This window comes from Pyrus communis, chromosome 7 (assembly GCF_041283825.1).
Source record: "Pyrus communis isolate YQ-2024b chromosome 7, ASM4128382v1, whole genome shotgun sequence".
Lineage (NCBI taxonomy): Eukaryota > Viridiplantae > Streptophyta > Magnoliopsida > Rosales > Rosaceae > Pyrus > Pyrus communis.
Genome location: NC_142571.1, coordinates 10,950,775 through 11,022,863, shown reverse-complemented (window position 1 = coordinate 11,022,863; position 72,089 = coordinate 10,950,775). Strand labels below are relative to the sequence as shown.

The 72,089-nt window shown below is 37.0% G+C and overlaps 4 protein-coding genes across 5 annotated transcripts; 1 reads left to right on the top strand and 3 right to left on the bottom strand.

Moving 5' to 3' along the window:
- Positions 1-9,203: 9,203 nt before the first annotated feature.
- LOC137734271 (uncharacterized) lies at positions 9,204-10,506 on the bottom strand. The gene is made up of 2 exons (XM_088697379.1): positions 10,066-10,506; positions 9,204-9,917 (listed from the first exon to the last, which is right to left on the bottom strand). The coding sequence occupies exons 1-2, from the start codon at positions 10,504-10,506 to the stop codon at positions 9,204-9,206; spliced, it is 1,155 nt and encodes a 384-aa protein (XP_088553505.1).
- A 3,158-nt stretch (positions 10,507-13,664) lies between these two features.
- On the top strand, positions 13,665-14,878 carry LOC137717102 (transposon Ty3-I Gag-Pol polyprotein). The gene is given in 2 exon segments (XM_088697378.1): positions 13,665-14,706; positions 14,709-14,878. Coding segments are annotated over 2 exon segments (1,212 nt in total).
- A 28,059-nt stretch (positions 14,879-42,937) lies between these two features.
- LOC148695714 (uncharacterized) lies at positions 42,938-44,039 on the bottom strand. Its single transcript, XM_088696248.1, has one exon. It carries the CDS (start codon positions 43,943-43,945, stop codon positions 43,247-43,249), a length of 699 nt encoding a protein of 232 aa, XP_088552374.1. The 5' UTR covers positions 43,946-44,039; the 3' UTR covers positions 42,938-43,246.
- A 20,789-nt stretch (positions 44,040-64,828) lies between these two features.
- Positions 64,829-69,253, bottom strand: ARGAH1 (arginase). Of its 2 annotated transcripts, XM_068473098.2 has the most exons (7): positions 68,988-69,253; positions 68,725-68,867; positions 68,141-68,300; positions 67,650-67,783; positions 66,439-66,648; positions 65,696-65,806; positions 64,829-65,406 (listed from the first exon to the last, which is right to left on the bottom strand). In XM_068473098.2, exons 2-7 carry the CDS (start codon positions 68,863-68,865, stop codon positions 65,146-65,148), a joined length of 1,017 nt encoding a protein of 338 aa, XP_068329199.1. In that variant the 5' UTR covers positions 68,866-68,867; positions 68,988-69,253; the 3' UTR covers positions 64,829-65,145. The 2 variants fall into 2 exon arrangements, with proteins under 2 accessions (XP_068329199.1, XP_068329198.1); XM_068473097.2 differs by lacking the exon at positions 68,988-69,253 and having other exon boundaries at positions 68,725-68,880.
- Between the last annotated feature and the right edge of the window lie 2,836 nt (positions 69,254-72,089).

Below are 72,089 nucleotides of genomic sequence, written 5' to 3'. Positions count from 1 at the left end.
TGGTTGAGATTTGTGCTATATGACTTTGGTGAAGAACAAATTGAGCCTACTTCCTTGATGTGTGATAATACTTCTGTTATTGCTATGCCAAAGAACCTATTTTCCACCAGAGGCCTAAGTACATTAAAAGGAAGTTTCATTTTATCAAAGATGCAATTCATGAGGGAATCATTGATCTGCAATACTGCAAAAGTGATGAGCAGCTTACTGATATTTTCACTAAACCATTGGCTAAAGACATGTTCTATAACCTGAAAGACAAGTTAGGAATGATCTCAGTTAAGACCTTAGAAGGGAGTGTTGGTTAATTAAGGTCTAAATTGTTCTTATTTAATTTCATTAAGCTGTTAGTCCATGTGGTAACAGGTTGTTAGGAATCAATGGCTGAGATTAGCCCAAAGTTACTTAGGCTCAGATGTGAGCAAGTGGCAAGATCTTATATGATTTTATAATGAAGGGTGGGATGAGCTCATTAGCTCTCCTAGATTCTCTCATTGCCTAACATCTCTTTTGGTATTGTTGTGATGAATGAATTAATGCATACAACACGCAGAGCAACATGTTGGCTCTCTGTGAGAATTAATCCCAAGTTCCTTACATCACCATTTTCATTCTCTGAGCTCTATTTTCTTCTTCCAAAATTGTTGCAATCTTATTAAACTTTTATAGATTCTAACAACCAAGAATCAATAGTTGTGCTTTAATTCAAATCTTATTACAGTAGTTCCATAAGCTGTGTGGTCAGGATCTATAAGTAGAAGTTTCATCTCGCAAATGGGAATAATATAGTATTTACCAAGGTTCTAAAAGACGCTAGGCACTAGTCGGATGGCGGGAGTCTAGGCGAACTAGGTGAATTTAAAATAAATGTTAAATAATATGTCTTTATAAAAAAAAGAAAAAAAGAAAAGAGTATATATGTAATGAGAGTTTAAAAATAAAAGGTATATAATAAACTCTCATTACATAAGTTGTGTGGTTCAGAAGATGATAGAAGCTTTAAATTTTCTAAGATTACGTTCTTTAAAGGAATTTTATCGATATATATGTGAAAAAGGTTTTATATTTTTTTGGGCTTATGTCTTTACAGTTATTGTTCGTTAAGCTCCTTTTTCTTGACGGTATGAAGTTGTATTTTTGGTGTTCTTATATTATGTGCATCATTTTTGTTTATATGCCAGTGAACTGATGAGCTTTATGTCTTTTGTGGTAAATCATGATTTGTTGTGGTTAATGTTCATGCAAATTGCATCACAGATTAACAATGTGGTTTACATTTGCTACCTTTGCATTGTTTTTGTGTGTTACGTTCTTTCTTTTGGTTACGAAGAAATGAAATTGTATGTGGTCCGTGGTCGTTCTATGTGATGTCGTGTTCTCCCTGTTTGTGCATATGTTTTTGGATAATATATATTTTTATATTTATAGAATCCAATGCTTGATATGCAGTTAGGTTGAAGAGCATGTTTTTCTATCTTAGAACAAAGCATAGAATGATAAACTTGTGTGCTGCTCAGTTTTGTTAACTCATTTCTGTTCGTTTTGGTGCCGAGGTTTAAACCTTAAATACTGGTATTTTTGTTTTTATTTTCGTAAAATGTGTGCTTTTCTTTTCGATTCTTTGCATGTGGTCAGTGGCGGATCCAGGATTTTAAACTCGGGGGGTCACAATAATAAAGGTTAAAAAATTTATAGGCAAAAATAACATTGAAAAGTTAAATATAATACATTTCATTCAAAAATCATGTGCAAAACAACATTACAAGCTATAAAATCCTAATTAAAGCGTCCACGACGAGGTTTCATAGTCTGAAAATGTTCCATGATAGCTTCATTACCAAAACATGAAAAAACATCTTTCTCAATGTAAACAACTAAGCTGTCACTCAACCATTGATCTCCTATTTTGTTGCGAAGTGGACCCTTATTGATATTCATAGCGGAAAATGCCTTCTCCACTGAAGCAGTTGCAACCGGTAAAACCAAAGCCAACTGAACAAGCAAATATACATATGCAAATGTTCGATGCAACCCTTTCTCCACCATTTTCTTAGCAAGCTCATTAATTCCCTGCAATTGAGAAAAATCATTATCAGAACGCACAAAATGAATGTAAATATCAAGTTAATCTTGAAGTGCCGATCTATCTCGATCCGTGAGAATTGAAACAAGTGGAGGTATGATATTGGAGTAATGTAATTATAATATGGGATTGGTCTGGATTAGAAATTTAGGGTTTTGGGTGAAAATAAGAAAGATGGGGGAATTAGGGGGAAAAAGCAGTGGAACGGGGAAAGGAGAAGCGAAAGGGACTTTCGGGACGGGAAAGATGGCCCATGTGGAGCTAGACTTTCAAAAAGATTATGGAATCATGTTGCAAACAGTGGACCAATTGCAAACGTTTGTCTCATTGGTTTTAAAAAAAGATAAAAAAATAAATAAAAAAAATAACAAATTGGCCAAAACACTACGTTTTGGACCAATTTTTTTAAATGTCCTGTTTTCTTTCTTCTCCCCTGTTGTCTTCTTCTCCGTTGCAAGCTGCAACTTGCTACTGCTGCAGCACAGACAGTCTGCACAGGCCTCGTGTTTAAGTACGAGGGGTCCTCCGGAAAATTTCTAGCAGCATTTTATAATTGCCGAGGGGTCCTGGGACCTCCCAGGTCCCTCTGTAGATCTGTCTCTGCATGTGGTCTAAAGATTAAACTTCCAGAGATTATCTGTTGCGTGGGGGTGGTATTGTGGCTTGGTGACACTGCAATTCCATTTGGGATTTGTTATTTACGGAATTATGATGCTTTTTAAGATTTGGAAAACGGCGGATGGCCCGTTTTCACCTCCAACGCTTGGGCCCGCGTGGGCGTTCAAATGACGGTTCTGCTCATCTGGGATTTGAATCCTACCGGGTTCATTTAGAACGTGGCCCAACAGATTTGGAATTTGATTTTTCACAAGAATTAGGGTTGGGTGGGTTTTACACTTTTGTGTTTGGTGAGGGTTTCTGTCACATAGAGAGGGAGGGAGGGAGGGGGAGTGTTTCTCAACAGTTTTAACGATGATGGAAGCTTTTCAACAAGACCACAAAAACTTATATGGTTGTGAATCTAAAGTGGCTTTGAGTTTCGGTCCTAAACCCTAAAGAGCACATCAGGCATTTGTTTTGCTTTTTTAATTATAGTCATGCGATTATTTGGACGCACTTCAACATGTCTCTCTTTATCTGTTTTTCCTTTTGATTCTCTTTTATGTTTAATGAATGTTCTTTAAAAGGTTGCTTTTCAAGCTTTACATATTTTTCTCATATCCTCTGTTGTGCATTTCTACGTATATATTGTTGTTGATGTTGTAGTCTATTTGTTATTCAGAGCAAATAAAATGCTGAAAGAAATTGATTTTAAGTGAACAAGTATCCGAGGAGGAGTTTTGGTAAAAAAAATTAAGGAGATTGGTTAGAGATCAAAAGAAGAACAACTTTGAGGAACTAAACTTAAATTTTCAAACATTGCCCCAAGACTAGGCACATCAATTGCATCCAAAATAGAGAAAACAAGAATGAGTTTACATGTTTTTGGTAAAGGTGTCAATCGAAACAAATTGATTGTTCACACAATATGCTTGCCTCCAAATCCTAAGTGGCCAGGTGAAGGAGACTTTGGAGTCATAAATCCTTTTCCTATCTGCTTAAACCCTCCCTTTCGCTCTCGAGTATCAGGGAACAAGTGAGAAATTAATTTATAGGAAGAAGATAGGTGTGTGAATCATATATTTGTATGTTGGCTAGTGTTCTAGTGTGGGACTTTTGTCATCCGTTGTATATTATGTGCAGATGGTGTCATTCTAAAAATGTGTAAACAAAGTTATGGTCAATATGTTCAAACCTTTTTATTATACAGCATGCTACATGTTATGCAATCGCTTGTTAAACTATTTAATTTGTTCTATTATTTATATTACATGTCACTTGCTTTGATGCAATGTTGTTCTCCTAATAACCCAAAAAATTAAAAAAAAAAAAAAAAAAAAACTACCGCTCTTCTTTAAGATATGATTTGAATCATAAGACAATTTTTTTTTATCCTACCGCAACGCACGAACATCAATTCTTCTAGTGTAGTCTAAAAATGTAGATGCAAAGTCCAGTGAATTAGTAAAAAGACCTAATGCGGGATAGGTGTATATTTTCTTACCTGAAATAAGCAATTCTTCTAGAGCTCATAACCTGCACCCCCGGTGTTAGTGCTCCCGCCCAGAGTAGGGCACAGTTCTTCACGTGATGTTCACCTCCCGCACCACACGCTCATCTTGGATCCAAGTTAGGTGCACAGTCTTGTCGTACAGACCACTATAGGTGGTTCCTATTCGTAGGTGACTCGCGATTATTCGCCCAGTCTTCACGTGATCGTAGCACTTGAGGTATTTATTTACACCCAGTCCTGTCGAATAGACCACTTTAGGTGGTTCCGACTCGTGTGCAGGTATAGTTAGTGAGTTGGGGATTTGAGCTCTAGATTCAGCCGTACAGGTCACGTTAGGTGACTCCGGCTGACATGTTATTTGCATTGATTGACATTACCTGGGTTACTTACATTTTATGTGGAGGCATTTGACATGACATATTTCTGAGCATGTTTTCGATATATGTGTATATTCTATTTTCTGGGAAACTATACATGTTTTACGGCGAAGGGTTAGAACTTTTGATAATGAAATGATTTTGAAAAGCTTTGTTTTTGTCCACTCACACTTTCTGTTTTGCGCCTCTCCAAGTTCTAGTTTGGTTTGCTCTTTTGGTGGCTTACAAGGAATCCACGGCGTATCTGATAGATTTTCACCAGTGTAGGACCACCTTTGGGTGTGTTTAGTTAGTGTTTGTTCCTTTGGATTGCACTAGGCTTTTGGTGCTCTGAATATTGTTTGTCACACTTACACTTGCACTTGTATGTTAACTACTCTGCTTTGTAGTTTGGTTTTTATTTATTCGTACTTTTGTTATTATCTTTTGCTTTCTCTTTTATGTTTAATGAATGTTCTTAAAAAGGTTGCTTTTCAAGCTTTACATATTTTTCTCATGTCCTCTGTTGTGCATTTCTACGTATATATTGTTGTTGATGTTGTAGTCTATTTGTTATTCAGAGCAAATAAAATGCTGAAAGAAATTGATTTAAGTGAACAAATATCCGAGGAGGAGTTTTGGTAAAAAAAATTAAGGAGATTGGTTAGAGATCAAAAGAAGAACAACTTTGAGGAACTAAACTTTTAATTTTCAAACATTGCTCCAAGACTAGGCACATCAATTGCATCCAAAATAGAGAAAACAAGAATGAGTTTACATGTTTTTGGTAAAGGTGTCAATCGAAACAAATTGATTGTTCACACAATATGCTTGCCTCCAAATCCTAAGTGGCCAGGTGAAGGAGACTTTGGAGTCATAAATCCTTTCCTATCTGCTTAAACCCTCCCTTTCGCTCTCGAGTATCAGGGAACAAGTGAGAAATTAATTTATAGGAAGAAGATAGGTGTGTGAATCATATATTTGTATGTTGGCTAGTGTTCTAGTGTGGGACTTTTGTCATCCGTTGTATATGTGCAGATGGTGTCGTTCTAAAAATGTGTAAACAAAGTTATGGTCAATATGTTCAAACCTTTTTATTATACAGCATGCTACATGTTATGCAATCGTTTGTTAAACTATTTAATTTGTTCTATTATTTATATTACATGTCACTTGCTCTGATGCAATGTTGTTCTCCTAATAACCCAAAAAAAAAAAAAAAAAAAACTACCGCTCTTCTTTAAGATATGATTTGAATCATAAGACAATTTTTTTATCTTGCCGCAACACACGGACATCAATTCTTCTAGTGTAGTCTAAAAATGTAGATGCAAAGTCCAGTGAATTAGTAAAAAGACCTAATGCGGGATAGGTGTATATTTTCTTACCTGAAATAAGCAAGCCCACTAAAGGAAATTGCAACTCTCTTTCCGTTAACCTAGATCAAAAAAAGGAAATTTAGTGTATGCACTAGAGCAACTCCCATCAATATTTTAAGTGCATATAACAAGCACATACTTTATGCCCCTAAAATGAGAGAGGGAGAGAGTTTGTACATCCCAGTTTCCATTGCATGGTTAGTCAAAATTTCTGTAACAAGAGTATGTGATACACACCAATGATTGGTATGTTATAGCAGTAAGAATGTGAAGGTAAAAGAGTCTTACATTGGTGAAAGAGAAACAGAAACTTTGCAAGGGCTTATAAGAATTGGGTGACTCCTCGTATTGCCAATTGATTTATGGTGGAACCTCAATTTTTTTTCAACAACTACTAGCAATTTCATGAGCTTTTCGCACACCAACTTCATCACAATTGAATGAAAAATTAGTGCTAATATATACTCTGAGGAATATGGAAGAATTCAAATCTGGTCATTTCAAGGCATTATAAAGACAATGTGACCCATTTCCAGTTTTGAAAGGAAAATCGATGAGCAAAAGAAAAATTACTTTTACTACTTTCCTAGAACCTAAGCCTTGGCAATTCCATATAGTTCTCCTGATTAAGGTGCAGCAGTGAGGAGAAGACTTCGAGTTCTTTCTAGTAAAGTTCATCATCTCTTTCATCATGTCAAGCTCACAAGGTTAGTTTATTCATTGTGTCTGAATGGTATGAGACTAACTCTATGTCCTGATAGAGTTAATATTGTAATAGCTAGGATTATGACAAGTGTCATTAGATTAGTTGCTATGTTATAAGGTAGTTAGTATTTGTGTAAAGCTATAAATACAAGATGTTGTAATTATTACAATTCATTCAATCAAGAAGTTGAAATTCGGTATAACAAACTTTCACTCTATAAACTCTCTCTCTACATTGTTGACTTCCTCTGCAAGCTTCATACAAAAGTTATCATGTCCCTTCTTGAAATATTATTGCTGAAAATGAATTATCATCTACATATGGCATCTATATGCTTAATACTTTTATTTACCCCTTTTTATGTTTTTGGGATGGGTAATGCTCTAGAGACCAAATTTTTAAACCAAATTTTGTAAACCAAAACCAAATGATGTGGATATTGATGATCGGATTATTACTTTAGTGTTGACTAACATGCTTATTTCTTATTGGTGACACATCATTTGGTTTGCCAATTTGATTTAAAAATTTGGTCTCCCTAGCATTATCCTTTTGGGATATGTAAATATGAGATTTTCTTTAGTGCCATACATGTAATTTGGAATCCTATTTACTTTTCTCTCTTTGTATGGCGGAGCCCACTCTCTAAAACATGTTAAAAATGTAAATTTTCATTTTCCGGCCAAGATGGGTATTTTATATCCCAGCCATTGGAGTTTTTGAGTGAACTAAAAAAGTAAAATGTCAATTTCAAGGCATTATGTATTTTCCGATAGAAATGCTCTTAATACTCCAAAATGTATTACAAGAACACTATCAATGAAATAGACGCACTATAAAACTACGAAAACACTAGAAATGCACTTTAAAGAACCCAACAAGGTCCCATATGTAAATTCACTCATATTTATTGCATTAATATTTAAGTTCCTCTACTATTTGTAGTGCATCTCTAACAATTATTTTCCTAACTATTTGTAGTCCCCTTCAGAAGTTCTAGAAATCTTGATTCCTAGTATAACATCTGCAACTCCCATATCTTTCATATCAAACTTACTAGCCAACATTCTTTTGGTACATTTAATTATCTCATGATTACTACCAATAATTAGCATATCATTGATATATAGACACACAATGACATATCCATCTTGTGTGCTTTTAGTGTAAACACATTTGTCACACTCATTTATTTTAAAGCCATTTGCAGTGTCAAACTTATGGTGCCATGCTTAGGTGCTTGCTTTAAACCATAAAGTGATTTAACAAGTCTACATACCTTTTTCTCTTGGCCATGCACTATGAAACCTTCAGGTTGTTCCATATAAATTTCCTCGTCTAAATTACCATTTAGAAAAGCAGTCTTGACATCTATTTGATGAATCTCAAGATTATGAATTGCTGCTAAAGCAATCAACATACGGATGGATGTTATCCTCGTGAATGGCGAATATGTATCAGCATAGTCTAATCCTTCTCTTTGCTTATAACATTTGGCAACAAGTATTGCCTTGTATTTGTCAATAGATCCATTTGTTTTCATCTTCCTTTTGAAAATCTATTTATAACCCAAAGGTTTGTTTCCAGGAGGAAGATCCACCAATTCCTATGTATGATTTTGCATGATGGATTCAATTTTAGCATTAATAGCCTCTTTCTATAATGGAGCTTTTGTAGAAGATATAGCTTCCTTATATGTTTGAGGCTCATTTTCTATTAAGTAAGAAAATCATGTCCAAAAGGCGTTGATGTCTTAACCCTCTTACTACGTCATGGTTCAATTTGTTGTACATCTTCTCTGTCTACAAAATTATCATTACTTTCCTTATGACTAGTATTAAAGTCATCATAAGTTCTTTTCAAAGAACTTTGTTCTTGTGCAATTTTCCATGGAAATACATTTTCAAAGAATGCGGCATTCCTTGATTCAATAATTGTGGAAATACATTTTCAAAGAATGCGGCATTCCTTAATTCAATAATTGTATCAACATGTAATTCCAAATTATCCGATTTATGTACAAGAAATCAATATGCACCACTATTTATGGCATAACCAATGACACAATCAATGGTTTTAGTTCTTATTTTAATCTTTTTAGGATCAGGGACCGTTGGCTTAGCTAGACACCCCCAATCTTTTTGCTAAGTTGATTCTCAACTTCTTTCTTATAATTTGTGAAGCTTTTAAGGCTTCATCTTTGCTTCTTAGCAAATACACATAGCAGTATCTTTTGCAATTGTCTATGAAAGTCCCACAATTCAACTTGAGGGTTACTAGTCAAGGTCAAATAAAATATTTCTTACCTCCTCTTGTTTGCACAAACTTTAAATCATAGATATCACTATGAGTGAAAATGATGCTTTAGTTGACTTTGCTTCCACACAAGTTTCACATTTATGACTTATATCAATATGAAACTTAGGTAATATGTCCATATTAATTAGCCTACATATAGTATCATAATTTACATGTCCTAACCTCCTATGCCATATATTTGGCGATTCCGCAATATAAGCAGAAGAATTAACTTTATTGATAATTTTGGGTACAATAGTCATTACATTCATTTTGAAGGGCCATAATATCCTCTCCCAACATACATTCCACTCTTTGTGAGTACAAATTTATCAGCCTCAAACACCAAACAAAAACCGTTCTTGCTTAATAATGGTCCGGAGGCTAAATTCTTTCTGATGTCAGGCACATGAAGCACATCGTTAAGAGTAAGCTCCTTTCCAGAAGTCATCTTTAGAATTACCTTTCCTAGGCCTTGAACCTTGGATGTAGAAGAATTCCCCATGAACAGTTGCTCTCCATGAGTAACTTCTTGATAGGTGGTAAACATTTTCCTATTTGAGCAGATGTAGTGAGTAGCCCTAGTGTCAACCCACCCTTCCTTAGTGTTTCCCACCATGTTAACTTCAGATACCATGGCCACGAGATTTATGTCAAAGATCTCATTGGACAACCTCTCTTCCTCGGTAATGTGTACTTCGTTACTCCTTTTTTTTGGAATTGTCTTGGCCTTTGCAGTTTCGACATTCGCTAGCACAATGTTCTGTCTTGTTGCAAACAAAGCACTTGCCTCTGAACTTCTTAGAATTCCCTTGGCTTGAACCTTCACCAAAGTGCTTCCTCCTTTTGTTATTCTTTGACCCCCTTCCACAATGTGTGCCTTGGCTTGCATAGGTTGGCTATTAGATTTCTTTTTAGAGCCACGATTATTCTCCTCAATCCTTAATCTTATGATTAAATCCTCAAGTCCCATCTCTTTGTGCTTAGCTTGAGATAGTTTTTGAAATCTTTCCAAGTAGGAGGCAATTTTTCTATCATTGCAGCTACTTGAAAAGTCTCACTTAGAGACATCCTTTCAACAAGTATTTCATAAAAAAAAAAAGTTGTGGCTCTTGGACTTGATTGATAACCTTCTTGGAGTCTGTTATTTTGTAGTCAAGAAATTGGCCGACCACGAATTTCTCCATGCCGGCATCTTCAATCTTATATTTCTTGTCAACAGAGTTCCATAAGACTTTTGCATTTTTAATTAGACTATACACATTGTATAGTGCATTATCTAATGCATTGAGGATGTAATTCTTGCAAAGAAAATCAGAATTGTTCCACACATCTACTGCAACCACTTCTTCTGAGATAGTTCCAAACACTGGCGCATCCTCAGTCAGAAACTTTGCCAAATTCAAAGTGGTGAGGTAAAATAACATTTTCTGTTGCCACCTGTTAAAGTCTGTCCCATTGAACTTCTCAGGCTTCTCACCATGATTGGTGAAAGTTGGGATCACCACGGGCACAACACTACCAACTGACGTGCTACCCAGTTTGCTAGAAGAATTACTAGTATCATCCATTTTCCCTTAAGAGAGAAAGATCACACAATTTCTTAACACCGTAACCCACAAAATTATTTAAAAAAACTTGGCGTAATAAAATATAACAATTTAACAAAGGATCTTGTCTTAAGTTGTTGGAAATAACTTGGGAAAACAGTTATATAATTTATTATAAACTATTAAACAATACATACACAATAAAATCTCTACAAATGCAAGAAGAACAAAGGATAGAAGAACCTTAAGAGATCGAGGCTAGAATTTGATTCTATAGCCTCAATATAAGATTGTCCCTCACTGGTGCTTAAGGTTTGTGTTGGCAAATGTCTCCTAGGACACATCAATCTTTCTCTTTGCGGAAGTAGCACTCCAATCCACAAGGAACAACGAACCAAAAGTGTTTAAACTTTCTCTTTCTCAGATACTAAAACTACTCTATTTCTATTTGATTTTTGTATGCAAAACTATATCTAAAATGCTTGACTTGGTAGTCTATTTATAGGCATTGATATGCCTTCTTTTCAAAGGATGCGTCTGTTTCCAAAAGACAAAGGATGCAACCTTTTGTTCAACAGTCATAGCCCAACCTTGTGAAAAAGCTGGAAGAAACCTTTCAAGAATTCAAGTGGTTCAAACAAAGGAGGTGTCTAATACAACACATGTATCAATGCCTTTTGTTTAATTGATGTGTCTATCCAAATAGGCAATTATATTCTTGTCTAAATTCAAACAAGATTAACCGGTCAAGATCATTCCATGACCACTTTCATGACAAAATAAAATTAAAAGGAACAGTTGCACATACCACTAAGGCAGTTCAAGACTAACCTAGTTTTTCACTTTAATTTTCATTCACTTGAATATTTAATATTTAAATATTAATAATACTAATGTCCATATATTAAATTTCTAACATCAATACCCAAGTCTTCCAAGAAGGTGAGGGGATCGAAAGCTGCGGTTTTAACAAAGAGAGCATCAAGGTCGTCAAGGAGCTCTCTCTCTCATGACAGTTCATACTCCATCTGGTTGGGAAGGGAAAGTAGTGATAGATAGGGCTTAGAAATCTGGAAATTAGAGAGTAGTACTGTAGTGGTTTACAAAAGGCTGAGGCGTTGGTCGATAGCTCTAGCTAAATGGGCTATGTATGTATGCATAAACTTTCTTTTTCTAGCCTCATGTGGTTTCCTACCCTAATGTGGAAACAATTCTGAAAATTAGTGTCAATGATCACTTTTATTTTAGAGAAAATTAGATTCTACCACTTCTTTTTCACATTTTTAAACTAAACATTTATATTGTTTTAGGTTTTGATTAAACTTTTAAAATTTTAATTAGGGTGGTTTAATTTATGTCTATAGGACCACATCAACATTTTCTTATTTAATTCATTATCTTTTATTAATGTAAAAGGATATAACACATTTGCAGTTTATCCTTTAATATCTATAATTAATTCTTAATTATCTTTCTAAAAATCAGAGAATAGGTTTTCTGCTTTTTCGTTTCTCTCACTGAGTTCATCAAAAGAGAGGTACACGTGTGAGAAATTTTGCAAGGGAGAGAGAGAGAAAGAGGGAGAGATAGAATAACTACTGAAAATAAAATTTGTTAGGGGAGATAGAGAAATTAGGCATTCATAAACGATGATCTATTTTATTGGCTTACGAATGTTCCGCTATCTTTATGTCCACCATTATTGACGAGGGACCATCTGAACAGTCACATAACATTACAAAAGATAGACCAAGAAGAGACATTAAAAGACCCATCAAGTTTCAAGATTAATTATTCAATAGTTTGGGAACTGGTGGTTATTAAGTTATGCCTAGAGACTAGTTTTATGCCTTTATTGTAATGCTATGTCTTATTTTCTTCCCTATAAGTTTGCTGGAAGGAGGAGATGTATTTAGTTTTTGGAGATAAGACAATATAACTCTATGAGTTTATCAATCAAATAACTCTATTTGCTTCCAATTGCTTTATTGCTAGCTGCTTCTATTTCCTATTCTCTGCAGGACAACCTGACCTGTATCAAGTGGTATCAGAGCAACTTCTTGGGACCGCTGCTGTCAACCTTTCTATAGACCGATGGTGCAAGGTGGTCGTCGTAGTGGACGTGGTCTGGGACGCGAAGCTCGTGATTTCGAGAATGAGGATTTGAGAAGACAAATGCAGTAATTAGCAGAGCGATTAGAGCACTTTGAAACCCGAAGTCGTCGAGATGATGAACTTCTCTCAGAGGATGATATCAATCCCTACGAGCAGCCCAACATCAGGTTCAATGATATCGATATGAAGGTTGATATCCTTAAATTTGAAGGGAGGATTAAGCCCGATGAATTCATAGATTGGTTGAACACCATTGAGAAGATCTTTGATTACAAAGACATCCCTGATCACCGAAAGGTAAAGGTTATGGCCATTAAGTTAACCAAGTATGCATTAGCTTAGTGGAAGCAATTAAAGGTATGAAGAGAAAGGATGGGAAAGTCTCGAATTAGCACATGGGAAAAAATGAAGAAGGAGTTGAGGAAGAAATTCCTACCTGAGAACTACATCCAGAAGTGGTACTCTAAGTTGTATATTTTCAGCAAGGTGGAAAGTTAGTAGATGACTATACTGAAGAGTTTGATTTACTGATGGTTCAATGTGGTGTGGATGAGCTTGAAGAGCAAACAATCGCTCGTTATTTGGGAGGACTGCATAAAGAAATCCATGATGTCGTTACCCTGCAACCTTATTGGTCTTATGATGATGTGTACCAACTAGCCAAAAAGGTAGAGAAGCAACTGAAGCAGAGGGGCAATCGAACAATCGGAGTTGGTGAGTTTAATACTAACCGGAATGAGCAATCTTTCGAATCAACAAAGGCAAAGGAAAAGTTAAATCCTAAGGTTTTTGATAAAGTAAGTGGCAGGAAAGATGGTACTAGTAGTAATGCCGTAAAGCAGATTGTAGCAACCCAACGATTGCCCAAATGTTTCAAGTGCTTTGGTTTTGGACACAAGCAAGTAGATTGACCAAATCAAAGTTTTGTCAACCTTGTTGATGGGCAATTGTTTTTGGGTGATTCCAAAGTGGATGAGACACCTCCTGTTTGTGATGAATATAAAGGAGATGATGAGGACATCACTTGCAGTGACCATGGAGAAGCTTTGGTTGTACAACAGAGCATGACTATTGCACATGTCGACAACGATGACTGGTTACGTCATAACATTTTTTGCGCTAAGTGCACCACCAATGAGAAGATTTGAATTGTGATAATTGGTGATAGGAGTTGCGAGAATGTTGTATCTCAAGAGATGGTCGACAAGCTTAAACTAAAGACAAAAAAACGTCTGGTTCCTTACAAGCTCGCTTGGTTCCAAAAGGGAAATGAGGTGCATGTTGATAAGCGATGTTTAGTCTCATTTTCTATTGGGAAAGTATATCAAGATGAAGCTTAGTGCGATGTCGTACCAATGGATGCTTGCCATCTTTTGTTAGGAAGACCTTGGCAATATGACCGAAAAGCTCTCCATGACGGTTTCAAAAACACCTACACCTTTGTGAAAGATGGAGTGAAGGTAATTTTGGGGCCTTCAAAAGAACTGCATATAGTCAAGTCTGAAAAGAAGATGGGAATAATCTACCTCACCATGGCAGAATTCATGGAAGAAATTGAAGAAGGTGCCTCCGTATATGCTTTGGTGATCAAAGAGGAGAATGTTGAGATCTCTCTTCCACTTGAAATTGTGTCTTTGCTGCAAGATTTCTCTGATATATTACCAGATGAGCTACCCGCTGAATTACCACCTATGAGAGACATACAACACCAAATCAATCTCATTCCGGGATCTAATTTACCGAATAAGGCTGCTAATCGGATGAACTCCAATGAATATCGAGAGCTACAAAGGCAAGTCATGGAGTTACTTGAAAAGGGATTGATTCAAGAGAGCTTGAGTCCTTGCGCCGTCCTTGCCCTTTTGACCCTAAAGATTGATGGAACATGGAGAATGTGTACGGACAATAAGGCGATAAACAAAATCACAATAAAATATCGGTTTCCCATTTTGCACCTTAATGATATGTTGGATTTGTTGAGTGGCTCTCAGGTGTTTTCGAAAATTGACTTGAGAAGTGGATATCACTAGATAAGAATCAAACCGGGAGACGAATGGAAGACAGCCTTCAAGACAAGAGACGAGTTGTATGAATGGCTTGTCATGCCTTCGGCCTATCCAATGCCCCGGGCACGTTCATGTGCCTTATGAACCAGATATTTCGACCTTTTATAGGTAAGTCTCTAGTTGTTTACTTTGATGATATATTGGTGCATAGTTTGAACAAGAAATAACATGTTGAGCATCTTCGACAAGTTTTTCAAGTTTTGCAAGATTAGAAACTGTATGCTAATCTTAAGAAATGCCACTTTTTGAGTGAAAGTGTATTGTTCTTGGGATATATTATTTCAAGTGATGGAATTAAAGCTGATCCTGGAAAAGTTGCCTTCATCGTTAATTGGCTAACCCTGACAAATATTCAAGAGGTACGAAGCTTTCACGGATTAGCCACTTTTTATAGGAGATTCATCAGGAACTTTAGCTCTTTTATTGCCCCTATAACTGATTGTTTAAAGAAGAATGCTTGTGTTGAGTGGACTAAGGAAGCAGTTGCTAGTTTTGAATTGATAAAAGAAAAAAATGACAACAGCCCCTGTATTAGTTCTTCCAGATTTTCAGAAGGTATTTTCTCTAGAATGTGATGCTTCACATAAGGGCATTGGTGTTGTCTTAAGTCAAGAAAGAAGAACCATTGCCCGTTGCCTTCTTTAGTGAGAAATTACATGATGCAAAGAAGCGGTACACAACATATGATGTGGAATTCTACGCTATAATTCAGTCTCTGCGACATTGGCATCATTATTTAATCCAAAGAGAGTTTATTTTATTTTCTGATCATGAGGCTTTGAATGTGGTTGATTTGCAGCCATATTATGAAGACATTTTGGAACAAAAGTCTGACTCAATGGCGAGCCATTTTCAGCTAGGAGGGAATGATGAGGGACCATCTGAACAGTCACATAACATTACAAAAGACATACCAAGAAGAGACATTATAAGACCCATCAAGTTTCAAGATTAATTATTCAATAGTTTGGGAACTGGTGGTTATTAAGTTATGCCTAGAGACTTGTTTTATGCCTTTATTGTAATGTTATGGAAGGAGGAGATGTATTTAGTTTTTGGAGATAAGACAATATAACTCTATGAGTTTATCAATCAAAGAACTTTATTTGCTTCCAATTGCTTTATTGCTAGTTGCTTCTATTTCCTATTCTCTGCAAGACAACCTGACCTGCATCAATTATTAAGTATACACACGTATTGCATCTTATATCTCTTGACATGGATCATTACAATTTATTTTTCAAATAGAAACGTACTGATGTCAAAGTGAAACGTATCAAAGTCAAATTAAAACATACCAGTGTCGAATTAAAATGTACCAATGTCAAATTAAAATGTAGCATGCAACTTGAAACGTACCTCATGTTAAAGTGAAACGTACCCACTATAATATCTAGAAGGCAATGCACTAATCGAAGTTAACTTTCCAAACGTACCATGGTGCATGAAACATTATGAAAACATGGATACAAAGTGCGGTAAAACAAAAGGTTTACCCTTTGCATATTCATATTTGAAGGTGTGAAATATATCGTACCATCGTCGAAGTTGGTGGAGAACAATCATTAAATTAACTTCAATGGTGGTATGATATAAACATCGATTTGAAGAGTTGTTGTGTGCTCCAATATAGTGTGGAGTTGGAAGAAAAAGGTATGTAAGAAGCAGAAGAAAATATCAAGTTGTTTTTAAAATTGTAAAAGAATTTCTGTTGAAATTGAATACTGAATCATAACCACTAGAGATTTTATAGTTAATTGGTACACTACATATAATGACAAATCATATAATTTTGTATTATGTGGCACCTAAATTGTAGGAAGATATTTGATCAAAACTCTAAAAGACATGGATGTTTAATCTTAAAATTTCAAAAGCTAGGCATTGTATCAAAACGGCTCTTTATTTTATTATTAATTAGAAATTTATAACCAACTAAACCCTAAATTTGCCACGGTAAATGATCATCAAGCTCGGGGTTTGGTTTTAATTGCTTTATCGTCACGTAAGTGCATCACCACCATTTTGTTTACCTTCCCTTACGACCAATTTACTGGATTACCCCAAACAAATTAATAAATAAGTTGTTTAATATCATTTTGTCAAGTTTATTTTTGAGAAATTATATGCACACCCTTTATATTCTCTTCACATGTTATTTATGTTCATTGATTCTCTTTTATATTATTCAATCAAAAGACAAAACATAAACAGAGAACTAGAAGTGTGAAAATTATTTTCCATTTCTTTTGTTTGGTTTGTTTTGTCAAAGCCAACACGAAAGGGTGGGGCCCTGGGTTTGTTAGGGTGGGGCATTGTGTAATAAACTGTCCCTAATTTTACTTTTTTTTTTTTATATATATTTGTTTTTATAATTTTAATGTGAATTGACCAAAATGCCCCTAGAGGAGAGATTGTTGACTTTCGTTGACCGTTATTTTGTGACGTGCATGAGACACTATTTTACCGTATTCGTGTAGCACTTGTCGCTACAAACGTATGGGCGCAAGCGGAATCGAAATTGGAGTTGCGGTTAAAATGTTACGAAAATACGATCGTGATGGTACTTTAGTAATTTTGTATTTTTAAAATTTTGGTCCTTGATTATTTTAATATTTTATGGTGGAATTTTAGCAAATTTTTTTTTCTTTTTTTTACCCCAGGACATGTTAACTAATATTAATCTCTAGAATTTTTTTCGATGTTGAACTCGTCATTACGATGAGTATAAGCATGAGAGTATGAGTTGTTATGCCTACGGTTATGAGAAATCCTAGAAGCAGTAATCAATTTTCCCCTAGAATCAACGAAACCAACTCACGGGATTAATTCCCTACCAATCATCCAAAACCATCCACCCGAGCGGGCTCTAACCTGTAACTAGCCTACAGTGGCGTTAATTATTGACAATATTGTCCGATATCCAGGAGCTGTCAACCAGTATTCAGGCGATATGATTTCTGACATCGGACACATTCTAGTATCTGGGAGTGATACATTTGTGCTAGAACACCGGTTCACAGATTCATGGTTATTGCGGTGCGACTGATAGACTGACTAACACTGACAACTTGAGTCGAAGAAATTTAAATTGTGAAAACTTAGGAGCAAGCCTTTTTGGAGGATAGTAAACTCACAGTTGTGTTAACCATATCACTTATCTAGATAATCAAAACCTCTTTGACCATCCATCTTTCCGATCACTTCCATAGGTAAACATTAGAAGTGTACCACTAGTTAAATTCCTGTTATAAGAGCAAAATGAGTATTGAGGAAGTTAGGAAGGCCTTTTAGTATGTGGCATAGTGAAAGGAAGTAGAATGGTATGTTTTGATGATGCCTATCTTTGGCGTCATTTCTCAAAATGTTACCTGGGATATGACCAGCTTGTGAAGTACACCATCGATCCACCCTTCTAATATCACACTTATTCTTTTTGCATCATATTGAATGACTTCTTCGATGTTGAGGAAACGTACTTGTAAAAGCTTACCGATTAGGGACTTAAGCAACCAAACACTTTATCTAGGGAACCTCGAACCTAACCGCGAAGGTGAAAGACTGAACCTTAGGTTTCGTACCTAGATTTTAGCAACTTAATCGGGTGACGATTAAAACCGTTAACCCACACTTTGAATTGATGGTCTACACGACCAACTTTTGGAGCCCGAGTTTTCTTCCATAGCCTCATAGATTCGTAGTAGTCTTGCCGACGACTTTCTTACCTACTTCAGCAATGAGATCAAATTTTCTAAACACTGACAATCAACTTTATACCAAATTCCTCAAATGCTAGCTTTGTTTAGATTGGTACTTTTCTTGGGAGACGTGATCTCAGCAGACGATATTCTTTTCATTTCCCCAAAAAGGTTGTAATTGTAGACATTGAAATCCTCACAAAGTGTTGTGAAATACGAGATATCCTTGGTTTTGCCAATTTCTATTGGCAGTTTATTAGCAATTTTTCAGCTATATCGTTTTTCCTCACTTGTCGACCTAGGAAAGTTAGTTTAGTTTGTGATGTTGAATATGAATAAAGTTTCTGGCAATCGAAAAGTTTCTGGCAATCGAAATGTTATCTCACTTCACCTTTGTCTTAACCTTTCAATGACATTTATCTTTTTAAAATCTATTGTGATGTTCCACCGAATGATTTGACTGCGTACTGATGTAGCGTGAAAAAGTATCACTTATGCTTCTCGACCGTTGGAACCATATGAAATGAATAATCTTATTCACGACTTAGATTCAACATTTATCATCTTCATTTGAAAAACAGATGTCACTTCTCTATAGAGAAATGTTTCCAAATCTTTACCAACCTCGCAAACTTCTCAAATACATCTTCATTTGGAATGAGCTAAATTTCTGACAGTGACGGTGGAAGAACCAAATCAACACCTATGATTGCACCATCGTGTATCACCTTGGTGGTGCAAATGTAGTTACTGTTTACCGCGGAAAAAACATTTGTACCCTTGAACACTTTCAATATATCTTATCCCATTTCGGTTGAAATTGATGAGTATTGATATGACATTACTTACAAGTCATCAAGAAATTGTTCGAGTAGTTATAATCATTTCTTGTATCCAAATGGAGATAGGGAAATATCATCATAAGCTCTTGGTACGAGGTATCTTGTACATATTGAGATTATGATGTTGTTTAGATGATTATCGACCGACTTGACAAGTCAGCTTACTTTTCGTTGGTCCAGAAGGACTACATTTTAGACCACTTAGTAAAACTTCTCATTCTTGAATTTTTTTTCTTTAGATTTTATGGCATTTCGATTAACATCTCTTTGACCGTGATTCCATAGTCACCTATTTGTGCTGGAAGGCATTCCAGTCAACCTTGGGTACGTATCTACCCTGTTGCACTTCGTAGTATTTTTTAAGCAAACAGACCATCTAGGAGAATCGCTCAGACATTGAAATTTTAGTTGTGACCATTAATTCCTTTGTCACCCAACAAATACTCATGCTGAACGAATCTTTACCATTGGTGATTGAATCTCTTGGAAGCTACCATTGTAGTGAGATGTCATGCATTCAATCCAGTTACCTTGTATTCTAGATTTGATGGATTTGTTTTGACCCTTAAATTAGTGATTGTTCTTTTAGCCTTCTCATTGTAGTTTTTCGCTTAACCCGAGAGAAATTCATAATGAATCTGCTTGCTGAGGCATGTGTGAATCACAATGTTGTACATGGTCATCCTATCACTAATGTATCTCATCATGATGCACATTTTACTTCTAAGAGTTAGGAAGCCTGCTTGAAGGGAATGATTACTAAATTTTTGTCGAGTACCACATTTCACCCTTAGACTAATGACCAATCTGAACGAACTATCTAGACTTTAGAGAACATGTTGCATTTTTCTGTTCTATAGTTTTAGCATGGTTGTAACATACACTTATATCTGTTAGAGTTGCGTGTAACTACGGTTACTATTTCAATTTTGGGTACGGCCCCATTTGAGATGTTGTATAGAGAATTCTACGGACAATACAAGATGTACATAAGAGTATTATGAACAGGTATTTGAAGGATTGAGATTACGATGTAGGAAATTATGTGCTATAGACGATATCGCTCGAGAGGGTAGTGCATGAGCGCGATCGAGGCATAAATCTGACGACTTATGCATATTTTCCCAATAAGGGGCAAGATGGTAACATTGCACCCTCAAGAAATTATTTCTTGCTTATCGAGACAATAGTGAGTTGTCAGTATTGCGGTCTGCGAACTGTAATACCGATAGCTTATTCATTGGGTTCGTTAAGCAAATGGTAAGTAAGCCCATCTACATTAGTATTTTATTTATTGTTTGGGCTTGATCCAAAGATATTACACAAATATCCTCAAAGTACGTGTCGCTACGAGTGTGCAGGTGAAAATTATTTTTATGTTCAGTTTTAATTTCAGTATTGTTATAGGCATACTTTATTGATCAATTATGAGGGTGTGTGTTATTCCACACCATTGTGCCTTTATTTATAGTAGTTAGGGTAGGTAAATTTGTTACCCCAATAGGATTATAACTCTAACAGGATAATACCTAGTCTAAGAGATATGGTAGAATCTCATAAGGATATCCTAGATATGGTAGAATCTCATATGGTACAATCACATTCCTAATCTAATAGGACTGCAACACTCCCCCTTGAGTGTGTAAATACTAAAAAAAATGGAGCATCAAGTCATCAGCGATGAAGTAAGTACAGTTGATGAAGTCGTCGGCACAATGAGAGAATGCGAGTCTCAAATCAATGGAAGAATGCACAAAAGGTAAAACTCACAAAATCTCGCTATCGTAAAACCCAAGTGGGATAAAAACCCATCGACTAAAGAGAAAAGTGAGAAGTTGCATTAAATTAAAACTATACGTCTTTTAGACGCAAGTAGAAGAACTCACAAGGGTATGACCAACCCATGATGGGTGCCTCGTCAAAACCTAGTTAGGTAGAAAAACCCAAGGGGGGGGGGAATGCTTCTAATCGTAGGAAAAAAGAGTCCATTAAGATCAAGTGAGTGTACTTCTGGATACTCCTCTTGAGTTTGACAGAACTTCCAAATGAGAACTACAAGCATTGCATATGAATAGTTAGGCATACCAATTCCTCGGACAAGCTTCTGGAAGGTTGACTTCAGTAGTGATGTCGTGTAGAGATCAGCAAGGTTGTTTGGGATTGGCTTGCATGACTTCAATCTCCTAATGCTTTGCTAATGTAGACGTAATACGTCTTGGCGTTGACTTAGTTGATGTATTATGTCTTGGTTAGGTTGATACATGCGACATAGTCTTCATGGATTGTCATTGGGACTCAACGATGGATGAAAAATAACAAGTACTTTGAATATGCTTAACAAGAACTCCTAACCATGTCTCACATGTGGCGTAGTGAAGTGAGGTGAGTCTTGGAATGATTCAAAGATTTGGCAACTAAAGGTCATATCGTGGACTTCCAAGATATTGTGACATCCCTAATGGTAAAGACATAGCCATTTAAGGATGTGCCTTGTGCGAGTTTGATAAGTAACCTGCATCAGCATAACAAACAAGGTAAACATCATTCTGAGGATCAAGGGGGTCGGATCCCCTCAAGATGCATTTGGATTAGCCCAAATCCTTAGTACCTTTTAAGGTAGTGGAAAAATATATTTAATACTAATTCAGTGGTTGCGTGTAGGTGCGGTGCTGCATCTTTAAGGGTCTTATTTGCACATAACGTATAGAATATCATAGGTATACTTAAAAGTAACACCTTCGGGGTGTAGTTCATCTGGTAGACCAAAGTATCACCAGAACAACGTTTGAATTTCAGGTTAAGGCATAAACGAGTTTCTCAAGATCCTGCATCTCAAATTCTGTCTTCAGGTGCGAGGCAATTTTCTCAAGTTCTCCCAAAGTCTTAGTGAGATTCATGTCATGAAGATAAACTGTAACTCTAGCAATTTGAAATAAGACTTCATAGTTTAACATGGAAGGGCATAATTCATATCCCTAACTGATCAAATAATCACTTAGCCGGGTATATACCACATCCATCGAATTGCTTCAATCTATAAGTGAACACCTTAAACAAGTTGAGATGGTGTTCCGTGGTTTGAAACTATTTGAGTCGGTTTATGAAATTCTTCATAAACTTACATGTAAATCTCCGTATCAATATCCCCATGGAGAATTACTAACCACATTTGTAATGTTGCAATCAATCATAGGGTGTTTGAGAGAAACCTTGTGTCGCAAGGCGTGCATCATATCGCACTATTTCATTCATCTTAATACACTTCCTTTCCCACATGTAACACAGCAAGGTTACCTTGGGTAATGTAGAAACGGTAGGTCCAAACACACTTTGTTAACGAATTTAACTTAGATTGTAATATTGGTTGTCTAATCAGTTCTACGTTGTCACTAATCAACATAACACGGTTTGATATTCTTGCTTTCATTGAAGTCGGTAGCTATCACATAAGTGAAAACATCATCGATGATAATCTTATTCCAATTCCATTATCTCATCCAAACTAGTATACTAGACCAAGAACTTCAAGTCTTGGGAGTAATCTGAATTAATCTCATGAGATGGACATGATTTGAGACAGCGATCAAGTATGGATTTATTTTGTGCCGCGATCTTTCTCGTTTAGGGAAGTGAATCCTATGAACCGAGTGATGTCATGCTTCAGGCCAAGATAGATTGATTGGCTATCTGCCGGTGTACTAGACCATCTAACAGGGGTGGACAAACCGTCCAACAAGGGCGGCACATCCTTCGGGGATGTTGACTTGACGTTCATTAAGTACGTCTATAATTGCAGGCATGTTTGCAGTTGGTATATGATCTCGTCACTTTAGCTAGATTAGAAGAATGTGTCTGGAGCAACATTCTGAAAGCTAGAATTCATTGCATTTGCTTATCACATTTGTGCAGTACAAAGATCTAGATAAGACATATTGGGCAACGTCCACGCAAATTCGCGCTGTTCAATAGGAACGTTGACGTTCTTATCTCCCCATAACTGCGAGAAGGTTGTCTCATTGAAGTGACAATCGGCAAATGAGCAGCAAAGAGATCGTATGCAATTACTACACTAAGGATATTTCTGGGACCTGGTGCAGTAATTGCAATGGTAGAAAGCCCCTTTCGGTTCGCTAATTTCTTAGGCCACAACTTTTTGAGCTGTGCCGTTGTCCTCCGCCACCTACAACCCCGAAGCCGTTCTCTTTCTTTTGCCCCTAATGCAAATTATCCAACAAATAAACAACTTTCTGTGAGACATAATTAAGAAATTTGGATTGCTTAATTATCTGATAAAGCTTGAAAATTTGCTACGAATTGGTGAAAATTGCATTGACATCTGATTGTGATTGTCGACTTTGATGAATCTTTGTCGTATGAGAATTAGTTGAGATTGTGGTAGTCCACACTAACGTGAAAAAAACTGTGGTGCAAAAAAAATGGCGTGAAAGAAGTGGCGTGGAAGAAGAAATGGGACAAGAAGCAGGATTGAACGGGAAAGGAATGAGAAGACTCCTTGTATGCCACAATCACCATTTAATTCCAGTTTATTTATTTATTTATTATTATTATTTTTATAATTATTGGTTTATTAAATGGTTTTTTTCATTTATATTAAATTTTGATTAATTTAAATGATGTGGCTGTCCACATCAGATGCCACATAAGGTGATATATGAATATGGTACAAAAACATGGTAAGAATAACATAAGAATAACATTACTGATATATGTATATGAACTTTCTTTTCTTGCCTCATGTGGTTTCCTACCCTAATGTGGAAACAATTATGAAAATTAGGGCTAGTGATCACTTTTATTTTATTATTAAATAGAAATTAGAAATTTATAACCAACTAATCCCTAAATTTGCCTCGGTAAATGATCGTCAAAATACTGAGCAGTGCGCGTGTAGACAGAGAAGTGTCCTATTTCAGCATAGTTTTCCTTTTCAGCCCAGCTAGTTTTTCTTTCAATCTCCAGCTCTTGATGAGTGAATTGAATAAGGATATTGATAGGATTTTTACCATCTACAAAAATAGGGATAAAAACACATGAAATACTTGCAAGAATATAAGGATGTTGTAGTATAGATGCTCGTGCAAGGTTGTTCTCCTCAAAGACTATTTGGATAATTTATGTAGAAACAATTCCTAATTAAATACTTAGAGTTAAAAATTGAGAACAGAGATTCTAAATTGGGTAATATTAAAAACGGATTTTAATTAAAAACTAATATGACAAAAGAAAAGAGTTTTAAATACCAATTATAAAAGCACTAGGGTTCCACCATCACTGTTACATCCCGGCCCGAGGCGGATCACTTCCCGGGCCCGCTCCACCACCATAGCACGATATTGTCCGCTTTGGGCTTACCATTCCCTCACGGTTTTGTTTTTGGGAACTCACGAGCAACTTCCCAGTGGGTCACCCATCATGGGATTGCTCTAGCCCCATTCTCGCTTAACTTCGGAGTTCCTACGGAACCCGAAGCCAGTGAGCTCCCAAAAGGCCTCGTGCTAGGTAAGGATTGGAATATACATATAAGGATCACTCCCCTGGGCGATGTGGGATGTCACAATCCACCCCCCTTAGGGGCCCGACGTCCTCGTCGGCACACACGCGACCAAGGTTAGGCTCTAATACCAATTTGTCACATCCCGGCTTGGGGGGGGACCACTTCCCAGGCCCGCTCCACCACCGTAGCACAATATTATCCGCTTTGGGCTTACCATTCCCTCACGGTTTTGTTTTTGGGAACTCACGAGCAACTTCCCAGTGGGTCACCCATCATGGGATTGCTCTAGCCCCCTTCTCGCTTAACTTCGGAGTTTCTACGGAACCCGAAGCCAGTGAGCTCCCAAAAGACCTCGTGCTAGGTAGGGATGGGAATATACATTTAAGGATCACTCCCCTGGGCGATGTGGGATGTCACAATCACCTAGCAATCCTTAGTATTTTTACCAAGTACTTATGATCTACACATGCCACTTTGAAGGTTAGGTTTTCCTAATTTATATTTTACTTGGAACCTCCAACATAGAACGTATATCTAACATGCAACCCGTCCGGACGTTCGGATCAAATCTGAACATGAAAGACTCATTATGCTTTATGAAAACCCTTTGAAAAACCATGCAACCCTTAAGATGTGGTGTTCATCTTAAGTGAAATTACAATTATTAATCACAAGAAGCCAATGTCAATTTCAGGGAACCTTCCGACCAAAATTGCTTCAAATTACTTTTCTAAATATCTTAATGGTGATCAGGCATTAAGACAATTAGATAGTTTTAATCACGGTGATCAATAATTCAAAGTATGCATGCAATCAATCATAAGCAATTAAAAAAAAATTACATATTCATGCTAAGGCTTCGCCCTTGCAAAATGATTTAGTTCACATATTCATAATTGAAATCATAGAAAAGTTTTTTAAGAATAAAAGGAATGAAAACACCTTAAAGTAGAAAATCTTCAAGAACCCTAGCAAATTTTTTTGTCTCCAAAGTTTCATAAAAGAAAGCCATTCCCAAAACTAAGAACGGCAAAGCAATATATTTGCTAAGCCGTTGCACATACCCTAAAACATAGGTCCTTTATTCCAACTAGGAAACTAAATAATAATAAAATATCTTAGAAAATAAAGTCCTAATTAAACTAGGAGAATGTGCACAGAAACTGTCTAGCCACGTTTTAACCTCAAATCTCCTCCAAATCTGGCCCAAGATAGCTTGTTTTAAAGATAAGAATGTTCTGGACACATCTTCAGAAGGCCACGAACCCATCCGAGATCATCTTAGACTCCAAAAATGCAAGTCAAGCCCAAAACGTCACTATTCCAAATTACGCATTACTCCTTTATTTTATTGCCAGAAAATCATCGCTTGGTAGAAAATCTAATATTTTGATACAATCAAACCAAGTGACTCACGATCGTCCTCCAACTAGAATTACTCCAAAATTCGTCCCTTTGGCAATGTTTTGCTCCAGAGGAAGTCGAAAGTCCTATATTGAAAATACAATTTAAAGTATCAAAATTCTTTCAAAATAATTATCAAAACATACTAAAAGTAGGGTAAAATATATAATATGAAATTGACTCATCGGATATCTATTGAATAATACTATACAAATGCTATATATATTTTTTAGGAAAGAATACGATATTCATTAATAGACTGAATGAATATATAAGCACATAAGAGGACATGGTACATTTTCGGGCCTCGATACAAATCTTGCCGGGAATTTCAACCCGGTCGAAGGGAAAAAGAGTGTCCCGTACCAAATAATTGCAAATTAGAACTATCATCGATTAAGAGATCTACAACAACCTCATCGGTTCCTCTAACCATGTTACTTCTTGGTCCAAAGACAAACCAACGCGTTGAAGTCGACACACAATCTTGTTTGCCTCCCGTCATCGTTTGAGGAATAATGCTATATATCTGTATATTTTAGCTCTCCAAGAAATCAGAAGGCGAGACACTTTCTTGATTTCAACTGCTTGTTCTTGATGACATTCCCTCTTTGCGGTTTAGCTGGCTGAGGCAAATCCTTGATGTCAAGCACCTGAATCTTCCTTCTCTGGTTCTGGTAATCTTGATAACCCTGGTGAAGCTTTCTCTTACTCCTTGCCATCCTCTCTTCGTCATTCCAATCTTGCCGATGATCACGTTCAGAATCGTCCTTCTTCTTAAGGTTTTCTAGATAACAGGAAGGCGGACTTAGCATCCGGTGTAGCGTCTTCAACTCTTTCCTATTACCAAAGCATCGTTTCAGCAGCGGCGGATTTAGAGGCTTCTTCTTCTCCATAGTTGTCAAGGCGTGCACATCAATGCCAACGTCTTCCAAGAAAGTGACGGGATCGAAAGCTGTAGTTTCAGCAAAGAGAGCATCAAGATCGTCAGGGAAGAGAGCACGAAGGTCGTCTAGCATCCAGAGCAGTGTCTTCAACTCTTTCCCATTACCAAAGCATCGTTTCGGCAGTAGCGGATTTACAGGCTTCTTCATCTCCATAGTTGCCATGGCGTGCACATCAATACCCAAGTCTTCCAAGAAGGTGACAGGATCGAAAGCTGTGGTTTTAGCGAAGAAAGCATCAAGGTCGTCAGCGAAGAGAGCATCAAAGTCGTCAAGAAGCTCTCCCTCACACGGCAGTTCATACTCCATCTGGTTGGAAAAAGGAAAGTAGTGATAGCTAGGGCTTAGAAATCTGGAAACTCGAGAGTAGTACTGTAGTGGTTTACAAAAGGCTGCGGGGTTGGTCGATACCTCTAGCTAATGGGCTACGTATATATGTATATGAACTTTCTTTTCTTGTGTCATGTGGTTTCTGTTGGAAATTCAAATTAAAAGTCATGTGATCTGTCCATGTGATGCTAACCTCTCTTTACAGATTGTTTCCAGCAAAATATAATCATCATTGCTCCTTCATTATTCAGCCAAATGGTGATGAAAGACAGCAAGTGTGCTGCCATGTGATGTGCTAGCAGGAAGACAGCAGTGTTCCTCCATGTGTTAGCCGAAAGGAAGGTATTACAACCTGCCATGATGCAATGCATGTGTATGGCATAGAGGTGAAGCAAGAAAGTGACGGTATCTACATCTCTCAACAAAAGTACATGAGAGATATATTGGAGAAATTCAATATGGACAAGTGCAATATTGTCAATGATGCGAGATTTATACGCACACAAATTAAACCCTCTTTTCGTCAAATTGTAGTATATGTATAAGTAGGGATCGTTCTAGACCGGGGATTAGGAGGGATTGTTAACCACTTGGATTTGACTCAAAAACGTAAAATAACAATATGAAACACTATACTAGACTCAAAGAATGCAAAACTAAACTTTAAAACACTAAAACAAACGAAAAGACTCAAACATCACCCAAAACACTCAAAACTGCCTTAAAATCACTTTCTGGGCAGTTTTGAGCACTTTGGTGAATTTGGACGAATTTATGTAACAAATTTAATCACAACACTTATAAACACAAACTAAGACACTTTCTAACTAATTTGGACAATAAAGTAAAGGGGGATTTAGATTTTGACGAATTTAAACTAAAAGAACAGATTGTAAGTAAAAACAGATAGTAAAGATGAATGTGATGAAAATATGGATGGAAGGCTAGCTAAGGGGTTCATCTCCACACATGTTACACTTGCAAAATAAAACGATTTCCAATTGCATTTCAATAAATTATTAATGCTCAACACCCCAAGTTAACCGTGATGCACTAATTAACCTTCAAATCTTCCTAACGTTATTGAATTGGATGATTGCATACGACAACCCAAAACATTCCCCACAAGTCCCCTACATGATTGCATAATAGAGATACAAGCAAGAATCATTACGCTCTATGAAAATTATAAGTGTTGACGGGGCATTCGTTACTATGATTGCATGAAACTTATGCCAAGAATTCGTTTAACGCGATTGTTTATAAGCAACCTCCACTACTTGTGAATATAAGTTCGTAACCATTAGGTGAAACTCACTTATATTCTAGCGTCATATTCATGCATGAAAATTAAGCGTGCACTCTCAATAAACATACATAAATAAGTTATCAATCAAACGGTTAAACAAATTGAATCCACAACTTATGAAACGCAATTAGAAGTAATCAAATCAAAATGCAAGCATAAACATATATTTCGAATTACCCCCTAGCCAAGGGGGTTTTAGTTCCTCATGGTACAAAACAAAGAGAATCAAAGAAACACCTAAACATTCCAACAACTCAAACTTGAATTGTATGAACGTTTAGGCCCTCTTATCTTCCATTCCTCATTCGTACAAAACGAAGAGTATTGAAATTAAACATTGAAATCAAAGAAACACCTAAACATTCCAACAACTCAAACTTGAATTGTATGAACGTTTAGGCACTCTTCTCTTCCTCTTCGTTGTAGCACAAGGTCTAAGGATAGTTTGATGGTGTGAATGGTTTGGGTAGTGGTGGAAATGGAAGGATGGTGTTTGGATTGTAAAGGAGGGCACGGCACAAGGGAGTTTTGATGTCTACATTCTGAAATGTGGAAGGATGAATGAGAATGAATGCAATGGATGCTTATTTATAGGTGAAATGGGGGGAACATGACAGCTAGGAAGGAATGTGGCTGCATGTTTGAATGATTAAAGGATGCATGTGGGTTGGAATTGCATGTGCAATGAATATGTGGCTGCATGTGCAAGGGGACAATCTGAAAATGCATGTGAAAGCATGTGTTGGCTGCAATGATGAAATGGATGGGAGTGCATGTGGCTTAATTAATTAAAGGGAGTGCATGTGCAATGTTTTAAAGGATGGAATGCATGTGAATATGATGGAAATCTGATATGGTGATGGGAGATGCATGTGGCTGATTTATGCATGTGATTAAAGGGAGTGCATGTTTGAATGATTAAAGGGACATGTGGGGGTAGAAATGATGAATGAAATGCATGTGAATGACAGCTAGATTGAATTAATTAAAGGGAGTGCATGGCAAGGTTGTTGTTGGTGCAATGATGGAGGAACAAGTGCATGTGGCTGAAATGTGGAAGGTGTGTGGCTACTTCAAGTAGGAATCATTGTGACATCAACTCTTCAATTTCGTCCATTCCTTTTGCTCCAAGTATAAGTTATCCCTTCCAAGTCCAATTTTGCTCCAAAATGCTCCAAAATGCATCTTTTTGCTTCTTTAGCCACATGAACCTAAAAACACACGAAAATGGCTTAAACGCCAAAAACAACTATGAATTAACAATATAAATGCACGAAAACAAGCTAAGTAAGTCGCCTAAATATGCTCCTATCAGTCAACATTCCAGTTGCAACTGGATTGAAGCTGTCAAAGGAAGGAGAAGGTGAGTTTGTAAACTCAACCGTGTACAAAAGCTTGGTTGGAAGCCTAAGGTACCTTACAATCACAAGACCTGATATAGTTTATGGTGTTGGACTCGTGAGTCGATACATGGAAACACCAAGGGAGTCTCATTGGCTGGCCGCCAAGAGAATTTTGAGGTGCATAAGAGGTACTCTAAACTATGGTCTATTTTATAATTTTGGTGAAGATGCAAAATTATTTGGTTATTCAGATAGTGATTGGGGAGGTGACCAAGATGAAAGGAAAAACACAACTGGCTATGTGTTTTTTCTAGGATCAACAGCTTTCTCATGGACTTCAAAGAAGCAATCAATTGTTGCTTTGTCATCGTATAAAGCCGAGTACGTTGCTGTAGCCTCAACCGTGTGTGAGGCAATTTGGTTAAGAAATCTGTTGAAGTCAGTGTGTCATCCACAAGTGGAATCGACTGTGATTCATGTGGATAACATGTCTACAATCAAGCTTGCAAAGAATCCTGTTCAACATGGAAGGAGCAAGCACATTGATACCAGGTTCCATTTTCTAAGGGACCATGTGAAGCAAAAGACAATTGAGCTTTTCTATTGTCACACGAAGGAACAAGTGGCAGACATCTTCACTAAGCCATTACCAGTTGAATCATTCCGACTGTTACGTGAAATGCTAGGCATGAAGGCGTTTTAATTTGAGGGGGCATGTTGGAAATTCAAATTAAAAGTCATGTAATCTGTCCATGTGATGCTAACCTCTCTTTACAGATTGTTTCCAGCAAAATATAATCATCATTGCTCCTTCATTATTCAGCCAAATGGTGATGAAAGACAGCAAGTGTGCTGCCATGTGATGTGCTAGCAGGAAGACAGCAGTGTTCCTCCATGTGTTAGTCGAAAGGAAGGTATTACAACCTGCCATGATGCAATGCATGTGTATGCCAACTATCAAAGTTGCTGCATGTGTTTGAAAGGGTGTAAAGATGTGGAACACCATCATTCATTATATCGATTGTTTATTTTTTCAGTTTTTGTATAAATAGGCCATCTTGCTAAGCCTTAGAGCATATCATCCAAATCCCATTTCCCATTCTCATTTTCAGCTTGTAAGCTATTGAGTTTGTAAACTCTCTTTTCATATATCAAAGTCCAAGTGTTTTTCAAAGCTTGTTGCTTCCCTCCTTTCTCTATTTCTTTGTCCAATTTTATTGAGAGTGAAAGTGAGAGGTGTGATAAAGTTTGTAAACTTATCACCCACATATTTTGGTATTGAGTTAGTAAACTCTTGTGAATACCAACAGTTTCCTACCCTAATGTGGAAACAATTCTGAAAATTAGGGTTAGTGATCACTTTTATTTTATTATTAATTAAAAATTTATAACCAACTAATCCCTAAATTTCCCTCGGTAAACGATCAACAAGCTTGGTGTTTAGTTTTAATTGCTTTATCGTCATGCAAGTGCCTCATCACCGTTTGTCTACCTTCCCTCACGATTAATTTACTCTATTGCCCCAAACAAATTAATAAATAAGATTATTTAATTTCATTTTGTCAAGTTTATTTTTTGAAAATTATATGCACAACCTTTATACTCTCTTCACATGATATTTATGTTCACTAATTCTCTTTTATATATTCAATCCAAAGACAAAACATAAACAGAGAACTAGAAGTGTGAATATTATTTTCCATTTCTTTTGCATGGTTTGTTTTGTCAAAGCCAACACGAAAGGGTGGGGCCTTGGGTTTGTAGGGTGGGGTGCGGGCATTCAATTGATGGTTCTGCCCATCTCTGCTTTGAATCCTGCAGCTCCGTGTAAAACTTGGCAGGGCAGTTTTGGAATTCTATTTTTCGCAGGAACTAGGGTTGGTGGGTTGGGTGAGGGGCATGCACTTTCTTGTTTGCTGAGGGTAGCTGTTACAGAGAGAGGGAGGTAGAGGGGAGCGTTTCTCAACAGTTTTAAAGATGATGGAAGCCTTTTCAACAAGACCACAAAAAAATTATATGGTTGTGAATCTAAAGTGGGTTTGTGTATCGGTCCTAAACCCTAAAGAGCACAACAGACAGTTGTTTTGCTTTTTAATTATAGACATGCAATTGCTGAACGAAGTTCAACATGTATCTCTCTTTAATGAATGCTCTTAAAAAGCTTGCTTTCCAAGCTTTACATATTTTTCTCATGTCCTCCGTTGTGCATTTCTACGTATATATTGTTGTTGATGTTGTATTCTAGTTGTTATTTAGAGTGAATAAAATGTTGAAAGAAATTGATCAAAGTGAACAACAAATCCTAGGAGGAGTTTTGGTAAAAAAAATTAAGGAGATTGATTAGAAATCAAAAAGAAGAACAGCTGCGAGGAACTAAACTTAAATTTTAATACACTACTCCAGGACCAGGCCTATCAACTGCACACAAAATAAAGAAAACAAGAATGGGTTCAAGTGTTTTTGGTAAAGGTGACAATCAAAACAAGTTGGTTATCTACACAATGTACTCGCCTCCAAAGCTTAATAATTAGCGGTCAGACGAAGAAGACTTTGTAGTCATAGATCCCTTTTGCTCTAGAGTATCTAGGGACAAGTGACAAATTAATTTATAGAATAAAGATATGTGTGTGAATCATATTATTTGTATGTTGGTAGGTGTTTCAGTGTGGGACTTTTGTTAATTAACTCTTGATGAGTGAATTGCATAAGGATATCCACTGAATAATAGTATACAAAATGCTCTATATATTTTTCAGAAAAGAGACGATATTCATTAATTGAGTGAATGAATATACAAGTATATAAGAGGATATGGTACATTTATTTTGGGCCTCGATAAAAACCTTGCCAGGAATTTCAACCCGATCGAAGGGAAAAAGAGTGTCCCATACCAAATAATACAAATTAGAACTATGCTCGATTAAGAGATGTACAATAACCTCATGGGTTCCTCGAACCATGTTACTTCTTGATCCAAAGACAAACCCAAGCGTTGAAGTCGACAAGCAATCTTGTTTACCTCCCATCTAGTATGTGTCAGCGTCGTTTGAGGAATAATGCTATATATCTGTATATATTAGCTCTCCAAGAAATCAGAAGGCGAGACAGTTTCTTGATTTCAACAGCTTGTTCTTGAAGACGTTCCCTCTTTGCGGTTTAGCCGGCTTAGGCAAATCCTTGATGTCAAGCACCTGAATCTTCCTTCTCTGGTTCTGGTAATCTTGATAACCCTGGTGAAGCTTTCTCTTACTCCTTGTCATCCTCTCTTCGTCATTCCAATCTTGTCGATGATCACGTTCAGAATCGTCCTTCTTCTTAAGGTTTCCTAGATAACTGGAAGGCAGACTTAGCACCCGATGTAGCGTCTTCAACTCTTTCCCATTACCAAAGCATCGTTTCAGCAGCGGCGGATTTACAGGCTTCTTCTGTTCCATAGTTGCCATGGCGTGCACATCAATACCGACGCCTTCCAAGAAGGTGACGGGATCGAAAGCTGTGGTTTCAGCGAAGAGAGCATCAAGGTCGTCAGCGTAGAGAGCACGAAGGTCGTCTAGCATACGGAGCGGCATCTTCAACTCTTTCCCGTTACCAAAGCATCGTTTCGGCTGTGGCGGGTTTACAGGCTTCTTCTTCTCCGTAGTTGCCATGGCGTGCACATCAATACCCATGTCTTCCAAGAAGGTGACGGGATCGAAAGCTGTGGTTTCAGCGAAGAGAGCATCAAGGTCGTCAGCGAAGAGAGCATCAAGGTCGTGAAGAAGCTTTCCCTCACATGGCAGTTCATACTCCATCTGGTTGGGAAAAGGAAGGCAGTGATAGCTAGGGCTTAGAAATCTGGAAACTGGAGAATAGTACTGTAGTGGTTTACAAAAGGCTGCGGGGTTGGTCGATACCTCTAGCAATTGGGCTACGTATGTATATATAAACTTTCTTTTCTTGCCTCATGTGGTTTCCTACCCTAATGTGGAAACAATTCTGAAAATTAGGGTTAGTGATCACTTTTATTTTTTTATTAATTATAAATTATAAATTTATAACCAACTAAAACCTAAATTTGCCACGGTATATATGATCATCAAGCTCGGGGTTTTTTTTTAATTGCTTTATCGTCACGTTGCGTGCATCACCACCATTTGTTTACCTTACCTCATGACCAATTTACTGTATTGCCCCAAACAAATTAATAAATAAGATTATTTAATTTCATTTTGTCAAGTTTATTTTTGCGAAATTATATGCACAACCTTTATACTCTCGTTACATTTTATTTATGCTGATTGATTCTCTTTTATATATTCAATCGAAAGATAAAACATAAAAAGAGAGATAGAAGTGTAAAAATTATTTTCCATTTCTTTTGCCTGGTTTGTTTTGTGAAAGCCAACCGAATGAAAATTCAAATGCATGTCTTATTTCACTGAAATACGAGTTACTTTATTTAATATCTCATATGATCACATTTATGGTAACATTTTTAGAAGAGTGGTGATTCCAACACACATGTGACTTAACCTACAAAAGCTTGCTTGACGGAACAGTTTTTGTCCGTTAAAAAACTATTTACCCGACGAAATATTCAACTTGTAGGGAAAATCAGGTCAACATTTAGAGTTTATAGAAAACCTTTACGAGATGGAAAGTATTCGTAGGGCAAGATTTTATCCGTCAGGAAAATTTTTGGCGCTAAGAGGAAAAATACAGTGTGCAATACCTTAAGGTTTGAGGAAAAATACAGTGTGCAATACCTTAAGGTTTGTAGGGCGAATACCTAGTTCGTTGGGTGGGTCCCTTTGCCCACTGAACTTTTTTGTCGCTTACTATTGCGGGTCGTTGGGCAAAGGACCACGATGATGTGCTAAAAAGCAGCGGTGAAGCCCTTGCTCAATGATATTTTAGTGGTTGCTCGGTGAAGTAGTTCGTCGCGCAAACCGTTACTCATGAATTAGGTCCGTGTCTTCTTCTTTCTCCCCATTTCTTCATTTCTCCCCCTGCCCCTCTCACACATAAAGACACACATCCTGTCATTCATCTCTTCCTCTCCCACTTAATGGGTGGTTAGTTCATTTTTATTTGTTGATTAATTTTGTCTTCAATGTGTGATTAGTTAATTTTGATTTATGTAGGTTTGTGATTGGATTGGAAGTTTAAGGAAAGGTATGTTTTGTCTCTTAATTATAAGTATAATGTTTGAATTTATTTAATTGTGATATGTATATATGTTGAAACTATGTGTGATGTGAAATATTGAGTTTGTGTTATTGAATATATGTAGAATAGGAGAATTTAATTTGTGCAGCACTATTAGAATTTTGTAACCATTTATACGAAGTTAATTATGTTAATAATATATGTATAATAAATTTGAAGAAACCTTAGACCCGTTTATGGTTCTGTCAGACGCACGTGTAGACGCAGTACGCGGCTCCGCAGTCTAATTGAATCTTGAATTGTCTAGTTCAGGCATTAGTATGTGTTTATGGTTTACGATGAGCCTGGCTAAGTTTCTTTCTTCAAAAATTCCATTGTGTAACCCCCTAATGTTCTTCGAATGTATACTAGATTTTTTTTTTGTAATATCTACATCATGCACTTCGGGAATCATAGGGAGATGCTGCCGAATTTGAGACAGATATCGAGTATGGATTCATTTTGTGTCGTGATCTTTCTCTTTTAGGGATGTGAATCCTATGAATCGAGTGATGTGTCGTGCTTCAAGCCAAGATAGATCGATTGGCTATCCACCGGTGTACCAGACCGTCCAACAGGGATGGACAAACCATCCAACAAAGGTGGCACATCCTTCAAGATGTTGACTCGACATTCGTTCAGTACGTCTATCTTTGTAAGCATGTTTGCAGCTGGTATATGATCTCGTCACTTTAGCTAGATTAGAGGAATGCATCTCGAGCAACATTTTGAAAGCTAGAATTCATCGCACTTGCTTATCACACTTGTGCGGTACAAGGATCTAGATGAGACATAGTAGGCAACGTCCACGCAAATTTGCACTGTTCTATTACAACTCTAATAGGATAATATCTAGTCTAAAAGATATGGTAGAATCCCATAAGGATATCCTAAATATTTTAGGATTTACACAATCACTTTCCTATTCTAATAAGACTGCAACAAGTACAATTATTTTTAACTTTACATTATCATATATGTACTTTGATGTTATGTTATTTTATATATATATATATATATGACTTTATGTTTTTATTAAGGTATTATATTATAGTATTGTGAGAAGGAAAGTTTGAGTTTGGAGGCATGAAAGATGAATCATTGCAATCCGATCGAGACGGAATATCATTCTCTTTTATGCAACAGCTCTAACTTGACATCTTCTTTATAGATATTTTCCTTCCTACCTTGTCACTATTCATTCTGTTTTACATCTCAACCATTTGAGAACTTTTTGGTCAAAAAATGTAAAATATCAAACATTTTGTATTTCCGAATGGAGATGCTCTGAATACTCCAAAATGTATTACAGGAACACTATCAATGAAATAGGCGCACTATAAAACTACTAAAACACTAAAAATATGCTTTAAAGAACAAAACAAGGTCCCATTTGGAAATTCACTCATTAATATTAAATTCCTCTACTATTTGTGGTGCATCTCAAACAATTATTTTTCCTAAATTTTGTGCCACTTCAAAGTCTATCTCGTTCAAACCCACAATAATTAAGAAAACTTAAAGAAAACTTCTTTGTAGGTTTGCTGTGTAATGTTCTAATGTGGATAAAAAGTTGCATATAGCGCACTACGACCAATTAGTGAATCTTGTGTGTGAATTTTATAATGTTTAAGTGTGGTAAATTATAGTATTGCTAACGAAGAATAATGGTTTGCTTGGTACCCTTATTTTTTAGAGCATACAGAGACATACTGCATGCTAGAGTATACAACCTCTGCCTGAACTAGAAGAGAATCAAACACTTAAGAAAACTACGGTCTAACATGCCTGACAAGGACCTAGATACGGAAATTATCTAAAGAATCGAAAGGGTCCGTTGAATGCATTGAAACCAAAACTGAATTGCTTGTGGTAGATTCTGAATCCCTAAACTTTCACCATTTTTGTCATAGATTAACTCCCAACTTTTTTACCTCATGTTGTTCATTTAACTTTCTGTTTTGTTTTAGTATTCTTGAAACCATATATTCACAACTCTCTATAATATCTGTAACGCCCCGACCAAAAAAAATTATTTCGGAATTTATATTTAGTGGTAGGCCAAAATGGTTATTGTTACCCTCTATGTTAATAATCATTCTAACATTTCTTTCTTTGACGATTTTCCACTAAAATTTAACCTCATTTATTTTAATGGTTGCATCTAACTTCTCATTAGACTGCCTACGTACCCTCAATAGGGATCAAGCCATTCGTAGTTCACTGTTCAAAACAACTCGACCTATAACAAAATCTGTTCAAGCTGAAAGGCATAACATACCTCGATCAATCATACAAATCAACCCACATTTCATAAACATTTCCAAGCTATAGCCCAACCACAATTAATAAGCATAGATCGATGGCTAAAAAAATAACATAAAATAACAATTCAATAGAAATCACATTTAATAAACAAGTATAACTAAATATGGTGCCATTACTACATAAATCAAGGCACACGTCATCACGATGAGCCCATTAAGCTCCATGAAAACCCAACAACACTCTAAGATAAACGGCACGCTAGGAACTCGGTTTAGTTGACTAAAAAGTCAACCATCGATCAAGATTGAGGATAGGGTCCACAACCCTAGAAATCTAAACCGGAAGATCCGCCAATTAGATTTATGATCTGTAACTTCTCAACATCCACATTATACTTCTAGAACAACATAGTAAAATTTCATTATGATCCAACGGCTGGATCTCCACCAATTCACAAATTCAACTGGCGGTCAACGTTTAATTTTACAATCTAAGAAATCCAATTCAGGAAGATCCATATATCGGATTCCCGATCTGTAAGTTTCTAATGTTCATTCGTGGTTAGGCTCACAAGGAGCATCATTCACCTCACATCGGAGTAGGCAACATGACGGACGGAGAAAAACAGTCACACAATTCGGCTCAAGTTCAACCAGCAGCCTGCCACAAATGCACTTGCCTGCTAGGAATGTATCACATGCATCGCAATTGCGGCATAGACAAGCCAAACACATAAAAGAACACCTATACTAGTAAGTCACGACTAGGGTCAACTGAGAGTTATGTTGCCCCACTAGAGGAAAATTCAAAAAGAAATTGATAGGCTCCTAATCGAATGATTGCGCAATTTCTAGCGCAACGAGGCTACTGACAAGGCACTCCAATGAGATATGACCAACATAAGCTGGTCATCTTTCATTGACAAGATAGAGCAGACAAGACTATCCCACATAGATTGTTGGATACAAAGATTACTTATGTTCTGACAAATGCAACAGCTTAGCCTAATGGCGTGCCGGGGGCAGACTAGTACCAGAAAGACACACCAGCCCAACTACCAAGAACTGGGGGCAGGCCTTGTCCAGTAGCCAAGCATCATAGACCTAATAGTCCAATTCCTCATGCTACACTGAACCTAGCCCAAGCCAACCCCAACTCTGCACTCACAGCAGTGCCTACCTATTCCACGACTCTTAGTAGCCCCTGATCTGTCACCATGGCTCCTAACTATGTCGATTTTGCACCACAACTCCTAGTCGTGCTGATCTTACCCTGTGGCTCGCACCGACCAAGCCGTGACACTCCAAACTTCAAAGCATCCAACGACAGAGCAGAAGACAAGGCTTTATTAGCAGCCTCTACTAGCAAAAGACTTAGCAGTGAAGAAGCTTGCAATCCATTGAGATTCTCAGCTGATCACCAACCAAGCCTAAAAAATACACACAATGAAATATCTAACGATGGTGCAATACTCGAAGAAAGTCCAGGAGCAGCTCACCGTGCCCTACGTACGCCTTTACGCGAATTCCATAAGCAGTTCGAAGTTTTAAGAAGATCGCTGAACAAAACCTCATAGGTTGAGGATTATTTCAGTTGTCTAACAATCCAATTTTCCTCAGCAGTGCTCATAACGATGACTTCCATGCTCTCCAGTGTGAGAGGGTAAACTAATTCCTTGACACCCATATGGAACTTCTTTCCAGTGAAAGACAATAAACTAATTGCTCTTCAATGCGAGAGGGTAAACTAACTCCCCAACACCTACTTGGGTCTGTTCTCCAATGTGATAGGGTAAACCAATTCCCCGACACCTATATGGGTATGCTCTCCAATGTGAGAAGGTAAACTAATTCCCCGACATCTAAATGGGTCTGCTCTTCGGTGCGAAAGGTTAAACTAATTACTCTCCAGTGTGAGAGGGTAAATCAATTCCCTGACACCCATATGGGTCTGCTCTGTAGTGCGAAAAGATAAACTAATTGCTTTCTAGTATGAGAGGGTAAACCAATTCCCCGACACCCATCTAGGTCTGCTCTACAGTGCGAGAGGTTAAACTAATTGCTCTCCAATGCAAAAAGGTAAACCAATCCCCGACACCCATATAGGTCTGTTCTCTAGTGCGAGAGGTTAAACTAATTGTTCTCCAATGCAAGAGGGTAAATCGAGTCCCCGACACCCATATGGGTAAGCTCTCCAGTGTGAAAAGGTAAACTAATTGCTCTCCAATGCGAGAGGGTAGACTAATTCCCCGACACCCATCTAGGTAAGCTCACTAGTGCAAAAGGATAAATTACCCGACACCCATTTGGGTAAGCTCTCTAGTGCGAGAAGACCACACAGCTCAAAAGATTGAATACTTGAAGACCAGCTAAGCAACAAATGGTCAGGAAGCAGCAGCCACTTCGCACTCAACAGTTCACTCATCCGACACTTCATCTTTAGTAACTCCAATCTTGGCAGCTCTATCCTTGATTGCTCCATCTACGACAGCTAAGAAATGAAACTCAAGCAGTTTCCTCATTTTTGGCAAGTAATCCAGACGTGGCAGCCCAAACCATAGCCCATGCCATGCCACTTCCTCGACCCATGCCGAGCTAACCCTTGTCTTCAGTCAAGCCAAGCAGCATAAGCTGTGGCCCCTACCACAAGACCTTTTCGGTCCATGCTAAGCCAACTCTTGGCCCCTGCCAGCCGACGTGCTGCACCACCCTGACGGCTGCCCTATGGCAGCACCGCCCAAGAAGAAGACAAAGAAAATTAATTTTTTCTTACATTGGTGTGGCGCAGAGAAGATAAAGAAATCAACAAAAGATGGTTCTTTGCACGGGCAAGCAAAGAAGAGTGCTAGAATAGGGGGAACAAATATCCTCTAGGCTTTTTTTTTTTTTCTTGGAGGGATAAATAATTGTCCTCCGAAGGTGATTTAATCCCCTACTTAATGTAGGCTTAAATAGGCTTTGGAGACGATTTATTTCCCTTTCCTAGAAGAATCTAATTCCAAGTCCAAGCGGGAATCTACATCAAAGTTGGAGATCTCTACACTTGCTGCCCTTTCCTGCGAGTAACCTAGCAGGTGTGGGGGCATTTGTGGAGCCAAAAATAATCAAGAAAATTATGAAGGTGACACATGAACTTTAGGGTGAGAAGGACAAAATTTCACTCGAGGCATACCAGGATTCCCATGATCATGCAACAGACAATAACAGCTCAATCAAGGTCAAGGGTGATCAAAATAATATTTATTCAAAACTCTTTCATCACTCCTCATCAAATCCTCACCCACAAGGTAACTCCCAATTATTCTTCTTAAATTGGGATTAATTACCAAAAATGTCACTTGTTGCAGGCTTTGGCTAACGACTACATGATGCCATGGATGTATAATGTATAGGACCATTCAACTAACTTTAAGTAAAAGTGGAGTGTTGCTTTCATAGTTTTATTGGTACTTGTATATGATAATACACTGTATAATGATTTACATTAATTATAGTTCATTATTAATAACAATTCTTCATATCTAGCTTACAGATATTTACATAATTTATAGATTATTCATTTTTAATAATTATTTATTTCTAGTTTATAAAATTATATAGAATAATTTGTATCTGGCGTCAAATATGACGTCAGATATATATTTTTTTTATTTTAACACCTGCCATCTATTATTAATGACGGTTCAGATAGTGTCGCAAGGTTGTCGCAAATAGTACTTGCAACGGTCAAGTTTCATCATATATGGTGACGAAACATTTGCGACATAGGTTTATTGCAATGTGTCCATTACTGTCGTAAGGCCATCGCTAAAAGCTTTTTATGATGTTTTTAGCATTTTTTGCGATATTCCCTTTCTGTCGCAGAAGCCCCTTTTTTTTGTAAAGGCTGCGGGGTTGGTCGATACCTCTAACTAATGGGCTACCTATATTTGTATATGAACTTTCTTTTCTTGCCTCATGTGGTTACCTACCCTAATGTGGAAACAATTCTGAAAATTAGGGTTGGTGATCACTTTTATTTTTTTATTAATTAGAAATTAGAAATTTATAACCAACTAATCCATAAATTTGCCTCGGTAAATGATCATCAAGCTTGGGTAGTTTTAATTGCTTTATCGTCACGCAAGTGCCTCACCACTATTTGTCTACCTTCCCTCACCACTAACTGTATTGCCCCAAACAGATTAATAAATAAGATTATTTAATTTCATTTTTGTCAAGTTTATTTTTTTGGAAATTATATGCACAACCTTTATACTCTCTTCACATGCTATTTATGTTCATTGATTCTCTTTCATATATTCAGTCGAAATACAACATAAACAGAGAACTAGAAGTGTGAAAATTATTTTCCATTTCTTTTGCCTGGTTTGTTTTGTAAAAGCCAACACGAAAGGGTGGGGCCTTGGGTTTGTTAGGGTGGGATGTGGGCATTCAATTGATGGTTCTGCCCATCTCTGCTTTGAATCCTGCAGCTCCGAGTAAAACTTGGCAGGGCAGTTTTCGAATTCCATTTTTGCAGGAATTAGGGTTGGTGGGTCGGATGGGGGGCCTGCACTTTCGTGTTTGGTGAGGGTAGCTGTTACAGATAGAGGGAGGTAGAGGGGAGTGTTTCTCAACAGTTTGAAAGATGATGGAATCCTTTTCAACAAAATCACAAAAAAATTATATGGTTGTGATAAAGAGCGCAACAGATATTTGTTTTGCTTTTTAATTATAGTCATGCAATTGTTGGACACATTTCAACATGTATCTCTCTTTATCTATTTTTCCTTTTGATTATCCTGTATGTTTAATGAATGCTCTTAAAAAACTTGCTTTCCAAGCTTTGCATATTTTTCTCATGTCCTCCCTTGTGCATTTCTACGTATATATTGTTGTTGATGCTGTATTCTAGTTGTTATTTGGAGAGACTAAAATGGTGAAAGAAGTTGATCGAAGTGAACAACATATCCTAGGAGGAGTTTTGGTAAAAAAAAAAAATAAAGGAGATTGGTTAGAAATCGAAAAGAAGAATAGCTTCGAGCAATTAAACTTAAATTTTAAAACACTGCTCCAGGACCAAGCCCATCAACTGCACACAAATTAGAGAAAACAAGAATCGGTTCATGTGTTTTTGGTAAAGGTGACAACCGAAACAAGTTGGTTATCTACATAATGTACTCGCCTCCAAATCTTAAAACTAGCGGTCAGACGAAGAAGACTTTGAAGTCATAGATCCCTTTCGCTCTAGAGTATCTAGGGACAAGTGACAAATTAATTTATAGGATAAAGACAGGTGTGTGAATCATATTATTTGTACGTTGGTAAGTGTTCCAGTGTGGGACTTTTGTTAATTAACTCTTGATGAGTGAATTGAATAAGGATATCCACTGAATAAAAGTATACAAAATGCTATATATATTTTTCAGAAAAGAGACGATACTCATTAATTGAGTGAATGAATATACAAGTATATAAGAGGATATGGTACATTTATTTTGGGCCTCGATAAAAACCTTGCCGGTAATTTCAACCCGGTCGAAGGGAAAAAGAGTGTCCCATACCAAATAATACAAATTATGCTCGATTAAGAGATCTACAATAACCTCATGGGTTCTTCGAACCATGTTACTTCTTGGTCCAAAGACAAACCCAAGCGTTGAAGTCGACGAGCAATCTTGTTTGCCTCCCATCTAGTATGTGTCAGCATCTTTTGAGGAATAATGCTATATATCTGTATATATTAGCTCTCCAAGAAATCAGAAGGCGAGACAGTTTCTTGATTTCAACAGCTTGTTCTTGAAGACGTTCCCTCTTTGCGGTTTAGCCGACTTAGGCAAATCCTTGATGTCAAGCAACTGAATCTTCCTTCTCTGGTTCTGGTAATCTTGATAACCCTGGTGAAGCTTTCTCTTACTCCTTGTCATCCTCTCTTCGTCATTCCAATCTTGCCGATGATCACGTTCTGAATCTTCCTTCTTCTTAAGGTTTTCTAGATAACTGGAAGGCGGACTTAGCACCCGATGTAGCGTCTTCAACTCTTTCCCATTACCAAAGCATCGTTTCAGCAGCAGCGGATTTACAGGCTTCTTCTTCTCCATAGTTGCCATGGCGTGCACATCAATACCGACGCCTTCCAAGAAGGTGACGGGATCGAAAGCTGTGGTTTCAGAGAAGAGAGCATCAAGGTCGTCAGCGTAGAGAGCGCGAAGGTCGTCTAGCACCCGGAGTAGCGTCTTCAACTCTTTCCCGTTACCAAAGCATCGTTTCGGCTGTGGCGGATTTACAGGCTTCTTCTTCTCCATAGTTGACATGGCATGCACATCAATACTCATGTCTTCCAAGAAGGTGACGGGATCGAAAGCTGTGGTTTCAGCGAAGAGAGCATCAAGGTCGTCAGTGAAGAGAGCATCAAGGTCGTGAAGAAGCTTTCCCTCACATGGCAGTTCATACTCCATCTGGTTGGGAAAAGGAAAGCAGTGATAGCTAGGGCTTTGGAATCTGGAAACTGGAGAATAGTACTGTAGTGGTTTACAAAAGGCTGCGGGGTTGGTCGATACCTCTAGCTAATGGGCTACGTATGTATATATAAACTTTCTTTTCTTGCCTCATGTGGTTTCCTACCCTAATGTGGAAACAACTCTGAAAATTAGGGTTAGTGATCACTTTTATTTTATTATTAATTATATATTATAAATTTATAGCCAACTAAAACCTAAATTTGCCACGGTAAATGATTATCAAGCTCAGAGTTTTGTTTTAATTGCTTTATCATAACGCAAGTGCATCACCACCGTTTGTTTACCTTACCTGACAACCAATTTACTGTATTGCCCCAAACAAATTAATAAATAAGATTATTTAATTTCATTTTGTCAATTTTATTTTTGGGAAATTATATGCACAACCTTTATACTCTCTTTACATGTTATTTATGTTGACTGATTCTCTTTTATATATTCAATCAAAATACAAAACATAAACAGAGAGATAAAAGTGTAAAAATTATTTTCCATTTCTTTTGCCTAGTTTGTTTTGTCAAAGCCAACAGAATGAAAATTCAAATGCCTATCTTATTTCTCTAAACTACGAGTTATGTATGTAATATCTGAAATTGCAAACCTGGATAGATCAATGTTAAACAGCAATATGCAGGATTGAAATATGATTCAATCCTGGTTCTTCACACCAAAAATTAAATCACAACAAAATGAGAAAATAAACAAAGACAGAGTATTTGTACGAAATCTCGCACGAGGAAAAAACCCTCCACACAGGAGAGAAAAACCTCAAGGCACACAGCCAATTTCACTAAGAAAAACGCAAGGACTTATACAAGACTCAATTGATACTTTCTTACACCATAACATAAGCTTGATCAAATACTCTTGTCTTGTCGAACACGTCCTCTTCACCTTCTCTTCGATGAACACCGATTCACGCAGGTTGATGATCTTCCTCACAAGTGAAGCTTACACAAAGTTCCATGATGAAAGAATGAATGATATGTTATGCTCTCAGATTATCACCTCAATAAAACTAAGAACCTAACTACCTTTAGTTTCTCCCCCTTCACCTTATAAAACAATCTCCCAATTTGATTAGCGTGCAAAAGGTCTACCTTTAAACCACCAGTGCAACCCTTTATATACTAGGTTACAATTAACCCTAATAAACAAATAGATTGGCCCTATTTAAACCTCTTCCTTATTTAAGACTCTTTTCTGATTTAAATAGAACCCTAGAGTCCCACACCTAATCAATCTTTAATGGGGAAAACAAATCCTAAATGAATGCAAATGATTCTTACCAGAAAAAAACTTTGCCTTGCAATCTTGGTCAATCAGGCTCCTCATTTAACGCAGACTCCAACCTTTGCAAGTTACAAAAAAAATCCTAAGACTAGGAATAATCAACTTACAGACTCTTTACATTTGCTAGGAAATAGCCAAACTTAAATACACTTTCAATATCTCATATGATCATATTTATGATAACATTTTTAGAAGAGTGGTGATTCCAACACACATGCGAGGGACACTGAAAATAGGACTTCTCCTACAAAAGCTTGCCCGACGGAACAATTTTCGTTCGTTAAAAGAGTATTTACCCGACGAAATATTCAATTTGTAGGGAAAATCTGGTCAACGTTTAGAGTTTAGAGAAAACTTTTACGAGACGGAAAGTATTCATAGGGCAAGATTTTATCCGTTAGGAAAAATTTTGGCACTAAGAGGAAAAAAATGGTGCACAATACCTTAGGGTTTGCAGGGCGAATACCTAGTTCGTTGGGTAGGTCCCTTTGCCCACCAAACTTTTTTGTCGCTTACTATTGTGGGTCACGCATCATGTCCTTCATCTCTTCCTCTCCCACTTAATTGAAGGTTAGTTCATTTTTATTTGTTGATTAGTTTTCTCTTCGATGTGTGATTAGTTAATTTTGATTTATGTTGGTTAGTGATTGGATTGGAAGTTAAAGGAAAGGTATATTTTGTCTCTTAATTATAAGTATTATGTTTGAATTTATTTAATTGTGATACGTATATATGTTGAAACTGTGTGTGATGTGAAATTTTGAGTTTGTGTTATTGAAATATATGTAGATTAGAAGAATTTAATTTGTGCCACTATTAGAATTTTGTAACCATTTATATGGAGTTAATTACGTTGATAATATTTGTATAATAAATTCGAAGAAACCTTAGACCCGTTTAAGGTTTTGTCGGACACATGTGTAGACGCAATATGGGGCTCCGTGGTCTAATTGAATCTTGAATTGTCCAGTTCGTGCACTAGTATGTGTTTAGGGTTTGTGATGAACTTGGCTAAGTTTCTTTCTTGGAAAACTCCATTATGTACCCTCTAATGTTCTTCGAGTGCATATTAGATTTTTTTTGTAAATCTACGTCATGCACTTAGGGAATCATAGGGAGGTGCTGCCGGATTTTTTTACATCGGAAGTAGTCACGTAATTTGTAACCACAACACAGAAAGTGCACTTTCAAATCGGATAGGTTCATTACAGGAGACATAAGGGGGCGATGAAGCATATTTTAAATCATTATGATGACTAAATTCTCTGAATACATGCGCAATGGAAAAGGAGTGGATCAAGTTGCAAGGTAGAAGTTGTGACCAATATTTGGATGGGATCGACAATTATATTCAATTTGCATAATCATATTAGGTGTCCTTATGTGAAATGTAATATATTGTGTTTAGATGACACTAGACAAAGTCTAATATCACTTGTATTCGAATAGGATGGTACACACTTGCTCCAGTTAGACTTATCATGGAAAATCTCCCATTATAGCGTCAACGTCTTCCAGCAATGGAACAGTTTGGCTTCAACCCTCTATATCTGACCATGTTGATGATGAACATGTGATGGACATATTGAATGATGATTTCCCTAATGTTTTGCTCAATAGGGATGAAGAGTCATCCACAGACCCCAAGAAGTAGATAAATTGTTGAAAGAAGTTGAGCAAGAATTGTACCCAGGTTGTGAAGATTTTTTTCATTCTAATAGCCGTTATAGAGTTGATGCACATGACAGTAGAGTGTAATATGACTAATCAGAACTACGATATGAATATAGGAATTTTTAAACATATGCTTCCAAATGCATTACCTGCAAATCATTATAGGTCGAAAAGATCTTGAAAGATCTCGAGTTGGGATATGACAAGATCCAAGCATACATTAACAATTGTGTACTGTTTTACTGTGAATTTGAAAAGTTAGATAATGTCCCAAGTGCAATAAGCTGAGATATTGAAAAACAAGATTCTGAGTAAGGTGTTGCATTATTTTCCCCTTACACCAAGATTACAGAGATTGTACATTTCGACCAATATTGTACATGATATAAGGTGGCATGAGGAGGAACGGGTTGATGATGATGTGTTACGCCATCTGGCTGACGGCAAAGTGTGGAAGGAATTTGATTGCCCCTATTTTGCCACAGAGCCAAGAAATATCAGACTAGGTCTTGCTTCTGACAACTTCAATCCATTTGGGAATTTTTCCAGTGAGCACAACACTCAGCTAGTGGTCGTTCTTCCTTATAACATACCCCTTGGAGGTGCATGAAGAAAGAATTTATGATCATGAGTCTTTTAATACTCAGACCAAAATCACCAAGCGATTCCATTGATGTTTTTTTACAACGATTGATTAATGAGTTAATAGATTATGGACAATAATGTACGAATGTAAGACATGTCTACGGGAGAAATGTTTGCTCTGAGAGCTGTAGTTAGGTTGAAAATTAATGATTTCCCAGCTTATGGTATGTTGTCAGGTGATGCGAGATTTATACGCACACAAATTAAACCCTCTTTTCGTCAAATTGTAGTATATGTATAAGTAGGGATCGTTCTAGACCGGGGATTATGAGGGATTGTTAACCACTTGGATTTGACTCAAAAACGTAAAATAACAATATGAAACACTATACTAGACTCAAAGAATGCAAAACTAAACTTTAAAACACTAAAACAAACGAAAAGACTCAAACATCACCCCAAAACACTCAAAACTGCCTTAAAATCACTTTCTGGGCAGTTTTGAGCACTTTGGTGAATTTGGACGAATTTGGACGAATTTATGTAACAAATTTAATCAAAACACTTAGAAACATAAACTAAGACACTTTCTAACTAAATTGGACAATAAAGTAAAGGGGGATTTAGATTTATACGAAAATTGAAATAACAAAACAAGTTAATAAACTAAACAGATTGTAAAACGAATTTGATGGAATGGAATGAATGGATGATAGAATGGCTAAGGGGTTCATCTCCATACATGTTATACTTGCATAATAAACGATTTCCAATTGCATTTCAACAAATCATTAATTCTCAACACCCCAAGTTAACCGTGATGCACTAATTAACCTTCAAATCTTCCTAACGTTATTGAATTGGATGATTGCATACGACAACCCAAAACATTCCCCACAAGTCCCCTATATGATTGCATAATAGAGATACAAGCAAGAATCATTACGCTCTATGAAAATTATAAGTGTTGACGAGGCATTCGTTACTATGATTGCATGAAACTTATGCCAAGAATTCATTTAACGCGATTGTTTATAAGCAACCTCCACTACTTGTGAATATAAGTTCGTAACTATTAGGTGAAACTCACTTATATTCTAGCGTCATATTCATGCATGAAAATTAAGCGTGCACTCTCAATAAACATACATAAATAAGTTATCAATCAAACGGTTAAACAAATTGAATCCACAACTTATGAAACGCAATTAGAAGTAATCAAATCAAAATGCAAGCATAAACATATATTTCGAATTACCCCCTAGCCAAGGGGGTTTTAGTTCCTCATGGTACAAAACAAAGAGAATCAAAGAAACACCTAAACATTCCAACAACTCAAACTTGAATTGTATGAACGTTTAGGCCCTCTTATCTTCCATTCCTCATTCGTACAAAACAAAGAGTATTGAAATTAAACATTGAAATCAAAGAAACACCTAAACATTCCAACAACTCAAACTTGAATTGTATGAACGTTTAGGCACTCTTCTCTTCCTCTTCGTTGTAGCACAAGGTCTAAGGATAGTTTGATGGTGTGAATGGTTTGGGTAGTGGTGAAAATGGAAGGATGGTGTTTGGAATGTAAGGGAGGGCACGGCACAAGGGAGTTTTGATGTCTACATTCTGAAATGTGGAAGGATGAATGAGAATGAATGCAATGGATGCTTATTTATAGGTGAAATGGGGGGAACATGACAGCTAGAAGGGAATGTGGCTGCATGTTTGAATGATTAAAGGATGCATGTGGGTTGGAATTGCATGTGCAATGAATATGTGGCTGCATGTGCAAGGGGACAATCTGAAAATGCATGTGAAAGCATGTGTTGGCTGCAATGATGAAATGGATGGGAGTGCATGTGGCTTAATTAATTAAAGGGAGTGCATGTGCAATGTTTTAAAGGATGGAATGCATGTGAATATGATGGAAATCTGATTTATTTGAAGATGCATGTGCAATGAAGTGGAATGACAGCTAGGTTATGTGATGAATGCATGTGGCTGATTTATGAATGATTATGGTTGCATGTGGGTGGAAATGCATGTGGGAATTAAAATTAGTGTGAATGATGATGAATGCATGTGGATTAAAGAGAGAGAATGTGGTGTAATGATGAAGTGGAATAAGTGCATGTGGATGTGGCTGATTTGATTTATGGAAGATGCATGTGGATTAAAGATGAGTGAATGATTATGGGTGCATGTGGATGAATGTGCATGTGCAAGGTTGTTGTTGTGATAAGTGATAAGTGTATGGTTATGATAAGTGTATGATATGATAAGTGAATGATATGATAAGTGAATGATATGATAAGTGGATGATAAGATAAGTGAATGATATGATAAGTGGATGATATGATAAGTGGTGAATGGGATTGTGGAGATGCACGGTTTTGGGAGAGAATGGTGTGAATGCATGGCATGATTGGGATTAGGAAAGGTTTAAATGTCCTAAAACTAAAGGGAACAAGGTTCCAACACTTTGGTCTTCAATTAGGTATTCAATTTCGTCCACCACTTTGGCTCCAAGCATAAGCTATCCATCCTTAGCCCAAAAGTGCTCCAAAAGTCTCCAAAATGCATCTTTTTGCTCTTTTAGCCCTTTGGACCTACAAACACACGAAAATAGCTTAAAGTACTAAAATAACTAAAGAAACATAACGTAAATGCATGAGAACAAGCCATTTAAGTCGCATGAATATGCTCCTATCAAATACCCCCACACTTATCTTTTGCTAGTCCTCGAGCAAAACAAAACAACAAAAGAACACGAAACTAGACAAAACGAACAAAACACAACCTACACCTTCCAACAATCGTCTCAGGGATTTCCAATGCACATGACAAGTTAAAGATCATTATTCCCACAGATTTTAGCCATCTTTACACTTAAGTACATTCTTACTCATAGTCACCACATACTAGTTCACAATTAAGCAATTAAAACCATGATTTGAATGTAGTAACAGCCTTAGAGAATTCCCTCAAATCCTTACAAGATATGCACTCGTTTTTCACAAAGATTTTCTGACTACACACCCTACACTAGTTATATGTGAGAAGATTGATGTAAATATGAATTCTAACACTCACATATGTTATATCAAAGAAAGCATTTTCTGGATTTACGACAATGACATGAATATGATCTCATGAATGGAATGCTACTACTTAGAATGAGAACCAGTGATTCCATAAGCTCATATCAATTCCAAACTCCACACTATTGAAACACATAACATTCAAGATAGAAGTCAAAGGGTTGTAACGGGGCTAGGGTATTGGCAAACAAAGAAGGGATATGGAAAACAAAGGTTCTTAAAAAAATAGCGAGCAAAGCATTTGAATCATCTTAGAATTCACTTTTGAATGAAAACTCAACTTTGAACACCCAAGGGAAAGTCACACAAAACTTAGGGCCATATTCAACTTTTTGGACCCTTTCTTCAACCATCAATGCTCGTGAGTTCATTCTTACTTATTTTCACTCCTTTTTTTCTTTTTTTCTTTTTTTTCTTTTCTTCTTTTTTTTCTTTTGAATCTCAAAACATACATATAAACGTAAGAACAAACTTTTACTCCCCCACACTCATTTTCTTGCATAATGTAACTCAAAAGGAATTCATTTAAGTCATGCTCACTATACTTTAAGAACAAGGGTATAGGAAAGTCCTACTCTAGGCTAGGTAAGGGGTGATGTGGTTAGCAAAGAAAATAGGCTAAACGAGGCTCAACGGGGTTAAAACTAATATATACGAAATATGGGAAGTAAGGCTATTTGGCTATGGTGGCAACTACACAACTTCATCTTGATATATGTTATGCAATTCAATGTCATGCTTTGAATGAAACGGATATAAGTTCTAGCATTTAGTTCTATCATGATACAATTGCATTCTAAGTAGCAACCAAGCAAGGAATAATGAGATCATGCAACAACTTTAGAAAACAAAGAATCACAGAAAATAACTCTCCAAAGAAGGTAATGGCTCGAGTCTCACAGGGTTGTAGCGTTTGTTTGAGTTCCTTCCTTCAAGCATGTTGCAAAAACGAATTTTTCTTTTATGATTGCATGTGAAGTCATACATTATAACCATAACCAAGCATATACCAAGAGTAAATCAAACTTTTCTCTATGTTAATAACTCTTTTTAACCGTCATGCAATTACAAACCAAATCCTTATCATTGTGTTGGAAGGTACCCTAAGACACAAACACACAAAAACGACTCAAAACACTCTTTTTAGGCTTTTCAAAACATGTTTTTCAAATTTTTATGTGATTTTCGGAGTTTTAAAAACAAAACATACTAAAACACTCTAAAACAACTTAAAAACACCTTAAAACAGCAAGGAACAACATTTGAAGTTATGGGTGATAAAATCCCACGAATTTGCATTAAATATACTTAGTTACCCCCCCCACACTTAAATCAAACATTGTCCTCAATGTTTTAAGCATAGATTCACACAAAACATAAGTAAACACACAAAAAGCACTTAAACATACTAAACATGGCAGAATGTAATTAACAAAGAGAAGAGTTTAGGGACGCAAATCTGGTTATGGAGTGTAAATTCCCTCTTCTCCTTGGTAATTGCATTGAGGCTTTGATCATGGTGATTCCACAGGCTTACTCTTGAACTGGTTTCCGCCCATCGTTGATTTTCCTTTGTGCTACTCTTGAACTGGGCAGCAGGATTCAATTGGTCTTCCCCGAAGGTCTGAGCTTACCCCTTTGGTCTGTTTCTTTGTTCAATCTTTCCAATTCGTATTGAAAAGGGTTGGAGGATAACTCAGCCTATGTTTGTCTCCACATGCTTCAATGTATCATTTTCCCTTGCCTTACTTGCTCCGTTGAAGATGACTACTCGAGAGCAACGCTAGGTAAGCAATCAGGAATGGATTCCAGGCAGTCGATTCCAGATCAGAAGACTGACTCCAAGTGCCGGCTGATTGCTTCTTTCACTTTGCCATGCGAGTAAGTACAAGGACAAAGAAAAGGACAGGGAAAGAGCATGATATGAGATACTTTTGATTTTGACCTTGATGATATGAGATACCTTTGCTTTTGAAGAAGCGGTGAATGAATCAGCACATGTATTTGTTGTGCTGCTTCCTCCTGGGTCATCTGTACTCCAGGCATCTGGTATCTTCTTTGGGGGAGAAAAAATTGAGTATTTCAAGAGGCTTTGCTGGGAGTGCGCCCTCAGAGGTGAGGGAGAGTTGGGCATTTTCTTCAGGTTTGCCTTGCCATAAAAGACGAAGGTCGACATATATAGAGATAATATCAAGTGGTGGTATTGTTCTTTTACCCTTGTCGAACAAACGTTTTGATCCCGCAAATCTGGCTTTTTGAAATAGTGGCGCCTCTTCGATTCGACGCCCCTTCGATTTCTGAGCAGGCGCCCCTTTTGCTTTCTGAACGACACGTAGTAGTGCGGATGCGGCTCCTTTTGACAAAGCTGCACGCGTTTTCTGAAAACTAGAGAAAGCGTCGCCGAACTTTGCGCTTGTCGGCTAAAGATGTGTAGTTGCGATGATGGCCTCCACGTGTTGTCTGAAAAGAAGAAATCTTTTGACAAAGTTGAACGCGTCTTCTGAAAAGCCGAGAAAACGTCGCCTAACTTACGCCGGAAATTCTGGCTTTTTGAATCGGTGGACGCGTCGCCTTGGCTTTTTTATTGAGCTATCGATCACCACAACATACACACTCTGAAGATTTCCCATTCTTGAACATCGTCTCCGGCCCTTTGAGAATTAACTCCATCCACCCCATCTCTTTGAACACTTTTGAAAAATGGCAAACCCATCGAACCTTAGCTTAGAATTGAGTCTCAGCAGTGATACGGGCGCGCCGCGTCAAGGTAACGTATGGCGCCCTTCTTTCTTATCTTCTAACGGTCCTCTCACAGGTGAAGACTCCGTGATGCAGGACGCCACAACAGCTACAATAGTAGCTAGGAACCTCCTCACTCCAAAAGATAGTAGGCTGCTGTCAGGACGGTCCGATGAGTTGGCCGTTCAAGAGTCCCTCGCACTTAGTGTTCAGTGTGCGAGTTCTGTGTCCAACATGGGCCAAAGCCTGCTTGCTCGCTCCCGTCAGGTTGAATCGTTGATGGCAGAAGTGGAAAGTCTCAAGCAGGAGATCAAACTGCTTAAGCACGAGAATAGAAGTTTGCACGTGCTTGCCAACAACTATTCGACGGGCATGAAGAGGAAGCTTGATGAACTGCAAGAGTCTGAAGGTCGGATTCAAAGCGACCGTCAAAGGTTTTCTGCTTATCTCCAGAGGCACCTTTTTCCTGGCTCATCCAGCGCTTGGCCAAGTATTGAGGCCTGGAATGCTCTAGCTCCGATGCTTCCCGCTCCGATGCCTTCCGCTCCGATGCCTTCCGCTCCGATGCCTTCAGCTCCGATGCCTTCCGTTCCGATGCCTTCAGCTCCGACGCCTCGTAGTGGGGCTTCACGTAAACAACCTTTGTGAAGCACCATCTTTCTCCATGTTTAGTATTTTATTTAATATAAATTTTTATTTTTTTTTTCAACATGCTTTGTTTTATTCAGTGCATTGGGTTGCCTCCCAAGTAGCGCTTTCTTTTACGTCTTGCAGCCGGACGAAGAACCCAATCACTCCAGGATATGTTCACGAATCGGATGAGAACTCCGAGTCATGAACTAGTACCTAAAACAAGAAACAAAACAAGATTAAGAATCTGGAATAAAAACAAACGAAAATAAAACAATCCAAGGGATTAGCAAATTTTCTAATCCCCGGCAACGGCGCCAAAATTTGATGCGAGATTTATACGCACACAAATTAAACCCTCTTTTCGTCAAATTGTAGTATATGTATAAGTAGGGATCGTTCTAGACCGGGGATTAGGAGGGATTGTTAACCACTTGGATTTGACTCAAAAACGTAAAATAACAATATGAAACACTATACTAGACTCAAAGAATGCAATACTAAACTTTAAAACACTAAAACAAACGAAAAGACTCAAACATCACCCAAAACACTCAAAACTGCCTTAAAATCACTTTCTGGGCAGTTTTGAGCACTTTGGTGAATTTGGACGAATTTATGTAACAAATTTAATCAAAACACTTAGAAACATAAACTAAGACACTTTCTAACTAAATTGGACAATAAAGTAAAGGGGGATTTAGATTTATACGAAAATTGAAATAACAAAACAAGTTAATAAACTAAACAGATTGTAAAACGAATTTGATGGAATGGAATTAATGGATGATAGAATGGCTAAGGGGTTCATCTCCATACATGTTATACTTGCATAATAAACGATTTCCAATTGCATTTCAACAAATCATTAATTCTCAACACCCCAAGTTAACCGTGATGCACTAATTAACCTTCAAATCTTCCTAACGTTATTGAATTGGATGATTGCATACGACAACCCAAAACATTCCCCACAAGTCCCCTATATGATTGCATAATAGAGATACAAGCAAGAATCATTACGCTCTATGAAAATTATAAGTGTTGACGAGACATTCGTTACTATGATTGCATGAAACTTATGCCAAGAATTCATTTAACGCGATTGTTTATAAGCAACCTCCACTACTTGTGAATATAAGTTCGTAACTATTAGGTGAAACTCACTTATATTCTAGCGTCATATTCATGCATGAAAATTAAGCGTGCACTCTCAATAAACATACATAAATAAGTTATCAATCAAACGGTTAAACAAATTGAATCCACAACTTATGAAACGCAATTAGAAGTAATCAAATCAAAATGCAAGCATAAACATATATTTCGAATTACCCCCTAGCCAAGGGGGTTTTAGTTCCTCATGGTACAAAACAAAAAGAATCAAAGAAACACCTAAACATTCCAACAACTCAAACTTGAATTGTATGAACGTTTAGGCCCTCTTATCTTCCATTCCTCATTCGTACAAAACAAAGAGTATTGAAATTAAACATTGAAATCAAAGAAACACCTAAACATTCCAACAACTCAAACTTGAATTGTATGAACGTTTAGGCACTCTTCTCTTCCTCTTCGTTGTAGCACAAGGTCTAAGGATAGTTTGATGGTGTGAATGATTTGGGTAGTGGTGAAAATGGAAGGATGGTGTTTGGATTGTAAGGGAGGGCACGGCACAAGGGAGTTTTGATGTCTACATTCTGAAATGTGGAAGGATGAATGAGAATGAATGCAATGGATGCTTATTTATAGGTGAAATGGGGGGAACATGACAGCTAGAAGGGAATGTGGCTGCATGTTTGAATGATTAAAGGATGCATGTGGGTTGGAATTGCATGTGCAATGAATATGTGGCTGCATGTGCAAGGGGACAATCTGAAAATGCATGTGAAAGCATGTGTTGGCTGCAATGATGAAATGGATGGGAGTGCATGTGGCTTAATTAATTAAAGGGAGTGCATGTGCAATGTTTTAAAGGATGGAATGCATGTGAATATGATGGAAATCTGATTTATTTGAAGATGCATGTGCAATGAAGTGGAATGACAGCTAGGTTATGATGATGAATGCATGTGGCTAATTTATGAATGATTATGGTTGCATGTGGGTGGAAATGCATGTGGGAATTAAAATTAGAGTGAATGATGATGAATGCATGTGGATTAAAGAGAGAGAATGTGGTGTAATGATGAAGTGGAATAAGTGCATGTGGATGTGGCTGATTTGATTTATGGAAGATGCATGTGGATTAAAGATGAGTGAATGATTATGGGTGCATGTGGATGAATGTGCATGTGCAAGGTTGTTGTTGTGATAAGTGATAAGTGTATGGTTATGATAAGTGAATGATATGATAAGTGAATGATATGATAAGTGAATGATATGATAAGTGGATGATAAGATAAGTGAATGATATGATAAGTGGATGATATGATAAGTGGATGATATGATAAGTGGTGAATGGGATTGTGGAGATGCACAGTTTTGGGAGAGAATGGTGTGAATGCATGGCATGATTGGGATTAGGAAAGGTTTAAATGTCCTAAAACTAAAGGGAACAAGGTTCCAACACTTTGGTCTTCAATTAGGTATTCAATTTCGTCCAACACTTTGGCTCCAAGCATAAGCTATCCATCCTTAGCCCAAAAGTGCTCCAAAAGTCTCCAAAATGCATCTTTTTGCTCTTTTAGCCCTTTGGACCTACAAACACACGAAAATAGCTTAAAGTACTAAAATAACTAAAGAAACATAACGTAAATGCACGAGAACAAGCCATTTAAGTCGCATGAATATGCTCCTATCATCAGGCTGAAACACCAAAGGGTATATGGCATACTCAACATATGGCGAAGACACATTGTCTTTTTGGCAAGCTGAAAATGCATGCTACTTGAGTTATTGAATATGGCTCCCATAGGGTCATGAGTAGAGTGACAGGCCTGAAAGATTTGATGGGACAGCAGAGTATCAAACTAGGGTCAAGAGAATTATTCGGAGATAAAATGTTGGCCAAGTTTAATACACTTCAATTTGAGGAAGGCTTGAGACTAGTGAAATAACTGAATGAGATGAAAAGAGTATATTCTTAGACTTGGAATATTGGCCGAAATTAAAAATCAAACACATTGCTCATCCCATGCATATTGAGAAGAATGTATGCGATAATGTAGTAGGAAAGACTCTGCCTATCGAATGAAATTGAAGGACACCATGAAGACTCGTATTGTCAAGCAAGCAATGAGGATAAGATCCAACATGTTGCTTAAAATTTTCATTGGTAAATAATAGAAATGGAATGCTAATTTTACTTTCAAGCTGGGTGGTAAAAAGAAGTTCTTAAAGTGGCTGCAAGGTGCAAAATTTCTAGACTAGGTATGCTAGCAATATAGCAAGACATGTTAAAATGGATACTAAGGACATCGTAGGGTTTGAAGAGTCATGATTGTCATGTCTTACTACAATGGCTCATTCTAATTAGTATTTGGCCGCACTTGGACTCCAAGGTTGTTGAGACGATGATATTGAAATTGGTATTAGGTGGAAAACCCTACAATAAAAACTTAAAAGCAAACTTAAAAGGTTATGACTTAACAATATGAACTTCAGTTAAGTTTTAGTCTTAGCACTTGAGTTAAGTTCACTTGATTAATAAAGTGTCAATACTAGCAAACCCTACAATGTTTAGTTCCAACAAGGTTATAAATAAGGCTTTGTAAAGTATTGAGCACAAGGAAGTTTTTTGCCAGAAAAACCCACATCTGGGTTAAAAAATCGGGAACTCTTCACTGAGTCCAGTCCACTAGTGTAACAAAAGATTCATACAAAGATCCACACAAAGCTCAATTCTTAGAACCCTATTTAAGGAGCAGCTTTACCTTTGTACAACCTTGCCTTACACAAAATGGACTCATTTGATCTTTACGAAGTGGTAGCTCCTCCTGAGCTCATCACCTTGTGGCACCGAGATCAACATGATCAATGATGTGATATGATGTTATGATATACACAACAGATTTGGATTCAACTGACCAGTCAGGTTCTTCAGTCAAACAGTTGAAGAAGAACCTAACATGAATCTGAGAGATTGGTTTATGAAGAATATGAAACACTTAGGTTTAGACCAAAAACTCAATGCAAAACCATTAAACCAATGCAACCTTAATATGCAGTGATTGGGTGTTTGTGCATGAGATGGTTTTGTAACTAAGGTTTCGTTTTAGAAGCTTAAGAGGTAGCTTTAGGCTAAATGTACTCTTTTTTTGAAAATTTGAAAAACCTAACCAAGGAACAAATGAAACCTTGAAAACCCTTATAATGGAATAGATGAATGTTTTAGACAAGGGAACAATGAGACACGTGTCACGAGCTAAAGAGACCTTCCCAGATCAAGGGTGAAAGATCCACATACAGGAAAATGTGTCAAATGGCCTATATAGGCTATCTTATTTTGCGTGCCTAGACAGGTAGAAAACAGACGAAAATTCTGACTAGACAACTACACTGGACAAAAGGATTATGGAAAAACAAGCTTGACATGCATATGCAAATGTATGATTCAAACCTTTTGTAGTGAAAATGGCTGGTGCTTTGATGATTTAATTCTAGCAGAAATCCCAGATCAACATTGAACCCTTAACTCTAAATTATGAGCATGTATGGTAACATTAACAATTTTTTTGACACGAGAAGGCAAACATTAAACCTAGTACTTAACAGATATATCTCAGTTCATCTAGACACTGTTGTAAAACTTTGCAGAAGTCCAACATAGATGATATGAAAAAAGATATTGTGTACATCCTCTATTGGCTAAAGCAAACATCCATCAGTATTTTTCACGAGTATGGTTCATGTAATGATACATTTACCATATAAGGCAAAGCTTGTCGGGCTAGTCATAATCGTTGGATGTATCCAATTGAGAAGTAATATTGTTAGTACGTTAATTTGTTAATATTCTTTATCAAGCGCTTGAAATTAAAAAATTTCATAATATTTTACAATTTATCAGACTATTAGGCGGTTACGAGCAATTCATCCGCAACAAGGCACAACCCGAAAGATCCATAGTAAAGACGCTCATATTTTGTGTAAAATGCCTTCGAAATGTTGAAACATCTTAGAACAAGCACCTGCACAATTTTGACTGGGGATGAGCGTGTTAAAAAGTTATCTATCTTTGCGCAACCCAGACGCCCATTCAACAAATGACCTTTTTTCTTAGCCCTTCAAAGAAGCCAACTTGAGGGGCTAACTAGTCCATATTAAACAACTACAATGAAGTTGACCCATTCATTGAACAACATGAAGCATTGATGAAGACCCAATAGCCTTCACCTTGGGATGAAATCCAAAGACAATGGTTTGCCAAAGATGTAAGTGGTTTATTTTTCAAAATGTTTAAATTGTTTGTTTTTTGCAAAATTTACACATTCAATGGTCATTGTACTTTACTTTGTTATTATTCCAACTAGTATGTCGTCATTTTAGAGCCGAAACGTACGCTAATTGTCACGTGAATGGAGTTAAGTCTTGTTCCACAAGAAGTCATCCACCATATGCCTGTACTTCAAACATATCCTCAATGCCGCAATATTGTCTACTAGAAACACCAAATTCTTGTTTGTCCATATGAGCCCCTTCATCGAAGCCAAATTGACGAGCAAACCTATTAGGGTAGTATGGTTTTATCCAAGGGTCATTACCAATTCTAACAGGAAGCTTTGTAGTACGAATGTAAACAAAAAATTCAAAATGATCATTAGATAGGTCTTCATTATCCATCAAAGAACAACCTCAATCTTCCATAAATGTAGTTGGGCAATAAAGAACAGATTTATCACTCTGGAAAATAAACCTCGTATGAGATATACTAAACTACCTGGGTTCAATATCGGCGTATCTCACTAATTGAGGATAACCTTTAGGAAAATCATTGTCAGGACTAGATCGGTTACAAATATGGAAAATGCTCTCCTAACCAGCTAACAAGATAGTGAATCAGTATGGAAATGCATGTGGACCCGAGTGCCCTCGGATAAGAAACAATGTCTCCAAGGCCATGATAATTGTATCCTATAACAGTTGGTGCAATAGAAACTTTAGAACCTTGTGCCATCAAACAAGCCATGGGGAACGTCTCAGGCCTCGCTAGGCCACCCTTTGAAGGCAACGCAAATCTGCTAAGCCAAAAAGCCATAAATCAGCTAAGGCTACTTCTTTTAAGATCTCCAGGGGGATTTCTTGTGCCTTAAAAATCTATTTCAATTGAAATGTTTGTTGATTTCTCTCTTCATAAGCCACATAAATTATATTTTTCCTCAATGAAAATGGGCCAATCATTGATCCCAAATATGTCTCTAACCATAAAATCTGCACAATCGAGAATGAACTCTCAAAATCTTAGGAATAGTAGACGGATACGCCCCTGTTTTGCACAAATCTTGTTGATTTTTTCAATCATCGTTTATCAATGTTCTAGTTAAGGCCTGTAAATAATATGCTTTGCAACAATTTTTCAGCATCTTAACTATTGTAATTGAATGTGATATAGGTACTCTCTCCCAAAAGTTTATGAAGGAGTGATAAAAGAGCTACATTCACTATATATACAAAGGAAACTGTTATTAGCACTCCAAAAATCTCATTATACACTTCTCACAAGTGTATTTTTCTTTCTAATTATAAAAAGTTTGGAGTGTCGAATGAGATTTTTGGAGTGCTAATAACAACTCCTTATACAAAAGGAAAGATATTTTTATCTGCACACCCTTGAAAGAATTCAAGTTTGCATTTTTGGAGTTTGAGGACTAGTGTTAGTATGTTCAAACACATATCTTAGGTTTGTAATGAATGTAATGTGACATAAGATGTTTGTTTTATCAATGATAATACAAATTATTCTTTGAATAATGCTTAGTGGAATTTTACCAAAAAGCATATATTCTTACCTCAATTCCCATTGGAAATGTCTTTTATTTTATTTTTTCCGATTAGGTGTTTTAACGATAACCCTGTTGTGTCAAAAATACTATTTTCCACGGACTAGAGTAGTAGTTTAGGGTCGAACATAATATTTTCCCTCTATTTCGAACAAAAAAAAAATATCGAAAATACATTATTGGAAATATCAGAATTTACCACAAAAATAATATCTTTTCCAACGAAGATTGAGCACTTCTAGCCCAAAAAAAAAAAGTCACCTAGTGTTGTAGGCATAATTTACTGAATGATTATTGAGGCCAGAGAGAGATGTGTAATTGTGGGTGTGTGTTATTCCACCCCATTGTACCTTTATTTATAGTAGTAGGGAAGGTTAATTCCTTACCCTTTAGGATTACAACATTTAATAGGCAATCTACTCCTAATAGGAATATAAGAGATATTCTCATATCTACTAGGATTTACACAATCACATTCCTAATCTAATATGACTGCAACACCTAGGAGATAGTCAATTAAATCCCCTTCATCCCCCTCCTCCACAAAAACACACGTCCCCTAGTTGACGTCAGCTAAAAAATCCTAAAAATTAATTAAAAATTAAAAATATAAATAATTTATACTTTTAGGGATGGAATTACTCTTATGACAACCACTTGCCCTCGGAAATGAGTTTGTCCAACTGGAAAATTGCTTTTTCTAACGGTTTTTTACCCTTGAAAATGAGGCTTCGTTTTGTAGTGAAGCTCGGGTCGTGTTTCAATTGCTTTATCGTCACACAAGTGCATCACCACCGTTTATTTACGTTCCCTCAAAATAAGTAACATTATTTGATTTCATTTTGCCAAGTTTAGTTTTGGGAAATTATATGCGCACCCTTTTTTTTTCCTTCTCAACTTCTCAAGTTAGTTATGTACATTGACTCTCGTTTATATTATTCAATCGAAGAGGTATGCATGCAAGAGATAGGAGTATGAAAATTATTTCTCTATTTCTTTTGCCAAGTTATTTTTGTCAAAGCCAACCAAATCAAAGTTCAAATTCATGTCTTATTTCACTTGACTACTAGCTAGTAACTACTACTCGTAATACCTCAACAAGGCGGTTCAGTGGCTGAGAACAAATTCCAGACCCATATTCCACACGGCATGTCTTGTATTTGATTCCTGCCATTGGTGAATAGCACGATGGCGGTCGGAAGGAGGCTGAAATGCCTCTGTGAGTCTTCCTGATTCCTGAAAGGGTGGACTATAGTGAAGAAGCCATCAGCTGATCCTCTTTTAAAAATGAATCAACATACCACATTTTTTTAGAACATATTTAGAAGAGATGTGGCTCCAACACACATGTGAGTAGTGACGGAGCGAGAAAATCATGTTGAGGAAAGTCAATCTTGAAAAGTAGGGGTGAACACAAACTGGCCAAACAAACCAAGCCAGCTCTGAATGATAGAATGACCAATTTAGCAAGATTTTCACTTTCCACAAAAAAATGATGTCGAATAGCACAAATAAATAGTGCTTAATACCAGTTTTCTTCTTTTCTCGCACGTGATATGGTAAAAATTAACACACAAATTAAATCTTATAGATTTTGTAAATAGGGATCCTTCTATTTCGGGGATTAGAAATGATGCTAATCAACACAAATTAAACAAATAAAACTGAAAACTAAGTTAAACTGACAAGGAAACAATGACTGGAATTATGAATTGCTCTCACCACTCGGAATGCTCTGCCGAGTGCCATTTCTTGCGATTTGGTCCCAAAAACTATCTAAGGTACGTTCAGAAATTCTCTAGGAGTCACTACAGCTACCTTGTTTTGCCACCTAGACCAACCACACCTATAATTCTAGACACTAGCCCTCTTCTACTATAATAACTTCAAATGCCCAGAGATTCTATACCATTCTCTTCTGTATGTGAATCAGTACGAACTAATTACTAATAGGCATTCGCGGACTAATCTTGTACGCCTTTTAGGTTGTTGCGCCTTATCCGCCTCTTTGAGGTAATTACCAGTCTTAGTTATAGCAGTAGGAATGTATTTTTATGTATTCTTCAAATTTCTATGTGTATTAAACTACTACAGTATCATAAGTATCATATATTTTATTACTTTCTACTATTTTATTACTTTCTACTTTACTCTTTTATTTTCTTACAACACTAATCGGGTTATATCCATCGTGCACCAATGTTGCTTCTATCTTTTTTTCTACCAGCACCTGCTTTTCCAGGATCCCCAACAATACGCAGTTATCCCGCCAAGTGTTTCGACCCATGAAATACAACCCTAACCGTAGATGAAGTTCTCTCGTCCGAAAAGCATCGCCCATTAAAGGCCGGTATAGCTGCGGAAGGGGGATTTTGGTCAAATTTAATTAAACAAAAAGTAAATGGCAACAAGAAAGTGAAGTTGTGAATAAAATACGGATGAAACGATAGTTAAATGATTCTTCTCCCCACATAAAACATATGTATATAAATCGATTTCTAATTATTCTTTCTATAAATCATGAATGAAAATATCTCAAATTAACCGGGAATAGCACTAATTAACTCTTAAATTTTCCTAAGTTCAATGAATTTGACTCAGCGACACAACCAAATTATTCTTCTCAAGTTCCTTAACTATGAAAAACTAAGCATTGACGAAGTATTCATAACTATAAAAAAAACATGACTCTTGCAAAGGATTTACGTAACTCAATCATAACTAGTAACTTTTACTACTTGCGAATACAAGTTCATAACGATTAGGTGAAATTCTCTTATATTCTAGCATCAAATCTCTGCATGCAAACTAAGTGTGCACCCTTAATAAATATACAAGAATTAGTTCTTTACTGGACAAATAAATCGCATAAATCAATCTATACAAAACATATGATCATGGCTTCAAATTCACCTCTAGTTATAAAGAAACCTAGTTACACATGTTTATCATAGTTAAAAAACAATCTAAAATAAACATTGAAATTTAAAACACAGATAGAAAGAACTTTGAAAATTCCAGCAATGGATGAATAATAGGCGTAGCACCCTTGTGTAAAACGTTGCAGGACACTTTATATATGTATAGGGTAGGCTAAATTCAGGGAAGAAAGGGATTATGCATTTGAATTATTTTAGGACTCTAAAGAAACAGTTGGAGAATGTTGGAATGTGATTAGGATTCTTCCTTGCAGCTCGAGATAAGATAAGATAGGATAAGATAATGTTTCACTCCAACTCAGACTCCTCTTCCTTGTGTAATTCCTTGTCTTCCAAGCTTTAATCTTAATCCCCTTCAGATTTTAGCATAGGTTTAATACCTTTTAAACTCCAAAAACATCCAACCCATATTCTATCCATGCACATTATCCAATCCAAGTCCAAAACTGCTTCTAATTGCGTCATTTGATCTCTAATGCTCAACTTTAAGAACTGGACCTACTATGAAACGAAAATAACTTAAACTACTATAACAAATGAAAATTAACCAAGTAAATGCAAATAAATAAGATAACAAAATTGCATAAATATGCTCCTATCAGCACGTTTTTAATTAAAGACAAAAACGACTTGAATTGTTAGAGTTTTGATACTTCACGTGGTAATGTGACATTGTGTCATTTTGTTAAGTGGCCCAAACTTGAATATACTCTGTAGTTAGCTTTCTTTTTCTTTTTCTTTCTTTTTTTTTTTTTTTTTTTTTTACACTTTTCCTAGTGTCGAAATTTACTCGACTACTTTCCTCATGAGGCATCCTTCATTGCTCAGCTATAGAACATAGGATTACTGATAAATCCAGCATGCTACGCATAAAACATAAAATCTTGAACAAGGATAAAATAGAAACAAAACACAAACATATACATGAAAATTTATGATCAACTTCTAAACTGCTTGTTGATTACATAGTCAAACTGTGTAAATTGGATATTATTCTTACTTAAACATAGCGAGGCGACATTGAGCTTTGAAAATCTGTCTGGTCTCAAACTTGCATCAAACCATTAAGCATACCATGTCCCCTCTGGAATATTATTGCTGAAAATGAATTACCATATCACATGCTACAGCTAAATGTTTAATACTGGCAGTTCAGCTGTCACGAAAAGAAATCCGTGTTATACTGAAAGCTTTTGGTCTCCAGGCCATGCGTTCTGAAAGAAACGCGGATCATTGTATCATTTTGAAATTTTCGCAGTCAGCTCTCTCACCAGCTTGGCAGCAACCATTGCAGTCATCCCATCAACAGTATCGCGCTGTGGGTTGAACTCAACGACATCTGCAGCAACAACATCACCTTGGAGGTTATGGAGTATGTTGAGTACATCGCGGAAGGAGAGACCACCTGGCTCAATGTGTGACACTCCAGGAGCAAACGCAGGATCCAGGCAATCTACATCTATCGAGATATACACGCCCTTCACACCTTCCCCTAATTTCTGTCAAAGATAAATTTTGTAAGAGATATATATGGATGGATGCAAATTATAGATCACACGTCGAATGGTATCGTAAGCATTCATATATAACAGCTGGTTGACGAATATCCAATTAGCTATCTACTTAACTACATAAATATACGGAAACAGTGATGGATATGCATAGGCAAGCTAGCGAGGAAGAACAGAAGAGAAAAAGAGCAAGTGACACACAGAAGCTCATAAATGGTAACACAAAGGACAGATGGGACATGGAAGGAGAGAAGAACAGAGAGCAAGAGATGGAGACCAGATTTTCCAAAAAGTGACGATCTCGTGAAAAGGTTCGCATTTCATATTGCTCAACACCAAAACGTTTTCCTTGTACACGCCCTTCATTGTTAATTGATCTAATGCCGACCTGAAAAGTCAGCAACCAAGTTCATTAGGTTAACTGCAAACGCTGGATAGCAACTAAAACAGGAGATTTCAACTTAATCTGAAAGCACAAGAGAGTACGAGAACTACATTTGGTTAAATGTTTGAATAACTATGAACGAGGAGAAAAACAAATTGCCATAGGTAGGGAAACTTAAAAGTAAGTACAGAACACTCTTAATGAAGTAGATTTCACTGACGTTGCAGACAGACGCCTAACAACAAAACGCTACTTCTACTAACTACTAAATTCAAGAACCAGAGATGCAATTACTATATGATGTCACGAAATCCTCCTTCTGGTAACTACTTTCCATGATGCATTCTACCTCCTATTCCCAAAATTTCAATCTTTGAAAAGAAAAAAATTCTAGTGCGATAGAAGTGCAAATATTATCAGATGAGTACGTTAATGTTTACTAAGTTCCTACAAACAATGTCAAGATCCTATGAGATGCTTTACAGAAAACCAGTAATGACACACCTAGAAACCTAGGCCAGGTGAAACTATAAAATATATACATAAATTTATTATTTGGATCAATACACATTTGTTAAATAAGTAGGAATGCAAACCATAAAGTGTATAGATGCATAGTTACAGACAAAAATTACCTGCAATAGGCGCCGAGCATAACCCCCTTCCATAATACGAGCAAAAGAAGATGCATGTGAATATTTATTATCTTCAAAGGCATGATAGATATCAGGATGGGCATCAAGATGAAGAATATCCACAGGTCCCCCAAGCTTCTCAGCGACAGCTCTTACGACAGGATAAGAAATTGAGTGGTCACCACCTAACACTAATGGGCGCAGTGGATCCTGAAAGGGCATGGACACAATGTAAAGGTTTGTCTATTAAAAGCAAAAGGTAGCTAGTGTATAGATTAACGTCATCGGAATGAAAAGTCTCGGCCAAAAAGGATAACACTATCATGAAGGAGCGCTGTCAATATCTCTGACGCTTTCCAGAAAACAAATTTCTGAAACAAGACCATGCAAACATGCCCCGGATCCAGATTGAACTCAAGATATTGTGCTGACCGCTGATGGCATCTGAATTTTCTAGTTTCTCTGTCTGACATGAAGAGTCAAAGCTCTCACCAAACTTTTTCTGAAAAGGATCTTGATTGGTGCACACTATACTAGTAAAGTCCCCAATTAAAAAGGAAATACAGGCACCCAATGTAAATGAACCCTTACAATCCCTCCAGCAAGGGCCTGAATATGGCATCATACTGCAGGCGGGGTACTTGATATCTACGCATGTAAATTATTAACTGCACTAGCTGAGCTTCAAAGTATACTTCTCAAATGGCTATTTTTTAAATTATAAGCATATTGTGTAACACAAAATTAAAAAAAAAATACGAGCATATTGCAAGCAACTGAGTCATACTGGAGGAAAATTCAGTGCTATTAGGCAAAAACCACTATAGATGGTTATCAAGGGAATATGACTACATCTACGAGCAACTGACAGCGAACATGTTGTAGTTCAATTAATTGCTGCTAAAACAGAGTCTAAGTAAAGCATTTTAGGCACATCAGGCAACACTACCAACAAGGTGGAAAGTACATATGGATTAAGTTTTGGTGCTTAAGGTTCAAAAACTCAACTTTTGTCACATAACCTAGCACAAATGGCAAAACTGGGGTCAGAGTTATCAAGCTGCCCACGGAACACGAAGTAGATTTTTTAGAACATAACAGAACAACAGTATTGACGTAATTTTCCACTTAAATCTTCCACAGTTTCAGTTTGTTTCTCAAAACAAATTATTGCAAAAAAAATTTTGAAGTGTATAGAAATTACAATCAACCTGTTCCATTACTAGCTTGACAGACTCACTTATGACATTCATCAGTCTGTCATCATCTACTCCACAATCTCGAATTTCTTGGACAGGAACATCACCAACATCAGTTAGCACCCTCGGGTCATTTAGTTCTTTCCCTGCATCACCAGCATCATGTTACAATGATTTCACACACCATCAAATGAGAAAAACGAAAGGACAAGAAATCAGCAACAACAATGAGCATTGCATCTCTCAAATTCACAAAATTGCAGATGTTTCACGAATTATGATGCAGTCATCACAAAACCTGAGTACATACATATACACATGATAGTTCTGAGAATGGTTGGTTTCACTAACAGCATAAACTGCTAAATGCAATAGTAAATATGAGAAACAACCGCCAATGTTGCACTTCGAATTCTCAAGCGGCAACACTTGATGGGTAGACAGCTAAACATTGAATGGTTTAAGAAGCAAAAAGTTCAGTAATAATTTAGATAATTCGATACCTTCTTCAGTAGTTGAGTTGGTGCTCCCACACCAGATAGCCTCTCTAATCCTCGGAGGAGCAAAAGCTGGCCCTTGAAGAAATGATGAGTTATGTCCAAGAGGAACTCCAAGAAGAGATGTGGATGCCACAGCTCCTCCTAAAGCACGTACAAGCTCTCCCTACACAACCCAAAAAAGCGCAATTCACCACAACCAATTCTAAGTCCAAGAATCTACTTACACAATCACATAAACAAAAATACCCACTTTTTATTCGATCGATATTCTAATTAATCTAATCTAATCTAAATGACCAGGAGTTAGATTCAAACTTATCAAATTGAAGAAAAAAACAATCACCAAAACTCGTTCCATGTCAGAAAATCTGCACAATCACATAAACAAAAAGAAAACCATTGTTTTTTTATTCGAGCCATATTCTTATTAATTTAATCTTAACGACGAGGAGTGGGATTCAAACTTAAACAGCTGAAGAAAGAATAAGAAACACCCAATTTACCAGAATTTATTGCGAGTCCAAAAATCTACTTGGACAATCCCAAAAGCAAAAAATGAAACACAACCCAAGAAGGAAAGAGCAAACCTTGAGCTTTGCCCTCTCACGAATGAGTGTGAGAGAAGCATCTATGACTCGACTCTGGCCCTTCTCTATCAGAGCAACGGGAACGTTTTCAGCATTCAATTTATGCAAGAAATGGATTCCTCTGCGCCCAATGATTGACATATCTGCAAATTGCATGGACAAAAACACACTTGATTTTCTCACAAGTCACCGAAATAAGAAAAGAAAAAAAACCCATGTAATTGTAATCGCTTTGGGGTCGAGAAATCAGAGAAAGTGTATACCTTTGAGCGGGAATTTGAAGGTGGTAGAGAGAGAGAGAGAGAGAGTTGAGTGAGGGGAGCTTGGGAATGATCAGCTGAATACCAATGAGCAGAGAGAACCCGGGGGCAAGAAACGGAAACCAAGAATTGCAGTGATTCAGTGACCAATGAAGAACGACGCAGAATAGAAGATAACAACTAAATAATCCGGATTAATTAACGTAATCCAAATTTAGGATTTGATTTATTTACCAGGCATGAAGAGGATGACGGGTCATTTCTCGTTTGATATATCCACTCCCTTTTCTTCCTTTCTTGCTAAATATGTCTCAAAAGACATTATTGTCCTTCACCCTGCATTGTTTTCCTATTCGTGATGATAGGACCGCATATCCAACTTCAATTTTACGCACATTCAACCACGAAAACCATTCACCTCTTTTTTTTACTTCAATCCCTCCCCCGCATCTCCCCCTTCCCTCCCGCCTCCCCTACCCTCTCGTAGCTCCTCCCCTCCTCCCCTCCACAATTGAGATGAGCTAACCAATGGTCCTTTCTCAAAGCAGAGTTTGGTTCCGTTGCCTCGCCCTATGAATGTTGTCGTTGCATGTTTGCAGAGGTTGGATGTTGTTTCGCTTTATGCGTTGAGTTTGTGCTCTCATCCTTCAATGGTGACATTTGTGGTCTCGTTCTATTACGATGATTTTATGTGGCCTCGCATTTAGGCGACAACCTATGCCGTCGTTGGTATAAGTTCGTTGCGTCTATCATGTTTTTGTAATATATTTGTATTGATGACTTTTTGTGGAGTCAGGACAATGTTTGTGACAACCATATAGAGGTTTACTATTGTTTGTTTCTCCATGCAAATTTACTCCAAATCAATTTCTTAATTATTGGAGCTTATGTACCCAATTGGCAATCTCTGTAATTGTTTGTGAAGTTCAATGAAATACCACTCTATTGTTTCTTGTCCAAAAAACAAAAAGAGAACATGTTTAAAGTATTATACAAGACATTATTTTTTATTTGAGAGTTTTGAGAGTTTTGAACATGTTTTATTGACACAATCTTTTCAAAATAAATTTTATAATTTAAACTACATATTAATAAAATTAAGGGTGAAAAGATATTTTTGTCTTCTATCATAACAAAAAAAATTAAGGATGGTAACTTAATTTCACAAAACAAAATTTTGTTGATTTTGGTTTAAGCCTCACCTACACACAGTGTTTAAAGTATCAGTATCGGTGGATATATCGATATGCATATTTGTGAAAATATCGAAAGATATGTCGTCGATATCAATATTGGTTGCTTTCAATGAAAATGATGAAAATTTAAAATAAAACTTTACGGATTGTCAAATATTGGTTTGGAAGAAATATAAGAGTTCTTCCGATATTTAACAGATGTATCAGAAATATCGACGATATTTGGTAATTTTAGTCTAAACTTAAAAGTTTATCCAATATGAGATGAAATTTAGATTTTATCCCCTATTTCCATATTTTTCTGGTGATTCTCTAATTTTTTAAAAAAAATAAAATAAGTAATAAGTAATAAAAAACAAACCCCTCTCCCTCTCTCTCTTCCTCTCTTCGTTTCTTCTTCAATTTTAAAAACAAAAGTAAAAAATTTCACACACTTTGTGTGTGGGTATATACTAGTATCGTCTTAAAGATTTTAGTGTTACAACATTTTATCTTTGGGCTTGTGGCATAACTCTATATATATTCTTTGGTTTAGTAATTGGACAAATTAACTGAAGGTACAGTTTGAATTTTAGGTGGTCGTGTGCTGTGGTGCTCTAGTTTGATTATCAAAAAGGATTTTGGAATATAGAAAATCCTACAGAGTAAAAGAAACAATTAACCCCGGAATATTCTATTTTATTTTAGTGCATTTTATTACAATATATAATAAAAGGTTGTCCAATTATTTGAGAAGATTGTGGTGGGTGCCCCTAGTAAAAGAAGTGGCGATCGAATGATGACGTGAACAACATGGTGGTTTGCCGAGTCACATGCCAATCAAATCTTTCGTCGGACAAAACCAACAGATCACCCAAGAAATGAAACCTGACGTCACGCGTTTCGAGGTGTGTTTGTTCTGACGTGTACCTACCACCTGCCAAACTGCGCCGTACTTATGCATCACCTAACCCAATTAGGAATAGCCCAATAGCAGATTCTGAACCGGCCCAATTATTGGGCTTCTTCTTACTTTTGGTGTACCAAATTCTTTACCAACCTTCGCATTGAGCCCAAGTCTCTCTTTTATTTTTCTTTTGTTTTTTCATTCTTATTTGTGGTCCGAACAAACGTTTATTGGCTACTATTTGGTACGGGTTTAACTCGGACAGGTTAGGCGGGTTAGAAGGTCAACCCAACTTTTACAATTCAAGTTCGGGTTTGGGTTGGGTTTTAATCGGGTTCATTTGGGTTCAGGTTTAATCGGGCTCGGGTTTACTTGGGTTGGTTTTGAGTTGCCCAACTTTTTATAGTTTTAATCGGGTTTATGCAAAGTTTGAATTAAAATACAAGAAATACCAAAGCTAGTACTAAAAGGGGGGAAAAAAATAGAGGAACACTTCATTGTCCAAAGCTAGTACCCAACTCAAGTCTTGTCCTTCGAAGCTCCTGCAGAAAAATCAAAGTGTGGCTGCCAGAAAAACATTGTTTTATGCAACTCCATGCACTTTTCTATCGTAATCCATCAAAAGTCACTAGTGAATCCTCCACGAAGGTGCAAAGGTCATTGAGAAGCATGTTGCACAACTCAACCCAACCGGGTTGGGTTGGGTTGGACAAATAATCAACCCAATCCAGCCCAATCAGTGAACGGGTTGAAATCGGGTTGGGTTAAGGCGGGTTATAACTAAAAAAACCCGCTTGTTTGAGTTTAAAGTCGGGTTAAATATGGACGAGTTTGTATTGGGCCAACCCAAATTGCACCCTTACTATTTGGTAGTATTTTTATCAATTTTGCTTGAAGAGGTTCCACAATCAATTGTCTTCTCTCTGAATCTTGAAATTTGTGGGTGAGAGCGGTTATTGTTGTGGTTTTTATCTTAAAAAAAATATTAGGAGCCTTAGAATGATGGACGATGATCGTGTTGAT

Coding starts and splice junctions, on each gene's coding strand:
- LOC148695714 (XM_088696248.1), bottom strand. CDS start 43,945: ATGGAGTATGAACTGCCATGTGAGGGAAAGCTTCTTCACGACCTTGAT.
- LOC137734271 (XM_088697379.1), bottom strand. CDS start 10,506: ATGGATGATACTAGTAATTCTTCTAGCAAACTGGGTAGCACGTCAGTT. Junction 9,918..10,065: donor AAATAACAGACTCCAAGAAG/GTTATCAATCAA, acceptor TCTCAAGCTAAG/CACAAAGAGATGGGACTTGA.
- ARGAH1 (XM_068473097.2), bottom strand. CDS start 68,880: ATGCAATTTGCAGATATGTCAATCATTGGGCGCAGAGGAATCCATTTC. Junction 68,301..68,724: donor GTGAGAGGGCAAAGCTCAAG/GTTTGCTCTTTC, acceptor TGGGTTGTGTAG/GGAGAGCTTGTACGTGCTTT. Junction 67,784..68,140: donor CAACTCAACTACTGAAGAAG/GTATCGAATTAT, acceptor CTGGTGATGCAG/GGAAAGAACTAAATGACCCG.